General features: G+C 44.1%; 1 pseudogene; it reads right to left on the reverse strand.

The window, feature by feature from the left end:
• Nucleotides 1–6,997: 6,997 nt before the first annotated feature.
• On the reverse strand, nucleotides 6,998–44,478 carry LOC147967481 (uncharacterized; annotated as a pseudogene).
• Between the last annotated feature and the right edge of the window lie 8,116 nt (nucleotides 44,479–52,594).

Below are 52,594 nucleotides of genomic sequence, written 5' to 3' on the forward strand. Positions count from 1 at the left end.
TTGTTGGTGGAGACGGTGGTGATTTTGTTGATGGTGTAGGCTTCTTCCTTAATTTGCGCTTGAGGACATAATTTTGGTCCCTTAGGTCCTCGATCTCTTGCTCCAAGCTCAGTATATTTTTGCATAGTCCCTTGAGGACAGAATTTTGGTTCTCCATTAATCAAGTGAGCTAATATCAAATAACCTCTTCTCACTGGCAAGTTTAAAATCATAATTAATCTTTAATAGCCCAATAAGCCTTGTGTTCTAGTTCGAGAGGTAAGTGACATGCTTTTCCATAGACCATTTTATACGGAGACATACCCATAGGATTTTTATATGCAGTTCTATACGCCCATAATGCATCATCAAGTTTCTTGGACCAATTCTTTCTAGACCAATTAACAGTCTTTTGCATAATTAATTTGAGTTCTCTATTACTCAATTCTACTTGCCCACTAGACTGAGGGTGATAAGGAAATGCAATTCTATGATTAACATCATATTTAGCAAGCATTTTACGGAAAGCACCATGAATAAAATGTGAACCACCATCAGTCATTAAATATCTAGTGAATCCAAATCTTGGAAAAATAACCTCTTTAAGCATTTTAATAGAAGTGTTATGATCAGCACTACTAGCTGGAATAGCTTCTACCCACTTAGTAACATAATCAATAGCAACTAAAATATGTGTATAACCATTAGAGGAAGGAAAAGGTCCCATATAGTCAAAGCCCCAAACATCAAATGGTTCAATAACAAGTGAATAATTCATAGGCATTTCTTGACGTCTACTAATATTACCAATTCTCTGACATTCATCACAAGATAAGACAAACTTACGGGCATCCTTGAAGAGAGTAGGCCAATAAAAACCAGATTGTAGTACCTTATGTGCAGTTCTATATCCAGCATGGTGTCCTCCATAAGCTTCGGAGTGACACTTGCATAGGATCTATTCCTGTTCATGCTCAGGTACACAACGTCTAATAACACCATCTACTCCTTCTTTATAAAGATGTGGGTCATCCCAAAAGTAATGCCTCAAATCATAGAAGAACTTTTTCTTTTGCTGGTATGTGAAATTAGGTGGTATAAACGTAGCAACAATGTAATTAGCATAATCAACATACCATGGAGCAGTATGAGAAGCATTTATGACATTTAGTTGCTCATCAGTAAAGCTATCATCAATAGGTAGTGGGTCATCAAGCACATTTTCTAACCTAGACAAGTTGTCTACAACGGGGTTCTCAGCTCCTTTTCTATCAATAATATGCAAATCAAATTCTTGTAGCAAGAGAACCCATCTAATAAGTCTAGGTTTAGCATCTTTCTTTTCCATAAGATATTTAATAGCAGCATGATCAGTGTGAATAGTTACTTTAGAATCAACAATGTAAGGTCTAAACTTATCACAAGCAAATACAACCGCTAAGAATTCTTTTTCAGTAGTAGCATAGTTTCTTTGAGCATTGTCTAGAGTTTTACTAGCATATTGAATAACATTTAGTTTCTTATTAACTCTTTGTTCTAGAACAGCACCTACAGCATAATCACTAGTATCACACATAATTTCAAAGGGTAAATTCCAATCAGGTGGATGAACAATAGGTGCAGAGATCAATGCTTTCTTAAGTTTCAAATGCTTCTACACAATCATCATCAAAGACAAATGGTATATCTTTTTGTAATAAATTAGTCAGAGGCCGAGAAATTTTTGAGAAGTCCTTAATGAACCTCCTATAAAATTCGGCGCGACCAAGGAAACTACTTATACCTTTGATGTCCTTGGGACATGGCATATTTTCAATAGCATCAACCTTGGCTTTATCAACTTCAATACCTCTTTCGGAAACTTTATGCCCCACGACAATACCTTCATTAACCATAAAGTGGCACTTTTCCCAGTTCAAGACAAGATTAGTTTCTTCACATCTCTGCAAAACTCGATCAAGGTTGCTCAAGCAATCATCAAAAGAAGATCCATAGACGGAGAAATCGTCCATGAAAACCTCACAAATCTTTTCACAAAAGTCAGAGAATATAGCCATCATGCATCTTTGAAAGGTAGCAGGTGCATTACATAAACCAAAAGGCATACGTCTATAAGCAAAAGTACCAAAAGGGCAAGTAAAAGTAGTCTTTGATTGATCCTTGGCTGACAGAGGTATTTGAGAGAAACCAGAATAACCATCTAAAAAGCAAAAATGTGTATGTTTGGATAATCTTTCTAGCATTTGATCGATAGAAGGTAAGGGGTAATGATCCTTTTTAGTGGCCTTATTTAATTTGCGGAAATCAATTACCATCCTATAACCTGTAATAATTCTTTGAGGAATCAATTCATCTTTATCATTAGGAACGACAGTAATACCTCCCTTCTTAGGGACACAGTGGACAGGGCTTACCCATTGACTATCAGCAACGGGATAAACTATACCGCCTCAAGGAGCTTTAGTATCTCCTTTCTTACCACTTCTTTCATTTTAGGATTCGGCCGGCGTTGATGATCACGAACTGGTTTAGCATCTTCTTCCAAATTAATTTTATGTTGACATAGAGTGGGACTAATGCCCTTAAGATCATCAAGAGTATACCCAATAGCAGCACGGTGCTTCTTCAGAGTTTTCAATAATCTCTCTTCCTCATGCTCTGAAAGGTTAGCACTAATAATAACAGGATATATCTTTTTATCATCAAGATAAGCATATTTAAGAGTATTAGGTAACGGTTTAAGCTCAAACACGGGATCACCCTTGGGTGGAGGAGGATCCCCTAGGATTTCAACAGGTAAATTGTTTTTCAGAATAGGTTCCTGTTTAAAGAATACTTCATCTAATTCCCTTCTTTCATTCATAAACATATCATTTTCATGGTCTAGCAAGTATTGTTCTAAAGGATCACTAGGCGGTACGGCAATAGAAGCAAGACCAATAATTTCATCCTTACTAGGTAATTCTTCTTCTCGGTGTTGTCTACTAAATTTAGAAAAATTAAATTCATGAGCCATATCATCTAAACCGATAGTAACAACATCTCTTTTGCAATCTATGGTAGCATTAACAGTATTTAAGAAGGGTCTACCAAATATAATGGGACAAAAGCTATCTTGTGGGGAACCAAGAACAAGAAAATCAGCAGGATATTTAGTTTTCCCACACAAGACTTCGACATCTCTAACAATTCCCAATGGTGAAATAGTATCCCTATTTGCAAGTTTAATTGTGACATCAATACCTTCCATCTCAGCAGGTGCAATATCATGCATAACTTCTTGGTATAAGGAATAAGGTATTGCACTAGCACTAGCACCCATATCACATAAGCCATGATAACAATGATCTCCTATTTTAATAGAAATAACAGGCATGCCTACCACATGTCTAGGTTTATCTTTATCACGGGGTTTAGCAATTCTAGCAGTTTCATTACAGAAATAAATAACATGCCCATCTATATTATCAGACAAGAGATCTTTAACAATAGCAATATTAGGTTCAACTTTAACTTGCTCAGGAGGTGTATATGTTTTAATATTGCTTTTACGAACTACAGTTGAAGCTTTAGCATGATCCTTTATCCTAATAGGGAAAGGTGGTTTCTCAACATAAGAAGTAGGAATAATAGGATCATTATAAGTGGTAGTCTTTTCTTTAACTTTAATAGGTGCAGCTACTTTTACTTCTATGGGAGGATGATATTTAAACCACTTCTCCTTGGGGAGATCAATATAAGCAGCAAAAGATTCACATAAAGAAGCTACTATCTCAGAGTCAAGTCCATATTTAGTGCTAAATTTATGAAAAATATCAGTATCCATAAAAGATTTAACACATTTAAAACTAGGTGTCATAGCTGACTCCTTACCATTGTCGAGGTCCCAATCTTCAGAGTTGCGTTTAATTCTTTCCAATAAATCTCATTTGAATTCAATAGTCTTCATCATAAAAGAGCCAGCACAAGAAGTATCAAGCATGGTGCGATTGTTACCAGAAAGCCGAGCATAAAAATTTTGAATAATCATTTCTCTTGAGAGCTCATGATTGAGGCATGAATATAACATTGATTTAAGCCTCCCCCAAGCTTGAGCGATGCTTTCTCCTTCGCTAGGCCAAAAATTATATATGTAATTGCGATCACGATGAACAAGATGCATAGGATAAAACTTCTGATGAAATTCCAATTTCAATCGTTTGTAATTCCAAGACCTCATGTCATCACATAGCCTATACCATGTCGATGCATCTCCCCTCAAAGGTAAGGGGAAGACCTTCTTCTTAACAACATCTCCGGATACACCTGCAAGCTTAAATAATCCACAAACTTCATCCACATACATCAAATGTTCATCAGGATGTTTTGTTCCATCTCCTAAAAAAGGATTAGCCAGTAGTTTTTCTATCATACCCGAAGGAACTTCAAAGCAAGCATTTTCATTTTCATTTTCAGTAGGTTCAGTAGGTTGAGGAGCAACTCTTTGCTCTACTGGTCGAGGTGAAGATACCCCGAACAAGCCCCTCAGAGGATTACTTTCCATGATAACAAGTGACAGTAAATTTCAGCACACTATATAAAATTTTCCTTACAAAATTCCACCTACCAAAGGCGCTTCACTCCCCGGCAACGGTGCCAGAAAAGAGTCTTGATGACCCACAAGTATAGGGGATCTATCGTAGTCCTTTCGATAAGTAAGAGTGCTGAACCCAACGAGGAGCAGAAGGAAATGGTAAGCAGTTTCCAGCAAGGTATTCTCTGCAAGTACTGAAATAAGTGGTAACAGATAGTTTTGTGATAAGATAATTTGTAACGAGCAACAAGTAACAAAAGTAAATAAGGTGCATCAAGGTGGCCCAATCCTTTTTATAGAAAAGGACTAGCCTAGACAAACTCTTATAAGATGTAAAGTGCTCCCGAGGACACATGGGAATATCATCAAGCTAGTTTCATCACGTTCATATGATTCGCGTTCGGTACTTTGATAATTTGGTATCTGGGTGGACCGGTGCTTGGGTACTGCCCTTACTTGGACAAGCATACCACTTATGATTAACCTCTATTGCAAGCATCCGCAACTACAACAAAAGTATTAAGGTAAACCTAACCATAGCATAAAACATACGGATCCAAATCAGCCCCTTACGAAGCAACGCATAAACTAGGGTTTAAGCTTCTGTCACTCTAGCAACCCATCATCTACTTATTACTCCCCAATGCCTTCCTCTATGCCCAAATAATGGTGAAGTGTCATGTAGTCGACGTTCACATAACACCACTAGAGGAGAGACAACATACATCTCATCAAAATATCGAACGAATACCAAATTCACATGACTACTAATAGCAAGACTTCTCCCATGTCCTCAGGAACAAGAGTAACTACTCACAAACCATAAACATGTTCATAATCAGAGGGGTATTAATATGCATATAGGATCTGAACGTATGATCTTCCACCAATTTAACCAACTAGCATCAACTACAAGGAGTAATTAACACTACTAGCAACCTACTAGCACCAATCCCGGACTTGGAGACAAGAATTGGATACAAGAGATGAACTAGGGTTTTGAGATGAGATGGTGCTAATGGAGATGTTGATGGAGATTGCGCTCTCCCGATGAGAGGAGCATTGGTGATGACGATGGCGATGATTTCCCCCTCCGGGAGGGAAGTTTCCCCGGCAGAAAAGCTCCGCCAGAGCCCTAGATTGGTTCCGCCAAGGTTCCGCCTCATGGCGGCGGAGTTTCGTCCGAGAAGATGGCTTATGATTTTTTTTCCATCGAAAGACTTCATATAGTAGAAGATGGTCACCGGAGGGCCACCAGGGGGCCCACGAGGTAGGGGGCGCGCCCCCACCCTCGTGGGAAGGGTGTGGCCCCCCTCGTGAAGTTCTTTCTCTCAGTATTTTTTATATATTTGGAAAACATCTTCCGTGAAGTTTTAGGACTTTTGTAGTTGTGCAGAATAGGTCTTTAATATTTGCTCCTTTTCCAGCCCAGAATCCCAGCTGCCGGCATTCTCCCTCTTTATGTAAACCTTGTAAAATAAGAGAGAATAGGCATAAGTATTGTGACATAATGTGTAATAACAGCCCATAATGCAATAAATATCGATATAAAAGCATGATGCAAAATGGACGTATCACCCACCCACGTAGAAAAGTTCTCAAGTGCCTGATCTTATTCTGCCAACGCTCAAGCGCAGTCCTACCTCCTGCATCCTTAGCCCATTCTCTGGCTACGAGATCAAAGAAGCCATCTCGTTCAAACCAAGCAAGCTCGAACGAAACCGAGTTCTTGTTTCCCAAGTGGGTGGCCTCACCAGAGTCTAGAAATAAAGGCATGTGGTCAGAAATACCGCGGAAAGTGCCTGAACTGTTACGAAGGGAAACTTCTGTTCCCATTCGACGCTAGCCAGTAATCGATCCAACTTTTCAAACGTTGAATTTGGCAACGCGTTAGCCCAGGTGAACTTTCGCCCCGAAAGCTCTATCTCTCTCAGATCCAAGCTTTCAATGATGTTATTAAACATGAACGACCATCTCCCGTCAAAGTTATCATTGTTCTTCTCCTCACACCTTCTGATGATGTTGAAATCACCCCCACCGGGATTGGAAGCTGCTCAGAGCCGCAAATCCTACCCAGATCAGCCAAGAACTCAGGTTTAAGTTCGGGTTGTGCAGCACCATATACCCCCACCAGAGCCCAATTAAACCCATCAGCCTTCGACCGCACCCGAAACTTAACTGCAAAGTCTCCCATCACCACACTTCGGACTTCGAGCGAATCACATCTAACTCCGAGCAAGATCCCACCCGATTTCCCTCTTGGTGGCAGACAATGCCAGTCAAAATCAATACCTCCCGATAAAGTATTTAGAAATTGTGGTGACAAACTGTCTCTACCAGTTTTCGACAATGCGATAAAATCCAACCTATGCTCGATAGACGCCTCTGCAAGAAACCTTCTTTTAGAAAAGTCTTTCAGACATTTGCTATTCCAAAAGATTCCTTTCATACTTCGTCATGAAATTTTTTAGCCGTACAGATCCTAGCACTCCTACACACTGCGGAAGCCGGGTAGATCTTCCGCTTCCACTTGCGTTTAGGAATGTTGTGACTCTCCAGCCGGTCCTCACCACCAGGCTCAGAAGGTCTAACCACGACATTCTCAGATGTATCATCGTCCTCCTCAGACTCAGGTAGGGTAGGTATAAGATCCGCATAAAAATTATCGAGCACCCTAACCCCCAAAGCATCAAAATCAGAATCATTCATGGGTTTAACTGCTGCTAAGTTACGAATCATCTCTAAAGCCCACTCTGCCTCTAGATCTAGGATATCATTAACGGAATTTGAAATTTCACTATCATTACTTCCTAGTGAAACTACTAATTGATTTGCATTATAAATAATCTCCTAATTAGAAAAATGCAAGATAGAATTAGAGGTATTAATCGACATACCAGTAGTGACCTGCTACGTCTTGAGCTTGCGTTGGTTTTCCCCGAAGAGGAAGGGATGATGCAGCAGAGTAGCGTAAGTATTTACCTCAGTTTTTGAGAACCAAGGTATCAATCTAGTAGGAGGCCACGCTCAAGTCCCTCGTACCTGCACAAAACGATAGCTACTCGCAACCAACGCGATTAGGGGTTGCCAATCCCTTCACGGTCACTTACGAGAGTGAGATCTGATAGATATAATATTTTTGGTATTTTTGGTATAAAGATGCAAAGTAAAAAGTAAAAGCAAAGTAAAAAGTAAAAGCAAAGTAAAAAAGCAAAGCAAGATTAAAGTGATGGAGATTGATATGATGAGAATAGACCCGGGGGCCATAGGTTTCACTAGTGGCTTCTCTCAAGAGCATAAGTATTCTACGGTGGGTGAACAAATTACTGTTGAGCAATTGACAGAATTGAGCATAGTTATGAGAATATCTAGGCATGATCATGTATATAGGCATCACGTCCGTGACAAGTAGACCGAAACGATTATGCATCTACTACTATTACTCCACTCATCGACCGCTATCCAGCATGCATCTAGAGTATTAAGTTAAAAACAGAGTAACGCCTTAAGCAAGAGGACATGATGTAGAGAGATAAATTCATGCAATATGAAATAAACCCCATCTTGTTATCCTCGATGGCAACGATGCAATACGTGCCTTGCTGCCCCTTCTGTCACTGGGAAAGGACACCGCAAGATCAAACCCAAAGCTAAGTGAAAGTGCTAGTGATCGACTAGAGGGGGGGTGAATAGGCGATTTTTATGAAAGTCTTCAAAACATGTAAGTTTCGAAGACAAGCGATAGAAATAAACCTATTATCATGCAGCGGAAGGTAGACTACACTAGGCAAACCATAGTCATGTATTCAATGAAGTGAAAGCATAATGACAAATAGCAGCTAGGCAGTAAGGATCAGGTAGGAAGATGTTGAGAAGCCAATCAGTACACGTAATCACTTAGTGAAGTCGAATGGTGATGCTATCGTACAATGACTTCACAAGAACCAAAAGTAAGTAAAGGGAAGGGAAGGATGAAACCAGTGACTCGTTGAAGACAATGATTTGTTTGACTAGTTCCAGTTGCTGTGACAACTGTACGTCTGGTTAGGGAGGCTGAGATTCAACTCAAAAGACCTCGTCTTCACCTTATTCCCCTTGAGCTAAGGACACCCAGTCCTTGCCCAATTACTCTGGTAAGTCTTCAATGTAGACTTCCAAACCTTCACAGACTTCGTTCACTGGTGATCCACAATGACTCTTGGATGCTCAGAATGCGACGCCTAACCGGCTGGAGGATTCACAGTCCTCAAGTGTAATAAGTCTTCAGATCACACAGACAAGAAGACTTATGTGATGCCTAACACTCTTTGGCTCTGGGTGGTTAGGGCTTTATCCTCTCAAGGAATTCTCTCTCAAAGGCTTCAAGGTGGGTTGCCCTCAAATGAAAAAAGCCGTACTTTAACTCTGAGCAGCCAACCGTTTATGGTTGTAGGGGGTGGGCTATTTATAGCCACTAGGCAACCCGACCTGATTTGTCCGAAATGACCCTGGGTCACTAAGGAACTAACACGTGTTCCAATGGTCAGATTTCAAACACACACGGCAACTTTACTTGGGCTACAAGCAAAGCTGACTTGTCCAACTCTGAACAAGATTCGCTCTCATAGTCTTCACTCGAAGACATAGGATTTTGGTTAAGCATCACTTCAGTCATTCTGACTGGTTTTCTTGGACCCCACTTAAAAGTACGGTGGTTCCTATGACTTAACAAAGAAGAAAAAGAACTACGAAAGATCTAAGTCTTCGCGCTCCATAGTCTTCATGCAATGTCTTCTCTTGTCATAGTCTTCAAGGTGAATGTCTTCACATACCACATTTGACTTCAATGTCTTCATACATTTTTAGGGGTCATCTCTAGTAGGAAAACCGAATCAATGAGGGACTTCTACCTGTGTTATCCTGCACTTCTCACAAACACATTAGTCCCTCAACTAGTTTTGTCGTCAATACTCCAAAACCAACTAGGGGTGGCACTAGATGCACTCACAATCTCCCCCTTTTTTGGTGATTGATGACAAACTAGTTGAAGTTTTCAACGGGGAATATAATATGTGAAATTGTAAAGGATAAGGAATTGTCTTCATAAGTTGCAAGGGCTCCCCCTGAAGATGTGCATATAAGTAATTTGCTTTTGGAATGCAAATGCACATGGCAGGTTGTACTTGTGGAGATCCTCTTCAACTTATGATGACAATTCATCATGCATGAAAGGTATGTGAAGATAATGACATGCATAATGAAAAATGGACGTCTGCAAAATGATCTAAGTTTGGAATTTATCGTCGCACATGCGGAATTTATCATCGCATCACAAAATAGCAAATAAGTAGCAGACGACCATCGAGTTTAAGTGTTACAACTCAAAGAACCAAATGTATCAAAACGAGAGTTGTAAACACTAGGCAAAACATAAAGTAACCTCCCATATGGACCCGCTTGAAGACTATCAAACTCATATGCTTCTCCCCCTTTTGTCAGTGAGGACCAAAAAGGTTTGAAGACATAGAGCATCTACTCGTTCCCATGAAGAGTAGGTGAAGCAGCAAGGTCGTCGGTGGTGTTTGGCGGTGCAGAAGAACTTGGAGCAGTGTCGATGCGTGCAGAAGTAGGGGGCGGTGAAGTGGCATCATCTTCGTCCTCAATCACTCTGGCATTCACAGTTGCCACAGAGGAAGAGAACTCAGATTCTTCAAGAGATGGAGTTCGTCGCAGCATAGTCCTTCAGGGAGGTGTGGAGTCAAACTTGAAACGTTCAAAGAAGCCATCCTCTTGAAGATCATCCTCAGAACACATAAGCGTCAGCCCTTTCCATGTACGCCGACAGGTTTCATGGGCAACAAAGGCATTCTTGGTGGCAAGATTGCGAATGCGGTTGACATCCACCAAGAGGCTTTGTATTTGGCGCTTCAGCCAGTCATGATGCCTATCCTGTTTCTGATGAAGAGCAACCAGAAGCTCTCGGTCATTCAGAACACGAGATCACTTCTTGAGTCGTTGGGCAATAGTGCTTTCAGTGGCTTCAGTAAGGGCACGATGAGGTGCACGTGTAGTACCAGCCAGAGGATAAACACGAGTGACTGCTTCAACTCCTTCAATGTTCTGAGTGAAACTTTGATGCTCCGCATTCTGAAGACTGAGAGGTTCCTTGGCAAGATCTGGATAAATGGCTTCAACGGACATATCCACATCAGGCAAAAAGAACCGATGATTGCGAGCAAATGGCTGATATGAGATAGTTGAGTGGAGTTTAATCAGCCGCATTATCCATGGAGTGTAGAACTTCAAGCCAAAAAGATCAGATCCTGATGCAGCAAGTTGGCGGATGAAGAAGTCTTGTGCATTGAAGCATTTGCCATGAAGAATATAGAAAACGAAAGTCTTCATTGCACCTTCCAGCTTTGCATGTGGAGAATGTCCTTTGATGGGCCAGAGAGTTCGCCTTATAATGTGATAGATAGTCTGTGGCAGATACTCAAGGTCTTCAACAAAGAACTCCTTAGGATATGCAGCATCTTGAGGCAAAGGCTTCATCATACTGAGCATCTGACTCATGTTCGGTTCAGGCTTCTGAAAGATGCTCTCCATAGCTTCACTGTGAAGTTGACATCCAGGTTCATAGAGATCTCCAGGAGTGGGCAGACCAGTGAGCTTAATGATATCAAAGGCTTTGGCTTCGTGATGAACATTTCCTGTCATCCACTCAAGGACCCAAGTCTTTGGATCTCTGTTGTAACCACGTATGTGAAGTGTGGCATAAAATTGGAGCAGCAACTCTTCGTTCCAGTGCTCTTGGTCGGTGACGAAAGGCAACAAGCCAACCTCTTTGAAGCAATCCAGAGCTTCTTCCAAGCAGGGCAGACCAGTTATTGCTTCGGTGTCAAGACGCATATGAGGGAAGATGCAACCTTGATTGTACAGAATGCATGAGTAATAACTTCGCTGCGGATAACTCCAGACCCGATCAGAAGATATTCTTTCCCTTGAGTAGGGGTTCTTGGAGCTGTTGAAGAAGGTATTGTCTGCTTTGAAGCCATTGACATTAAAGGATCCAGGTGCTGATGCAGGACCTGGAAACCTGGGCAACCTTGGCATTGGCTTCTGTACCTGAGGCCTATGCTCAATATGATAGTCAAAGTGAGGACTAGCAGCAGGCGCAGGAACAGAAGCAGTAGCATCATTGGCTTCGTTGACTTCTGGTTCTTGGGTTGGTGTAGGCTCCACATTTGCTTCAGCCATGACTACGTCAGTGGCATCATTCGTGTTGGTGGTGGCAGCCTCAAGAGTTTCTACCTCCACTTGATGAGCTGGAGGGTCGGGCACAGACACGTTCTCCTCAAGAACAGCTTCTTCAGTAGTTGGGGGAGTAGGGGCATGTTCTTCTTCTTGGGTGTCATCGGCTGATGCAGCCGAAATGTCTTCAGCAGCTTTAGCCTCACACTCGGAGACTTGAGACCTTGGTCCTTTGTGAAGCCTGCGTAACGCTGGCGACGCCTTTGGAGATGGAGTTGGCTGGGCCTCAAAGTCATCTTCTTCTTCTTCTTGCCGGGGTGGTGTGACTTGTTGTTGTGGGTGATCAGCCCATGATGCATCCTGAGCAATTGGCGTTAGAGGACGACCAATGCTGATGAGTTCGTTGTGCGCAAACACAGGCGATGATACCTGTTGGTGCTCGATCAGAGGAAGAACTACATCATCGTCAACATTGTCATGGTGACCAATGTCTTCAGCAGCGGTGGGATCAGCTGCTGGAATGTCTTCAGCTTCATGAGCCTCTGTGGAAGCAGGCTCATGGACAGTCAGTTGGCGCTCTTGATGTTCAGCGGCAGGGCAAACCATGGAGATAGGTTCAACAACTAAGGGCTCTGTGTGAGCAGCCCGATCCTTCTTGGTCTTGCGCTTCTTCTTGGAGGGAGTAGCAGCAGAGGCTTCAGGATGTTTCCTCTTTCTGGCTTCAGCCTCAGCAGTCCTCGTCTTCTTCAGTTCTAAAGCGGTAGACCTAGCTTTTGGCTTCGAGCCAGTCATGCTGGTTGGGAAGACAATGGGATGTGCTTCCTACCTTGGTGCGTCGGGTTCGGCCATAGCGGGCTTCTTCTTCTTCTTTGCAGCCATCCTGGGGTCAATGCCAGGACGCCCAAGGGCCTTGCACTTCTCAGCCTCATTGTAGGCTTGCACACACTTGTCAGCCAGGCTCTTCATGCGCTCATGAGAACCTTGAGCTTCTTCACGCTTCTTGAGAAAGGCTTGTTTGAGCTCGTGCAGCATGATCTTGAAGTTCTTGACCTCTTGCACGCTGAGCTTGGCCATATGCTTCTTGAACTGAGCTTTCTCAAAGTCAATCTTTTGCTTCAGTTCGACGATGCGCTGAGCTAGAGCTAGCTCTGAAGCAATGGCGCCATGGAAGGCGACACTGAGGCCAATGGGAAGTTGCAGGTCTTCAAAGCTGAGGTTGGGTGTGTCAAACCACTCATCAATGAAGTCGTGGATGATTGCCACGTCAAAGAGAGGCAAATTGTTGAAGATTTCTGCTTCTTCTTTGCTCTTGATCAGTTGCTCAAGAGCGTCATCTGCAAGATCTTCATCACTGGACAGATCAATGGCATCGTTGCACAGAATAGCAGCAGCAGTCAGTTCTTGGCTGGTGTGTGGCAGAGGCATCTTGACTCTCGAGGGCTTGGAGATGCGTGACAGATCTTCAGACTGTACACTGTCTTCAGGAGGTGCAGTAGCCAGTGGCTTCGCCCGTGAGATTTTTGGTGCTGAGGCAGGCTTTGAAGCTTTAGGCTGCTTTGGCTTCTGTGGCTTTGGAGTAGGAGCTGGGGCTTCATCAGTGTCAGCATCATCATCAGAATGATCCACTTTGGCACCTTGAACTGAGATGTGAGTGATGAGGCCATCCAGGTTGTAGAACGGACCGATGACATTGGGTTCTACATCATGTGTGCCGTCAGCACGGGGAGCAGAGGGACCAGGGTTGAAGTCTAGTCCCAATGACTTCTTGTTCTGCTTCGCTGAATTCTGGGCAAACTGGAAGTTGCGCTTGAACAGATTGTCGTCACGACACCATAGCAATGACGATGGGTCAGCATCCACGGGCTGTGGTCCACGGACCATGCAGGGATAGAAGCCTTGTTCAATGGCTTCATCTCTGGACCTGGGTTGAAGATTTCTGTATAGGATGTCTCCCCATGGTCGCTTGATGGCATTCTTCTCAGCATATTCCTTTGTCACAAACCTGTACTTGAACCACTGTTCTGCCCAATATCATCGAATCCATTGGATTCGTGTCTTGCGCTGATTGCAATCCTCTTCTGGATCTGTCTTGTACAGTTCTGAGAGGTTATCGGGCAGATCTCTTGATGTTTCACCTTGACGCTTTCTGCCACCCTTCCTTGCTGATTTCTCTGCAGCCATGAACTTTAAACTGAATGGCTTCAATACGTTCAAAGGCTTCAAGGACTTCCGCTTGCTGGACAAACAGGAACTGGCTTCGGGAGAATTTATATGATGCTGTAAGAATTCTGCAAATGAATGCAGACTATGAGAACCAAGGGATTCTCCCACGGACATGTACCTATGACAGCATTAAGGTGCGAGGGAAGGGGAAGAGGTCATATGCATTCTCAAAAGATTTTGAAGATAAATTAGTTTAGAAGACATTGACCTCATCATGCGAAGACATTCACTCATAGATAAGGAGTTGGTTCCAGGTTTGTACGAATCCACGGATCAGTACAAGTGAGGAATCTAACTACTTTATGAAGCATAAGTGAACATACTAGGCATATTATGAGATGCAGTATGAGATAGATCCAACTTGTGTGAACAGAAACTGCTTGTGGTAGAAAGTGACGAATCTATAGGATCAAAGGGGCCGTAAAAAGGAAGTTTTATTTACCACACAAGGAACTGCTAGATGGAGTGGAAGAGGAGGCCGAGCAGTTCGATCGTTCGTGCCCTAACTTGGCGACGGAGGGCACCTACGGCGACGGCGGAGAAGACGATGTCCGCGGCCGGCGTGAAGACAGCGTCGGAGAGGTCGCGGCAGCTAAGCGCTTCGCCGCCGGCGTCGTCGAGGGCTAGCGGTGGCGCTAGGGTTCGTGCGAGAGTGGAAGAAAGGATAATGACTGTGGTGAGGCGTGTATTTATAGGGACAGGGACGGCACAGCGTTATTACACAGGTGCCCCTGGCGATTCACATCTGAAGAACACGTGGTCATCATGCAACATATCAGAGGTTGTTCCACGTTCCCACGCACGCCTGGATTGTCGGGTGGTCGTTCCCACTTGTCCGGGTTTCAGGTGAACGAATTAGCATTGAAAACGGACTTAATGTTTGTCTCTATATCTTCTACTGACAAGGACGCAGAGAAGATATTCGATAGTTTCAATAGAATGCATATGATTTGGAGAGATAGAGTTTGAGATAGAAAGCATAGAGAGGTTAGGGTCCGATCACATTCACTTAGTTCAAAAGATTCAACAAGAAGACATAGCTATAAGTGAATATTGTAGAGGACAGAACACTAGTATATATATATATATGATCAACATAATGAAGATAATCATGAAGACATGTTGAGATTGAAGCCAAACCAAATGTGAAGACACAGCAAATGTAACACCATGGGTAAAACACTTCAAATAGACGAATTTTGTGGTGGCGTTACCCACCGTATAGGAAGTATTAGACCCAGACACGGCGCACAATTATCGTGGCGCTCCGAAGTCAAATTCCACATTAATGTATTCACACTTAGAATGTATGTCTTCATTGATTGAAGATATACTTTACTTCGTGTGTTGCACATCTAAGTCATCAATATGCATAAGTGTTAGGATGTGTGCCTGATCACAGGACATTTGAGGATTCCAAGATATTTAGCTCACATCGTAACTTTCAAAATCTCTTCTCATCCAAGGGTTTGGTGAAGATATCTTCCAATTGCTCTTCAGTGTTGACGTGTATGATATCAATATCTTCCTTCACAACATGATCTCTAAGAAAGTGATGACGAATTTCAATGTGCTTTGTCTTCGAGTGCTGAACTGGGTTGTTGGCAATCTTGATGGCGCTTTCATTGTCGCAGTAGAGTGGCACTTGCTTCAGATGAATGCCATAGTCTTTGAGTGTTTGATTCATCCATAGAAGCTGAGCGCAGCAAGATCCAGCAGCAATGTATTCAGATTCAGCAGTGGAGAGAGATACATAGTTCTGCTTCTTTGAAGACCAACATACAAGTGATCGTCCCAGAAAATGACATGTGCCTGATGTAGACTTGCGATCCACCTTGTCACCAGCATAATCAACATCCGAGAATCCAACCAGATCAAACTCTGAGCCCGGTTACCATAATCCTAGAGTTGGGGTGTAAGCCAAATATCGAAGAATTCGCTTCACAGCTAAGTGATGTGATTACTTTGTTCCGAGCACACATGCAAACACTAAGCATAATATCTGTCCTAGATGCACATAGATAAAGCAAAGAACCAATCATGGAGCGGTATACCTTTTGATCGAACTCTTTACCATTGTCGTTGGGACCCAGATGATGTTTGGCTGGCATTGGCGTCGTGAAGCCTTTGCAGTCTTGCATACCAAACTTCTTCAGGCAATCTTTGAGATACTTCTCTTGAGATATAAAGATGCCGTTGCGTTGCTGACGTATTTGAAGACCAAGGAAGAACTTCAGCTCACCCATCATGGACATCTAATATTGCTCTTGCATCATATATCCAAACTCTTCACTGTATTTCTGATTGGTGCAGCCGAAGATAATGTCATCCACATATATTTGGCACACAAATAGTTCACCATCATATGTCTTCGTAAAGAGAGTGGGGTCGAGGGAACCAGATTTGAAGCCTTTGCTCTTTAGGAAGTCTTTGAGTGTGTCATACCAAGCCCGAGGGGCTTGTTTGAGGCCATACAGTGCCTTGTTGAGCTTGTATACCATGTCAGGATGTTTTGGGTCTTCAAAGCCAGGCGGTTGTGCAACATACACTTCTTCTTCAATCTTGCCATTGAGAAAAGCGCTCTTCACATCCATTTGATATAGAAGTATGTTATGATGATTTGCATAGGCCAGCAGTATGCGTATGGCTACAAGTCTAGCCACAGGAGCAAATGTTTCATCGAAGTCAATCCCTTCAACTTGAGTGTATCCTTGAGCAACGAGACGAGCTTTGTTTCTGGCAACTTGACCATGCTCATCTTGCTTGTTGCGATATATCCATTTGGTGCCTATTATATTGTGCTTCCGAGGATCAGGACGCTTAACCAGTTCCCATACATTATTCATCTCAAACTGTTGAAGCTCTTCTTGCATAGCTTGAATCCATTCAGGTTCCATGAAGGCTTCTTCAACTTTCTTGGGTTCTGTTATTGATACGAATGCGAAGTGCCCATAGAAATTTGCTAGTTGTGTTGCCCTTGAACGAGTGAGTGGACCTGGTGCATTGATGCTATTGATTATTCTCTCAATCTGTACTTCATTTGCAACACGAGGATGTACAGGACGAAGATTTTGCTCTTGCTGATCATTGTCATTGTTAGAGGGATTGTCTTCAGGCTGAGCATTGTCTTCAGGTTGATCGGGTGCGGAGATGATAAGTTCTTCTTCTGGTTGAGCTTCAGAAGGTATGATTTCTCCAGTTCCCAAAAGTTTGATTGATTCACTAGATGGAACATCATCTAGCACATTTGGCAAGTGCTCTCTTTGTGAGCCGTTAGTCTCATCAAACCGCACATCCACTGTTTCAACCACTTTGTAATGAAAGAGATTGAAGACTCTGTAGGAGTGCGAATCCTTTCCATGTCCAAGCATAAAACCATCCTGTGCTTTTGGTGCAAATTTTGAAGTGTGATGTGGATCCTTGATCCAGCACTTGGCTCCAAATACTCTGAAGTAACTGACATTTGGCTTCTTGCCAGTAAGGAGCTCATAGGATGTCTTGTTCAGAAGCTTGTGAAGATAAACACGGTTGATGATATGGCATGCAGTGTCAATGGCTTCAGGCCAGAATTTTCTTGGAGTCTTGTATTCATCAAGCATCGTTCGAGCCATCTTAATAAGTGTTCTGTTCTTGCGTTCGACGATGCCATTCTGCTATGGTGTGTACGGAGCTGAGAATTCGTGTGTGATTCCCAAAGTATCAAGATATGTATCTAGGCCAGTGTTCTTGAATTCAGTGTCATTGTCACTTCTGATGTGCTTTATCTTGCCGCCATAGTTGTTCATTGCTCGATTGGCGAAGCGTCTGAAGACATCCTGCACTTCAGTCTTGTAAAGGATTATATGCACCCAAGTATATCTTGAATAATCATCAACAATGACAAAGCCATAGAGACAAGCAGTAGTAGTAAGAGTTGAGTAATGAGTGAGACTGAAAAGATCCATGTGTAGCAGTTCGAAGGGTTGAGTCATTGTCATGATTATCTTCGAGGGATGCTTGGCCCTCATCATCTTTCACTAGTAGAAAACAGGACTTTGGTCCAGGCCGGGTCAGCCCATTAGTCCCGGTTCAGTCTAGAACTGGGACCAATGTGGGCATTGGTCCCGGTTCGTGAGCCCAGGGGGCCGGCCGAGCCACGTGGGCCATTGGTCCCGGTTCATCTGGACCTTTTGGTCCCGGTTGGTGGGATGAACCGGGACCAATGGGCCTCTCTCCTAGCCCACCACCATTGGTCCCGGTTGGTGGCTTGAACCGGGACCAAAGGCTCCCCTTTAGTCCTGACTCATGTCACCAACCGGGACCAATGAGGTGCCTATATATACCCCTCGCTCGCGAGCAGAGCACCCCAGTGCTCTGTTTTTCTCTGGCCGAGGGGGGAGAGGGCTTGATGGTGCTCTAGCTCACCTCCTATGCACACAAGTTGTTCGATGGAATGCCCGAGCCACACTACTTAAACTTTCTCCTCTCCAAGCTCGACCTCCAAGCTCCATTTTCCATAATATTTGTCTAGGTTTAGCGGTCCGTCACGCCCCGTCCCCGTCTTCACCGCCGTCGATCACCCGCGCCGAGCTCATCGCCGGCACCACCGTGGTGAGCCTCTTGTTCTTATCTTCTTTCTGAAAGGAAAAATATTCTTACTTGTATGTTCACATAGATACTTGTATTATTTTCTTACTTTTATTATTGCATCTTATATAGTGCGATGGTTTTGGTATCCGCCCCCGCCGGCCCTCGTCCTGTCTATGATTCGGATGTGGTATATATATTATCTTTATAACTATTGGTTCATTTATTGTTTATGAAAATTATGCCAACCAACGTGACATAGATTTTATTTATGTAGGATGTATGTGAATCGGAAATGCCAACTGACCCTATTATCGAGAGGTTAAATTTAGTTGAAGAAGAAAACAATTTGTTGAAGGAAAAAATAAAAAAATTGAGGAGGAGAAGATGATATTGGAGTTGCATGTTGCGGATGTCGTCGATGATCACAAGATCAAGATGGATGGAATGCGCTTAAAGATTAGAAATATTAGAAAATATGCCATTCATACCGAGGCTTGGTATCATTATGCCGTTGGATCAATTGTTACCTTGGTTGCGATTATGATCGCATTTGTTTTCGCATTGAAATGTTTTACATAGTTTCAATGTATGGTTTAATTAATTAGATGCTCTGGAGAGCTATATTTTGTTAGATGAGAACTATGTATGCACTTTGGTTTTAATGTGATGATGAACTTATATTAATTAGGACACTTAATTATATATAATGCACGCAGATGAACCGGCAATGGATGTACGGTGACAGACACACCCACGAGTACATTAAGGGCGTGCATGAGTTTCTCGATGCGGCTGAGGCAAACAAGCACAATGGTTTCATGTGTTGTCCATGCACTGAATGTTGGAATACAAGGTCTTAGTCTAACCGGAAAATCCTTCACTCCCACCTCCTTTACAAGGGTTTCATGCCACACTATAATGTTTGGACGAGGCACGGAGAAATAGGGGTTATGATGGAAGACGGCGAAGAAGAATAGTACGATGACAACTATGTGCCCCCTGAATACGGTGATGCTGCAACGGGGGGAGCTGGTGAAGATCAAGAGGAACCAGACGATGTGCCCAATGATGCTGCAACGGGTGAAGCTGCTGAAGATCAAGAGGAACCAGACGATGTGCCCGATGATGATGATCTCCGTCGGGTCATTGTCGATGCAAGGACGCAATGCGAAAGTCAAAAGGAGAAGCTGAAGTTTGATCGCATGTTAGAGGATCACAAAAAAGGGTTATACCCCAATTGCGAAGATGGCAACACAAAGCTCGGTACCGTACTGGAATTGCTGCAGTGGAAGGCAGAGAATGTTGTGGCTGACAAAGGATTTGAGAAGGTACTGAAAATATTGAAGAAGAAGCTTCCAAAGGATAACGAATTGCCTGACAGTACATACGCAGCAAAGAAGGTCGTATGCCCTCTAGGATTGGAGGTGGAGAAGATACATGCATGCCCTAATGACTGCATCCTCTACCGCGGTGCATACAAGGATCTGAATGCATGCCCGGTATGCGGTGCATTGCGGTATAAGATCAGATGAGATGACCCTGGTGATGTTGATGGCGAGCCCCCCAGGAAGAGGGTTCCTGCGAAGGTGATGTGGTATGTTCCTATAATACCACGGTTGAAATGTCTGTTCAAAAACGAAGAGCATGCCAAGTTGATGCGATGGCACAGTGAGAACCGAAAGAAAGATGGGAAGTTGAGAGCACCCGCTGACGGGTCGCAGTGGAGAAAAATCGAGAGAAAGTACTGGGATGAGTTTGCAAAGGACCCAAGGAATGTATGGTTTGCTTTAAGCGCGGATGGCATTAATCCTTTCGGGGAGCAGAGCAGCAATCACAGCACCTGGCCCGTGACTCTATGTATGTATAACCTTCCTCCTTGGATGTGCATGAAGCGGAAGTTCATTATGATGCCAGTTCTCATCCAAGGCCCTAAGCAACCCGGCAACGAAATTGACGTGTACCTAAGGCCATTAGTTGAAGAACTTTTACAGCCGTGGAATGGAAACGGTGTACGTACGTGGGATGAGCACAGACAGGAGGAATTTAACCGTAAGGCGTTGCTGTTCGTGACCATCAACGATTGGCCCACTCTCAGTAACCTTTCAGGACAGACAAACAAAGGATACCATGCATGCACGCACTGTTTAGATGACACTGAAAGTATATACCTGGACAAATGCAGGAAGAATGTGTACCTGGGCCATCGTCGATTTCTTCCGACCAACCATCAATGTCGAAAGAAAGGCAAGCATTTCAATGGCGAGGCAGATCACCAGAAGAAGCCCGCCATGCGCACCGGTGATCACGTGCTTGCTATGGTCAATGATTTACACTACGTAATCTTTGGAAAGGGTCCTGGTGGACTAGCTGTTCCGAATGACGCTGAGGGACACGCACCCATGTGGAAGAAGAAATCTATATTTTGGGACCTACCCTACTGGAAAGACCTAGAGGTCCGCTCCTCATTCCACATGATGCACGTGATGAAGAACCTTTGCGTGAACCTGCTAGGCTTCTTGGGCGTGTATGGGAAGACAAAAGATACACCTAAGGCATGAGAGGACCTGCAACGTTTGCACGAAAAACACGGCATGCCTCCGAAGCAGTATAAAGGTCCTGCCAGCTACGCTCTTACGAAAGAAGAGAAAAAAAATCTTCTTTGAATGCCTGCTTAGTATGAAGGTCACGACTGGCTTCTCGTCGAATATAAAGGGAATAATAAATATGCCAGAGAAAAAGTTTCAGAACCTAAAGTCTCATGACTGCCACGTGATTATGACACAACTGCTTCCGGTTGCATTGAGGGGGCTTCTACCGGAAAACGTCCGATTAGCCATTGTGAAGCTATATGCATTCCTCAATGCAATCTCTAAGAAGGTGATCGATCCAGAAATCATACCAAGGCTAAGGAGTGATGTGGCGCAATGTCTTGTCAGTTTCGAGCTGGTGTTCCCACCATCCTTCTTCAATATCATGATGCACGTCCTAGTTCATCTAGTCGACGAGATTGTCATCCTGGGGCCCGTATTTCTAGACAATATGTTCCCCTTTGAGAGGTTCATGGGAGTCCTAAAGAAATATGTCCGTAGCCGCGCTAGGCCAGAAGGAAGCATCTCCATGGGCCATCAAACAGAGGATGTTATCGGGTTTTGTGTTGACTTCATTCCTGGCTTTAAGAAGATAGGTCTCCCTAAATCGTGGTATGAGGGGAGACTGACTGGAAAAGGCACTCTTGGGAGAGACTCAATAATATGCAGGGACGGATATTCTTGGTCTCAAGCAAACTACACGGTTCTACAGAACTCTACCTTGGTGACCCCGTATGTCGATGAACACAAGAACAGTCTGCGCTCCAAACACCCGGAGCAGTGCGACGACTGGGTTACATGTGAACACATCAGGACTTTCAGCAGTTGGTTGGAAACACGTCTCAGAGGTGACAACACTGTTTGTGATGAGTTGTACTTGTTGTCCAGGGGACCATCTTTGACTGTATTGACTTACAAAGGATACGAGATAAATGGGAATACATTTTACACGATCGCCCAAGATCAAAAGAGCACCAACCAAAACAGCGGTGTCCGCTTTGATGCAGCAACCGAGAGCGAAAAGGACACATATTATGGTTACATAGTGGACATATGGGAACTTGACTATGGACCTGATTTTAAGGTCCCTTTGTTTAAGTGCAAATGGGTCAATCTGTTAGGCGGCGGGGTACAGGTAGACCCATAGTACGGAATGACAACAGTGGATCTGAAAAATCTTGGGTACACTGACGAACTGTTCGTCCTAGCCAATGATGTGGCACAGGTTATCTATGTGAAGGACATGTCTACCAAACCGAGAAAAAGAAAATATAAGGAAGCGAATACATCATACGATGAGCCAAAGCGCCACATAGTTCTTTCAGGAAAAAGGGACATCCTGGGAGTGGACGGCAAGACAGACATGTCTGAAGATTATGAAAAGTTTCATGAAATTCCTCCCTTCAATGTCAAGGCTGACCCAAGCATCCTGATAAACAATGAAGATTATCCATGGTTACGGCGCAATAAGCAAATGACACAAGCGAAGAAAAAGTGAAGACTTTCTCCCGCAACTATTATGATGATACCATGCCAACTTTGTAACACACGAACATGCTACCATTGTCCGTTTTGTACATGCACATGCTATGTGGGTGAAATTATGATACCATGCCAACTTTCAACTTTTTCAGAGTTCACTTGAAATGCTTTCATGTCTTATGGTTCGGCCCTCGTAATACCATGACCATTAGTCCATGGCCCATGCCAACTTTCAACTTTCAACTTTCTAAAACTAATGGCACTAACAGAAAGTTTATAATTTTGCTCCTCGCCCCTGGCCCACGACCATTAGTCCCGATTTGTGCCACAAATCGGAACTAAAGGGTTGGTCCTCGTTGCGGGCAGAGTTTAGTCCCACCTCGCCAACCGAAGGGGGCTCACACCGGTTTATAAGCCCTTCCCTCTGTGCCTTGTTGAGCTCCTCTCAAAGTGAAAATAGATGCCCTAATAGAGAAAAGTTTAACCTAAATTCATAGTGAATTTCTCTGAAATTCATAGAAATTTACTAGGAATTTAGGTTGAATTTTCTCTATAAGCGCATCTATTCTCATTTTTTAGTAAGTTAATCACAACCTTATGATTCAAACAATTTTCAAAGAATTCAAATTTTAACTATTCAAATTTGAAAACTAATGGCACTAACAGAAAGTTTATAATTTTTCTAAAACTAATGGCACTAACAGAAAGTTTATAATTTTGCTAACCTAAAAGCAAACATAATTAAAAATTAAAGCAAAAAACAAAAGAAAATAAATAATGCATAAAACAAAACAAAAAAACTGGAAAAAATAGCAACAATAAGTATTTTGTTGTAAGTAGAAACAAAATAAAATAAATAAAGCAATAGAAAGTTTATAATTTTGCTGACCGAAAAGCAAAAAGAATGAAAAAATAAAGCAAAAAACAAAAGAAAATAAATAATAGAGAAAACAAAACAAAAAACTGGAAAAAAAATAAAAATAGCAACAATAAGTATTTTGTTGTAAGTAGAAACAAAATAAAATAAATAAAGCAACAAAGTAAACAAAAAAACAAAAAAAGTGTTTTCAAATTTGAAAACTAATGGCACTAACAGAAAGTTTATAATTTTTCTAAAACTAAAAGCAAAAAGAATTAAAAAATAAAGCAAAAAACAAAATAAAATAAATAATGCAGAAAACAAAACAAAAAAACTGGAAAAAAAATAAATATAGCAACAATAAGTATTTTGTTGTAAGTAGAAACAAAAAAACAAAAAAAGTGCCACCTACTGGGCATCCACGGCCTGAATACGACTAGAAACCCAACCATGGGCCAGGATTCAGCCCCGCGGGAGGCCCAGTAGGCCCACAGTCACACATTGCACAGTTAGGCCCGAAAGCCTGCTTTAGAGAGGAGCTCGAGAGGGAAGGCGCACCGCACCTTATAAACAGGTGCGGCTCCCTCTCAATTAGCGAGGTGGGACTAAACATTTGGGCGCGGGGCAGCACAAGGCCTTTGGTCCCGGTTGGTGGCACCAACCGGGACTAAAGGGGGCATTGGTCACGGTTCGTGGCACCAACCGTGACCAATGCCCCTCTTTAGTCCCGGTTGGTGCCACCAACCGGGACCAAAGGCCGCCGCTTCCCGCCCTTTGGGCTGCTGAAAAGAGGCCTTTGGTCCCGGTTGGTGGCACCAACCGGGACTAAAGGGGGCATTAGTCCCGGTTTGTGCCACGAAGCGGGACCAATGCGCCGTCTATATAAGCAAGACTTGTGAAAAAATTCGTTCAGTTCTTCGATCGCGCCCCAACGACGCCGCGAGGCTGCCCCTCTGCACCTCGCCGTCGCCGACATCGCCCTGCCTCCGACGCCGTCCTGCGCTGCCCCGACGCCGTCGCCACCCCGCGCCGCCCCGACGCCGTCGCGGTCTCTCCGCGACGCCCCGACGTCGTCGCCTCCCCGTGTCGCGCCCCGACGCCGTCGCCGCCCCGCCTCTGCCTCGCCGTCGCCTCTGCCTCGCTGTCGCCTCTGCCTCGCTGTGGTCTGAGCCGGCACCGCCCCCCTCTTCCCCTTTTTTGCAAACACATATATGTTTTTTTCCTGCAGATTATATGTATATGTGTGAGTATATGTATGAGTATATGATGATGTATGAGTATATGTATGCGCTGAAAAGATAGATTTTTAGAAAAAATACTATTTTTTCTATTGATGATATGATGATGTTTTTTTCATATATGCATTTTTTCATATATGTATTAATTTTTTTAAGTTGTTAGTAGATATCGATTTTAGGTTAGTGCATTTTATCACTGATTTTAGGTTAGTTGATCGATTTAGTGCATTTTATGTTTGTTGCATTTTATGTTTGTTGCATTTTAGGTTAGTGAATTTGCTAAGTGATATTAAGAAAGGAAGGAAAAGAAGGATAGGAAAGAAGAAAATAAGAAGAGGAAAGAAAGAACAAGAGGAGAGGACGAAAAGGAGAAATAAATAAGAAGAAGAAAAAAGAAAAAAAAGAAGAGGAGAAGAAGAAAGGAATAGTGGAGAAGAAGAGAAAATAGAAATAAGAAAGGAATAGTGGAGAAGAAGAGAAAATAGAAATATTCTATTTTCTCTTCTTCTCCACTATTCCTTTCTTCTTCTCCTCTTTTTTTCTTCTTTTTTTTCTTCGATCTTCTCCTCTAGCTATTCCTTTCTTCGAGGGTTCTATAGGGTCGAGGGATCGAGGGTCGAGGGTTCCAGGGTCGTCTAGGGGTCGAGGGTTCCAGGGTCGTCGAGGGTTCGAGGGGTTGAGGATCGCCGAGGGGTCGACAGAGGTTTCCTAGTGTCAAAGTATTGAAGAAATCCATGGCTTCATCATTAGCCGGAAGTAACCAGGGCATGACGAAGTCCTCCAAAGTTATTTTTTAATGGTGTCCCGGATAGGATAATTTGCCTTTTGTATGAATTTCAGCAAAGGCCTTCAAAATAACGATATTTGGAAGGTTCTTGTTGAACTTTGTACCAAAAAGTGAATTATCCTATCTGGGACTCCGTTCCAAAATAACTTTGGAGAGCTTCGTACCATCATGCACCTGTTACTTTCGCCTAATGATGAAGACATGGTTTTGTTGAATCCTTTAACACTAGGCAACCTCCCGACCCCTCGGCGATCCTCTCGAATATGAGAAGAAGAAGAGGATAAAAAAAGAAGAGGAAGAAGAAAAAAAAGAGGAGAAGAAAGAATAGAGGAGTTCTTCTCCTCTATTCTTTCTTCTACTCTTTTTTTTTTCTTCTTCTTCCTATTTTTTTATCGGGAACGAGGGTCGTCGAGGGACATAGATGTAGTGTCGTCGTTGTCTATATACCCCCCTCCCGATAGCTTCAACACGTGGGGGGGTCGATATTACCCCCTCCTTGAAGCGTTCTCGAGGCCACCCCAAACCCTTGAAGCATTGTCGAGGCCACCCCAAACCCTAGAGAAGCAGCGTTAAGGCCACTAATTAATATATATGATTCCTTACTATGATTAGCTAGCTAGTTCTACGTTTGCCACTAATATATCCATCTGTCATGTTTGAATAATAATTGCCATGTTGTAAATATTTGTAGAAACTATGGACACCGCCCGAGACGAAGCAAAAGAAGCGTTGTTGAGGGACATAATCGCAGAAGGAAGTGATGCCGTCTCGTTGTTTCTCAACGACACCGATGGTCTGGAAGGAGAGGGTGAAGAAGCTGGCTTCGGTGACCTAATGTCGATGCAAGAAGAAGAACATGAGGACGGCTCCGGTGACCCAATGCCGGTGCAAGAAGGAGACCGTGATGACGGCTCCGGTGACCGAACCGAGTCCGGCCAGGTATATATATTAGTTAAGCCTGTGCTGACTAGCTAATTGATGCATTCATTGTTTTGGTATGTACACATATTAATTAAGTCTTTGTTCTTTTTTCTAGCCCTCCGGGTCGAGCACAACTTCGGTAAAGAGACGAGGCCCGAATAAAAAGTTGAGCTCGGATGAAAGGTTTGAGATCATAGCAATCACGCCCGAAGGCCAACCGATTGAACCCATCCGAACAAAGAACGCATTTGTTGCTCAGTGCGGGGTTCTGGTTAGGGACAAGATCCCGATCAGCATCCAGCAATGGTTTAAGCCGGCTACAGAAGACCCTGAGGTGTCTTATGTCAATGATATGCAGAAAAATGATCCTTGGACTGAGCTGAAGTCAAATTTCACCCTACCGCCAGAGGATAATCTAGAGAAGCCAGTTAAAGAGAAATTAATCAAGTCTTTTGCTCTTAAGAGGATGGCAGAACTATTCAGGAGGTGGAAGAAAGAGCTGAATAAGTTTGTCGAAAATAATGAGACACTAGAATTCAAGGGCAGATATGAGAAGATCAGAGATCACTGGCCCGCACTTGTGGCCCACAAGACATCGGAAAAGAGTAAGAAGATGTAGGCGACAAACAAGCAAAATGCTGCGAAGAAGAAGCATCACCATCGCACGGGGTCAGGTGGCTACCTCGTAGCCCGGCCTAAGTGGGCCAAGACTGAGAATGATCAGGTTGATAAAGGGATCGAACCAGAGACAATTAACTGGCCAGACCGTTGCCGGACTTGGTTCTTCGGGGCTGGCGGAACCTTGGACCCTGTAACAGGGAAGTGCATTTGGACGAACGATCAAATGGACATACCAGTCAGGAAGCTTCAGCAGTATATCGAAGCAGCGCAGCAAGGGACGTTCTTTCCAGACAGAGAGAACGACGAGCTCACAATGGCCCTCGGGAATCCTGAGCACCATGGACGGACACGAGGCACGCCAGGTTCCATTCCGTGGAAGGTTGGGTTTCCGGACGCAGGCAATTATAAATCCCATGAGAGGAGGAAAAAAGTGCAGCAGACCCAAATGCAGGCGCTACAAGCAAGGGTACAAGCGATAGAGGAACGAGAAGCAAATCGCAGCAAACGTACTGCCGAAGCTTCCCCCGAAGCTACCCCGCCATCTCAGCGGAGAAGCAGCGTGGCTTCCACCGAGCTTCTTCAGCCGAAGCATGCCTTGACGGCTCCTGCCAGCTATCCCATGGATGCTATCACGGAGTCTCAAAATTGCCACCTTATGACGCAATGGATGAATCTGAAGGTCAAGGCGGCTGTTGGCTCTGTTTATCCTACTGAACCCGGCGCAACTTTTCACTGCCGGCCGATTCCAGAAGGATATGCTAGGGTGATGGTGGATGAAATAATGGAGGGATTTGAGGACCTCCAGCTTGACCACCCTACCGGTGAATGGGAGAATAGGCTGGGGTCTGCTCTGAAGACTCCATGCCTATGGCGGAAGGAGCTCATCAACCTTCCGAACTGGACGCCTCCGCCTCCTCCTCCTCCTCCGGCAAGTCGGGGCACTCCGCCTCCTCCACCGCCTCCTCCTTCAGCGAGTCAGGGCACTCTGCCTCCTCCACCGCATCCTCCTCCGGCGAGTGACGATCAGGGAACTTGACCGGCTCCTTCTCCAGCGTGTGGCGGCACTCCGCCTCCTTCTCCGCCTGCGCTGACGCGCCCGAGCAGCCAGCCTCCTCCTTCTCCGCCTCGTCAGCAAGGGCAGAAGAGACCTGCCGCCGCTCCGGCTGCTCCGGCGCGTCGTAGTCCTTCTCCTCCGCCTCGTAAGCAAGTAAAGAAGACAACTGCTCTGTCTGCTTTGCCGGCGTCTAGCAGTACAGCCAGAGGCAGGAGGAAATACAGATTTGGTACTTCTCTGAAGACTCCATAGAAGTTACCATACGAGAGGACCCCAGAGGAGAACGCCGAGATCGCACGAGAAGAAGTGAGGAACTTCTTTGAAGGGGTGAAAGCAAAGAAACATCCACCTCCGGAGGAGAAGGTAGATCCGGTGAAAGCGAAGCGCACTCTGGTTTCTCTGACAAAACCACCCAAGTCTCCGCCGAAAGGAAACTATGAGCGCATTATTGGAAAGGAATTTGCCGAAGCAGAGCGGTCGGGAAGTACTGCCAGTGATCAAAGGCTGAAACAACGACGTGCTGGGAAACAAATTGCCCAGCTCGGCGAACAAGCGAAGCAATCGTTCCCCCCACTCAAGGTGCCTAGCGACAACATCGCTAATGATCCGAGGATGGTGCCCGGTTATAGCAATCTTGGCGATTACCTGCCCGACGATGTACATTATGATTTCATGGAGGTGCAGATACAAAGATACGAGTACGGGAAGCCTCTCATCAAAGATGAAAGATCTCTATCAACTATGATGCGAAGATTGCATCGTTGGTACTTGAAAATCTGTAGAGACTCTGGGGGGAGGAGTACTTTGTATGTGAAAGTTAAAAAGGAGCATGACCTCGTTGGAATTGAACTGTTGCATGTTCCATTTGAGGAGTTCTTTCAGTTTTTCAATCAATTGGCCCTCGATAAAACAACGGTCGCCTGCTACTGTCTGTAAGTAGTACTACTTCTGTCATTAAGTCTCTCTATATAGCTCAGCTCTTTCATTGCATGTATTTATAATCATCCTCACTATATTATGCAGATTGAAGATCGCCGAATTGAAGAAAAGACAAGTCGGTGATATTGGGTTCATTAACACATATCTCATAGATGCAACTCAGGTTAAATTTCATGCCGCAGCTACCGAGGCCAACTTGCTACGATCGTTGGTAATAAATGAAAACAAAGATATAATACTCTTTCCTTACAACTTCAAGTGAGTGTTACTGTCTTGTGCGTATTCAGTTTCCCTTATATATTAGTCAAGGTTATAGTAATGTAATTGATGAGTTATGCATGCGTGTGCAGTTTCCACTATATTCTCCTAGAGATTAAGCTTGAGCAGGGACTAGTAACCGTCTTAGACTCAAGACGAAAAGATCCCCAGGACTATGCAGACATGACTCAAATACTCAAGAAGTAAGTTAAATCAATCATTATCCACTATATCAGCAACTTTGTTCATTTCCTGATATATCAAGTAATTTTTTTCTTCGTCCGGCAGGGTTTGGAGAAAATTCACCAGAAAAGCTCCGGGACTGCCGAAGGAGCTGCAATTTAGACACCCGAAAGTAAGTACTATAGTATCATGTTCCGCGCATCTACTAGTGATTCAAGCGCTAGTTTCATCAATACCATTTGGCATTCTTTCTTATTAGTTTGATTGACCTCTATTTCTTGTAAAGTGGTTGTGGCAGGAACAAGGGAATGATTTCTGTGGATACTACGTTTGCGAGTCCATCCGCCACACGACCTATGAGCGGGGCTACACTGACGAACAATATGTACGTAAATAACAACATTCACAATTTTATTTTATTACCATCATTTGTGTTGAGTTTCATTCATTCATATATATATATATATATATATATATATATATGTATTGACCCCCTTCTTTAAATTAGATGTTTCAGAAGCGGGATGAACTCCTAGCACCAGCTCGCATGCGAGCAATTCAAGAGGAATTGGCGGCATTCTTTCTTGACCACGTGATCGCTGAAGACGGAGAATACTATGTGGACCATGAGTCCGTATGATTATATCTGTAAGAGATAATTATTGAATATATGTAGCCGGTAGTGTTGGATAGATATACGAGAACTTGTTGTTCGACCAATCTCTCGGAGAAGGAGAGGTGGTCGATATCACTTCTCTCTGTATGCATATATGTTCATGACGATCTGGTGTTTCCTTCGTTTGCTTACTAGCTAGCTAGCGGGTCTAGTCCTCTCTGTACACATGTATAGTACGTAGCATCGACCAAGCACGGACATAAGAGAGGACACTTCTCTCTATTAATTATAGCTAGCTAACACAATATATGAAACACCTAAATTAACCCCCCAACCCCCCCCCCTTCAAAAAAAACAAAAACCCCAGCCATAGAAATGCTGACGCGTGGATGCCTATTGGTCCCGGTTGGTGCCACCAACCGGGACCAAAGGGTCTCCTGCCTGGGCTCCGCGCACAGGCCACGTGGAGGCCCATCTGTCCCGGTTCTGGATTGAACCGGGACTAAAGGGACAGGGCATTAGTACCGACCCTTTAGTCCCGGTTCCAGAACCGGGACAAAAGGCCCTTACGAACCGGGACAACAGGCCCTTTTTCTACCAGTGTTTCCTGCTTCACAGGCACCGCATAAGTGATTCTTCTTGAACTTGACGCCCTCGATGCCTATGACATGCTTCTTCCTTGCAAGGGTGTGGAGGTTCCTCATGCCAGCATGCCCTAGCCTTCGATGCCAGAGCTAGCATTCAGAAGCTTTTGCTAGAAGACATACTGCAAGTTGTGGTCCTGCTGAGAAATCTACAACATACAAATCATCTTTTCGATACCCTTCAAACACTAGAGACTTGTCAGATTCCATTAGTACAAGGCAACGATATTTTCCAAACATCACAATCATGTTTAAATCACAAAGCATTGAGACATACATTAAGTTGAAACCAAGGGATTCAACAAGCATGACTTTATCCATGTGTTGATCCTTTGAGATTGCAACTCTACCTAGACCCAATACCTTGCTTTTACCAGTGTCAGCAAATGTGATGTGACTTTTGTCTGATGGACGTAAAGTTGAGTCCATGAGAAGGCTTCGCTTGCCAGTCATGTGATTTGTACACCCACTATCAATAATCCATTCTGAAGCAGCTGGTGTCGTACCCTACAGTGCAGTTAGGGGGATAGGCTTCACGAAGAGAATTGTGAAGCAAAAACATTTGACGAACCAGTGGATTATTAAAGCTTGGATCGAGATTAGGACTGATAGGGCAAGTTGAAAGCGATTCAGAAACAAATTACATAGTAAGACCATTTGGGCATTTGATCTTGCACCCTACAAGATGTTTAAGGTCCCCAGCAATAGTGTCAGACGATTTTGGTTTTCGGCTGGAGACCTTTCCCTGTAAAAGAGAGTTAAGCTTTCTTAGCCACCCACATCTTCAGGGGTGGCTTCGAAGCAATAAGTCTAAGTGCAGCATCTGAGAACTTTGGCTTTGGAGCCCTAGCAAAAAGTCTTGCAGGTGGACAATAGTATTCATAAGAATAAGCAGAATAGTTCTTGGTCTTATGAACATGGCGGTTGGATGAACCGCGCTCGTATTCATAGGCCTGAGTATGGCTTCCCTGCAAAACATTTGCGTTAGTGTGACTCAGGTGAGTCCTCTATCTGTATGAAGCCTTTGGACCGTATGAAGCCTGTGGTCTGGGGTTTGTCTTCTTCACCTGTGGTGTCATGATGACATTCACAGGAAGATTCTCCAAACACCTTTTCGGCACCCAGATCTTCTTCATAGGCGGTCCATTCCTATAGTTAGTACCAATATACCTGGCAAACACTTCACCATTCTGATTCTTAAATAGTTTATAGTTTGCATCAAAGGATTCATCAATAACAATGGGGTTAGCACAAGTGAAGCCAGATAGAGTGGATGGATCTGCTGAAGGTTCCTTTGCAGCAACCCATGTGGTTTTGGGGTACTGCTCAGGTTTCCAGTAAGAGCCATCAGCATTCATTTTCCTTACGAACCCAATACCCTCTTTCCTAGGGTTTCGGTTCAGGATCTGCCTTTTGAGGACATCACATAGTGTGTGATTCCCTTTGAGACTTTTGTACATCCCTGTTTCAAGCAGTGTCTTCAACCTAGCATTCTCATCAGCAATAGCAGTGGTGTCTTCAGCAGAGGGGTTAGTTTCCACATCAACAGCTGAAGATATTGCAACAGTAGCAGCAGTAGAACATTCAGCAACAGAAGTAGCGTTATCACGCTCAATGCATTGAAGACATGGTGGTTCAAATCCTTCCTGAGCTGAACTGATCTGTTCGGCGCAAAGTGACTCGTTTTCTTTTTGAAGATCTTCATGAGCCGCTCTCAATTTCTCAAGATCTTGCTTCCTTTGAAGATAATCATAGGAAAGCCTTTCATGAGCTGTTGAGAGCGTTTCATGACGACTTTCAAGTTCCTCATACTTAACATGAAGATTTTTTATGTCTTCAATTAAGGACTGAGATCGAGCCATTTCAGCGTCTAACAGATCATCGCTTTTGTCTAATAGTTTTTGAATGTGTTCCATGGTTTTCTGTTGTTCAGTTGCAATTTTAGCAAGTGTTTTGTAGCTGGGTTTGGAACCACAATCAGAGTCATCGTCACTAGATGTTTGATAGTGAGTAGTGCGTGTGTTTACCTTGGCACCACGTGCCATGAAGCAGTAGGAAGGAGCGGAGTAGTCCTTGTCATTTGCATCAGTGTCGGTGATGAAGTCATTTTCTTCAATGTTGAAGATGGACTTGGCAACGTATGTTGTAGCCAGACTTGCAATGCCAAAATCGCACTCCTCCTTAGACTCCACCTCCGCCTCCTCAGAAGCGGACTCATCCTCAGAGTCCATTTCCTTGCCAACAAACGCACGTGCCTTGCCAGATGAGCTCTTCTTGTGTGATGAAGACTTGGAGGAAGACTTGGAAGAAGATTTTGAGTATTTCTTCTTCTTCTTGTCGTCAGAGTCATACTCCTTTCTCTTCTTCTTCTTCTTGTTCTCATTGTCCCACTGTGGACACTCAGAGATGTAGTGGCCAGGTTTCTTGCACTTGTGACATGTTCTCTTCTTGTAGTCATGAGCAGAAGCTTCATCATTCGTTGAGCTTGATCGTGACGACTTTCTAAGGCCTTTCTTCTTGGTGAATTTTTGGAACTTCTTCACAAGCATAGCAAGCTCCCTTCCAATGTCTTCAGGATCATTAGAACTGTTGTCAAATTTTTCTTCAGATGAGGAGACGGCCTTTGCCTTCAAGGCACAAGTTCGCCCATAGTTGGGACCGTAGATGTCTCTTTTCTCAGAAAGCTGAAACTCGTGTGTGTTGAGCCTCTCAAGTATGTCAGACGGATCGAGTGTCTTGAAATCAGGACGTTCTTGAATCATCAGGGCTAGGGTGTCAAACGAACTATCAAGTGATCTCAGGAGTGTCTTGACGACTTCATGCTTGGTGATCTCAGTAGCGCTGAGGGCTTGAAGTTCATTTGTGATGTTAGTGAGTCGATCAAACATGAGCTGGACATTCTCATTGTCATTTCTCTTGAAGCGGTTGAAGAGGTTGCGAAGGACACTGATTCTCTGATCTCTCTGGGTTGAGACGCCTTCGTTGACCTTGGATAGCCAGTCCCAGACTAGCTTAGATGTTTCCAAAGCACTCACGCGGCCATACTGTCCTTTGGTCAGATGACCACAGATGATATTCTTGGCAGTAGAGTCCAGTTGAACGAACTTCTTGACATCAGCGGTAGTGACACCTTCTCCAGCCTTGGGAACGCCGTTCTTGACGACATACCATAGGTCGACATCAATGGCTTCAAGATGCATGCGCATCTTATTCTTCCAGTAGGGATATTCAGTTCCATCGAAGACGGGGCATGCAGCGGAGACTTTAATTATCCCTGCAGTCGACATAGCTAAAACTCCAGGTGGTTAAACCGAATCACACAGAACAAGGGAGTACCTTGCTCTTATACCAATTGAAAGTGCTAGTGATCGACTAGAGGGGGGGTGAATAGGCGATTTTTATGAAAGTCTTCAAAACATGTAAGTTTCGAAGACAAACGATAGAAATAAACCTATTATCATGCAGTGGAAGGTAGACTACACTAGGCAAACCATAGTCATGTATTCAATGAAGTGAAAGCATAATGACAAATAGCAGCTAGGCAGTAAGGATCAGGTAGGAAGATGTTGAGAAGCCAATCAGTACACGTAATCACTTAGTGAAGTCGAATGGTGATGCTATCGTACAATGACTTCACAAGAACCAACAGTAAGTAAAGGGAAGGGAAGGATGAAACCAGTGACTCGTTGAAGACAATGATTTGTTGGACCAGTTCCAGTTGCTGTGACAACTGTACGTCTGGTTAGGGAGGCTGATATTCAACTCAGAAGACCTCGTCTTCACCTTATTCCCCTTGAGCTAAGGACACCTAGTCCTCCCCCAATTACTCTAGTAAGTCTTCAAGGTAGACTTCCAAACCTTCACAGACTTCGTTCATCGGCGATCCACAATGACTCTTGGATGCTCAGAATGCGACGCCTAACCGGCTGGAGGATTCACAGTCCTCAAGTGTAATAAGTCTTCAGATCACACAGACAAGAAGACTTAAGTGATGCCTAACACTGTTTGGCTCTGGGTGGTTAGGGCTTTATCCTCTCAAGGAATTCTCTCTCAAAGGCTTCAAGGTGGGTTGCTCTCAAACGACAAAAGCCGTACTTTAACTCTGAGCAGCCAACCGTTTATGGTTGTAGGGGGTGGGCTATTTATAGCCACTAGGCACCTGACCTGATTTGTCTGAAATGACCCTGGGTCACTAAGGAACTGACACGTGTTCCAACGGTCAGATTTCAAACACACACGGCAACTTTACTTGGGCTACAAGCAAAGCTGACTTGTCCAACTCTGAACAAGATTCGCTCTCATAGTCTTCACTCGAAGACATAGGATTTTGGTTAAGCATCACTTCAGTCATTCTGACTGGTTTTCTTGGACCCCACTTAACAGTACGGTGGTTCCTATGACTCAACAAAGAAGAAAAAGAACTACGAAAGATCTAAGTCTTCGCGCTCCATAGTCTTCATGCGATGTCTTCTCTTGTCATAGTCTTCAAGGTGAATGTCTTCACATACCACCTTTGACTTCAATGTCTTCATACATTTTTAGGGGTCATCTCTGGTAGGAAAACCGAATCAATGAGGGACTTCTACCTGTGTTATCCTGCACTTCTCACAAACACATTAGTCCCTCAACTAGTTTTGTCGTCAATACTCCAAAACCAACTAGGGGTGGCACTAGATGCACTTACACTAAGCACTTCTCCCATGGCAAGAACTACCAATCTAATCGGCCAAACCAAACGGATAATTCGAAGAGACTTGCAAAGATAACCAATCATACATGAAAGAATTCAGAGAAGATTCAAATATTATTCATAGATAGACTTGATCATAAACCCACAATTCATCGGTCTCAACAAACACACCACAAAAAGAAGATTACATCGAATAGATCTCCACAAGAGAGGGGGAGAACTTTGTATTGAGATTCAAAGAGAGAGAAGAAGCCATCTAGCTACCAACTATGGACCCGAAGGTCTGAGGTAAACTACTCACACTTCATCGGAGGGGCTAGGATGATGTAGAAGCACTCCGTGATGACGGCCCTCTTCCGCTCCGGAATAGGCCCCAAGATGGGATCTCGTGGATACAGAAAGTTGCGGCGGTGGAATTAGGTTTTTGGCTCCTGTTTCTGATCGTGTGGGGGTACGTAGGTATATATAGGAGGAAGGAGTACGTCGGTGGAGCACCGAGGGGCCCACGAGGCAGGGGGCACGCCCTAGGGGGGGCGCCCCCCACCCTCGTGACCGCCTCTTTTGTTCCTTGGAGCAGGGTCCAAGTCTCCTGGATCACGTTCGGTGAGAATATCACATTCCCGAAGATTTTATTCCGTTTGGACTCCGTTTGATATTCTGTTTGTCCGAAACACTGAAATAGGAAAAAAGACAGCAATTCTGGGCTGGGCCTCCGGTTAATAGGTTAGTCCCAAAATAATATAAAAGTGTAAAATAAAGCCCAATATAGTCCAAAACAGTAGATAATATAGCATGGAGCAATCAAAAATTATAGATACGTTGGAGACGTATCAGGCATCCCCAAGCTTAATTCTTGCTCGTCCTTGAGTAGGTAAATGATAAAAAGAGAATTTTTGATGCGGAGTGCTACTTGGCATAATTTCAATGCAAATCTTCTTAAATGTGGTATGAATATTCAGATTAGAAAGATTCAAGACAAAAGTTTATATTGACATAAAAATAATAATACTTCAGGCATACTAACAAAGCAATTATGTCTTCTCAAAATAACATGGCCAAAGAAAGTTATCCCTACAAAATCATATAGTCTGGCTATGCTCCATCTTCACCACACAAAGTATTTAAATCATGCACAACCCCGATCACAAGCCAAGCAATTGTTTCATACTCTAACTTTTTCAATCTTCACGCAATACATGAGCGTGAGCCATGGATATAACACTATATGTGGAATAGAATGGTGGTTGTGGAGAAGACAAAAAGAAGGGGAAGATAGTCTCACATCAACTAGGCGTATCAACGGGCTATGGAGATGCCCATCAATAGATATCAATGTGAGTGAGTAGGGATTGCCATGCAACGGATGCACTAGAGCTTTAAATGTATGAAAGCTCAAAAAGAAACTAAGTGGGTGTGCATCCAACTTGCTTGCTCACAAAGACCTAGGGCAATTTGAGGAAGCCCATCATTGGAATATCCAAGCCAAGTTCTATAATGTAAAATTCCCACTAGTGTATGGAAGTGATAACATGAGAGACTCTCTACTATGAAGATCATGGTGCTACTTTGAAGCACAAGTGTGGTAAAAGGATAGTAGCATTGCCCCTTTTTATTTATTTTCTTTTTTTGGGGCCTTCTTTTTTTCTTTGGCCTTTCTCCTTTTTTTATTTGGGACAATGCTCTATTGAATGATGATCATCACACTTTTATTTATTTACAACTCAATGATTACAACTCGATTCTAAAACAAAGTGTGACTCTATATGGATGCCTCTGGCAGTGTACCGGGATATGCAATGAATCAAGAGTGACAATTATGAAGAAATTATGAATGGTGGCTTTGCCAAAAATACTATGTCAACTACATGATCATGCTAAGCAATATGACAATGATGAATGTGTCATGACGAACTAGATGGTGGAAAGTTGCATGGCAGTATATCTTAGAATGGCTATGGAAATGCCATAATAGGTAGGTATGGTGGCTGTTTTCAGGAAGGTATATGGTAGGTGTATGATACCGGCGAAAGGTGCGTGGTATTAGAGAGGCTAGCAAAGGTGGAAGGGTGAGAGTGCGTATAATCCATGGACTCAACATTAGTCATAAAGAACTCATATACTTATTGCAAAAATCTAGAAGTTATCAAAGCAAAGTATTACGCGCATGCTCCTAGGGGGATAGATTGGTAGGAAAAGACCATCGCTCATCCCCGACCGCTACTCGTAAGGAAGACAATCAATAAATAAATCATGCTCCGACTTCATCACATAACGGTTCACCATACGTGCATGCTACGGGAATCACAAACTTTAACACAAGTATTCTTTAAATTCACAACTACTCAACTAGCATGACTTTAATATTATCACCTCCATATCTCAAAACAATTATCATGTTTCAATCTTTTCTAGTATTCAATACACTCAAAAGAAAGTTTCATAAATCTTGAATACCAAGCATATTATTATTAAGAAAATTACCATGCTATTAAGACTCTCAAAATAATTTAAGTGAAGCATGAGAGATCAATAGTTTCTTTAAAACAAATCCACCACCGTGCTCTAAAAGATCTAAGTGAAGCACATAGAGAAAAATTATAACGCTCAAAAGATATCAGTGAAGCACATAGAGCAAAACTACATAGCTCAAAAGATATAAGTGAGGCACATAGAGCAAAACTACTTAGCTCAAAAGATATAAGTGAAGCACATAGAGTATTCTATCAAATTTTAATTCATGTATGGCTCTCTCAAAAGGTGTGTACAGCAAGGATAATTGTGGAATACTAAGACACAAAGACACAAATAATACAATACGCTCCAAGCAAAACACATATCATGTTGGTGAATAAAAATATAGCTCCAAGTAAATTACCGATGGAAGTGGACAAAAGAGGGGATGCCTTCCAAGGCATCCCCAAGCTTTGACTTTTTGGTGTCCTTGGATTATCTTGGGGGTGCCATGGGCATCCCCAAGCTTAGGCTCTTGCCACTCCTTGTTCCATGATCCATCAAAAGAATTCACCCAAAACTTGAAAACTTCACAACACAAAACTCAAAATAGAAAACTCGTGAGCTCCGTTAGCGAAAGAAAACAAAATACCACTTCAAGGTACTGTAATGAACTCATTCTTTATTTATATTGGTGTTAAACCTAATGTATTCCAACTTCTCTATGGATTATAAACTATTTTACTAGCCATAGATTCATCAAAATAAGCAAACAACACACGGAAAACAGAATCTGTCAAAAACAGAACAGTCTGTAGTAATCTGTAGCTAGAGCAAGATCTAGAACCCCAAAAATTCTAAAATAAATTGCTGGACGTGATGAATTTATATATTAATCATCTGCAAAAATAATTAACTAAATATCACTCTTGAAATAAAAATGAAAGCAGTTCTCGTGAGCGCTAAAGTTTCTGTTTTTTACAGCAAGTTCAACAAGACTTTCCCCAAGTCTTCCCAATGGTTCTACTTGGCACAAACACTAATTAAACACAAAAAACACAACCAAAAAAGAGGCTATATAATTTATTTATTACTAAGCAGGAGCAAAAAGCAAGGAATAAAAAAATTGGGTTGCCTCCCAACAAGCGCTATCGTTTAACGCCCCTAGCCAGGCATAAAAGCGATGATAGATCTAGGTATTGCCATCTTTGGTAGGCAATTCTTCGATGAGGCATCTGTTCCCTTAGGAATTTCTTTCTTTCTAGTGATTATTAAACTTTTAGGCACAAGATCAAAAAAATTCATGTGTAGCAATTGGTTCCTTAATGATATCAAAAAGATTGGGATGAATACTTACAGATTTAAGATCCGCAGTTTCCTTAGATGATTCACCCTTATTTTTAGGAACATGCATAAGCTTGGCAATTTTAGTAGGAGGACTTGGAGTATTCTTTACGGAAGAAAAAGCGGTTCCCAAGTTTGTAACGATACCCTCAAGTTTATCAATTCTAGTAGAATCTAAGTTCATTCTCTCATTAACTATGGGTTCTTTTTCCTTAATATTTTTCAAAGTCATTCCTACCTTAGATCCATATTGAGTAATTTGATTGTGGATCTTTTTATCTAGATTTTCAATTGATTCAATAGTAGAAACTTTATTTTCAATAATTTCAAGTCTTTGCATAACATGCTCCAAAGTTAACATGGTTCCATTAACCAAAAGAGGTGGTGAGCCAAATAAATTTAGCATAGCATTATAAGAATCAAAAGTATGGCTACCCAAGAAGTTCCCTCCGGTAATGGTATCGAGGATATATCTTTACCAAGGATTAACACCTACATAAAAATTGCGGAGAAGAACTAAGGTAGATTGCTTCCTGGTAGATCTATTTTGAGCATTGCAAATTCTATACCAAGCATCTTTTAGATTTTCTCCCTCCCTTTGTTTAAAATTTAGAACTTCACTCTCGGGAGACAACGGACAAGATATGAGACTAGTCATGACGACAAGCAAACAAACTAGCACACAAGCAAACAAGAGCAAACGGGCAAAAGAGGTAAATAGAGAGGGAGGATAGAGAGAGAGAGGGCGAATAAAACGGCAAGGGTGAATTAGGGGGAGAGGAAAACGAGAGGTAAATGGCAAATAATGTAATGCGAGAGATAGGGATTGCGATGGGTACTTGGTATGTTGACTTTTTGCATGGACTCCCCGGCAACGGCGCCAGAAATCCTTCTTGCTACGTCTTGAGCTTGAGTTGGTTTTCCCTGAAGAGGAAGGGATGATGCAGCAGAGTAGCGTAAGTATTTCCCTCAGTTTTTGAGAACCAAGGTATCAATCCAGTAGGAGGCCACGCTCAAGTCCCTCGTACCTGCACAAAACGATAGCTACTCGCAACCAACGCGATTAGGGGTTGTCAATCCCTTCATGGTCACTTACGAGAGTGAGATCTGATAGATATAATATTTTTGGTATTTTTGGTATAAAGATGCAAAGTAAAAAGTAAAAGCAAAGTAAAAAAGCAAAGCAAGATTAAAGTGATGGAGATTGATATGATGAGAATAGACCCGGGGGCCATAGGTTTCACTAGTGGCTTCTCTCAAGAGCATAAGTATTCTACGGTGGGTGAACAAATTACTGTTGAGCAATTGACAGAATTGAGCATAGTTATGAGAATATCCAGGCATGATCATGTATATAGGCATCACGTCCGTGACAAGTAGACCGAAACAATTCTGCATCTACTACTATTACTCCACTCATCGACCGCTATCCAGCATGCATCTAGAGTATTAAGTTAAAAACAGAGTAACGCCTTAAGCAAGATGACATGATGTAGAGAGATAAATTCATGCAATATGAAATAAACCCCATCTTGTTATCCTCGATGGCAACGATGCAATACATGCCTTGCTGCCCCTTCTATCACTGGGAAAGGACACCGCAAGATCGAACCCAAAACTAAGCACTTCTCCCATGGCAAGAACTACTAATCTAGTTGGCCAAACCAAACGGATAATTCGAAGAGACTTGCAAAGATAACCAATCATACATAAAAGAATTCAGAGAAGATTCAAATATTATTCATAGATAGACTTGATCATAAACCCACAATTCATCGGTCTCAACAAACACACCGCAAAAAGAAGATTACATCGAATAGATCTCCACAAGAGAGGGGGAGAACTTTGTATTGAGATTCAAAGAGAGAGAAGAAGCCATATAGCTACTAACTATGGACCCGAAGGTCTGAGGTAAACTACTCACACTTCATCGGAGGGGCTAGGATGATGTAGAAGCCCTCCGTGATGACGGCCCTCTTTCGGTGGAGCTCCGGAACAGGCCCCAAGAGGGGATCTCGTGGATATAGAAAGTTGCGGTGGTGGAATTAGGTTTTTGGCTCTTGTTCTGATCGTTTTGGGGTACGTAGGTATATATAGGAGGAAGGAGTATGTCGGTGGAGCACCGAGGGGCCCACGAGGCAAGGGGCGCGCCCTAGGGGGCGCCCCACCCTCGTGACCGCCTCTTTTGTTCCTTGGAGCAGGGCCCAAGTCTCCTAGATCATGTTCGGTGAGAAAATCACGTTCCCGAAGTTTTTATTCTGTTTGGACTCCGTTTGATATTCTGTTTCTCCGAAACACTGAAATAGGCAAAAAGAACAACAATTCTGGGTTGGGCCTCCGGTTAATAGGTTAGTCCCAAAAATAATATAAAAGTGGAAAATAAAGCCCAATAGTCCAAAACAGTAGATAATATAGCATGGAGCAATCAAAAATTATAGATACGTTGGAGACGTATCATGACCTCAACGTCACGAAGATTGGTCGCCCTCATGGCGCACCGCTGCTGTATGTCGTCAACCTCCGGCTGATCCTGGAGACGGAAGCTCAACCGTTGCCCCTCAGAGACCAGATCCAGAATCCCTCCAAACATAATAACCTCCTCCCGGGTGACCCTGCTCGGGATGGGGCCTCCTGCCTCACCCCAAACACGCAGTCGGTCGCCCTCCATTGACGAACTAGCGGGAACGCCTGAAAGCGGTTGGGCGCTCGAAGGCGCCGCCGACGTCGGTTACGCCCCATAGCACAGAGACGGCAACGCACCGGGGGAGGGGAGTGCATGGGCCACCTGCCCGAACTCCCCACCCACCATAGGATGGGCGGCCACCCTAGGCGCCCCGAGTGAAAAGGGCTCCGAGGCCACCTGCCCCGAACCACCTCTAGACGACGGAGCCGCCACCTGTAGCTCTGGCATCGCGAGAGGAGAAGAGAGTGCCGAGGCCACCTGCCCCGGAACCCCTCCCGAAGGTAAGACCGCCACCGGTGAGACCTCGTCCACCGCGAGAAGAGAAGAGGGCGTCGGGGCCACCTGCCCCGAGCCCCCTTTAGAAGGCGGAACCGCCCCTGCAGCTCCGGCACCGCGAAAGAAGAAGAGATAGCCGAGGCCACCTGTCTCGGACCCCCTCCCGAAGGTAAGACCTCCACCACCGGAACCTCGTCCTGAGGAGAGTCAATGTGCTGTGTATGAGAGGGAGTGGCCACCTTCCTAGACTCCTCCTCCTCTCCCCTGACCGAGATCGACGATGCCCCAAGGACGGGGCTCACAGCATCCTCAAAATCCAAAGCAGGTAATGCGTGCTCAAAAACCTCGTCAGACTCCACCCGATCACTCCAAAGTCTCGGAGGTGCAGAAGCAGGCTCGAAAGACCCAAATCTCAGAGCAGTCATAGGCACCGAGGAGGGTGGTACCGTCCCATCCCCGGGCGTCTGAGAATCGGACCCCAGTCCATTGGACAACTCTCGTCCAGAACCATCGACCGGTGCCTCCTTAGCACTCGAACTGTCATCTCCCTCGTGCATATCAACATCAGTCCCGTTAGCCGCCTCGGCGAACAGACTCTCATCCTCAAACTCAATCACGGGATTAAAAATTTGGCCTCGATATGTCCACTTGACCACATCAGGCAGGAACTCAATATCCAGAACACTAACCAGCAGTCGGGCTACCCCATGAGCTCTGGTAAAAGCCATATCCACTCTCTCAGTTTTCCCCACCATAATGCCCAAGCTAGCCACGACCCTAGCACTCTGCATCAGCTTCGAGGGAGCCCCAGAAAAACGCAGCCAAACCTGAGTAAGAGACTTACCCTGAGGCTCGACCTTCTTCCACTCATGGAACTCGAGGATATAATCTATACCCGGCACTTTGCACATCCCAAAACTCAGAATTCTCTGCAAATCCTCCACCGAAGGAAACTCAACCCTGAACAACTTTGCCTCGAGACTAACGAGCTCCCACTGGAAGTCATCGGGAGCTAACTCCTTCAGCCTCTGCACAATCTGCGCCTCAGAGACCTCTCCTCTGGTAACTTTGACAATCCCAGTGGTCATGCTTTGGGTCTCGTCAGGAGCCTCCCCCTCATTAGGAGACTCGAAGAACGTGAGTTCAGCACAATACACTCCATACATCATAAGAGACGGTGCCTGATCACGCAAAAGCGGACATTCCCCCAAATCATGTGCCGGCTTGCCACAAGTATCACATAGTTCAGCCACGCACTCAGCAATAAAATGACCCTTGTCTCCACAACGATAGCCCAACATTTTCTACTTCTTGCACGCCCACTTGGACGCCTTATCCGAATCAGCCCTATCTGTCGCCTCCACTGACACTGACCCCATGGTCTCATTCCCGGGTAACTCAGCATTAGCGAGCGCCGTCACCACATCCATAGCCTGACCGGACAACACCGGCTCCTCGGCAGTCCCGACAGCGGCCGTTTGCTCGACAACAACAGGCGGAGGAGGCCATCGTGGACGGAACCGGCCACCTCGACCACCTCGACCACCACGATGACCGCGGAAACCACCCCGCTGTTGATACCCCGGGCCAGACGCCCCTTCAACAAAACCACCCGTATGACCTAGAAAAGGTCTCTCCGCCGAACCATTACTCTGCCAAGCATATCCACGGCCACCACCGGTCGACGAGGAGCCACGGTGTTGACCATCCCCATATGCACCGTAACCATCACCTCCCCATTGACCTCGGGGCATACTAGAAGCACCTCCAACACCCGTGGTTTGCGGCGGCGGTGCCTGCATCTGCACCGGTGCAGCCCAATTCTGCGTCGGCCAGGCGACATAGTGAGGCGGCGGGGCCGCCCGAGGTAGCTGGCCTGGTGTCACTCCCAGGCTCCTCGGTGTAGGTGGCCTGGGCGGCGCGCCACCCTGGCCCGAAGCGGCAACCCCAGCCAGGCCGGGCGCCGATGGTCGAGGACCGTTAGCCGGCCCACCTCGCCCGACTGCAGGCAACACCGTCGAGCCCTGCGTCGGTGTTCGAGGACCGCCGTGACCCGCCGCCGCATTGGCCACCCCACCGACCACCATAGCTCCCTGCCCTGCCATAGATGGCACAAGCAACACACCTCCGTGGCTGGAGCCTGGGGCCGGCAGAGGCGCAGCACCACGGCCGCTGCCAGCGCCCGGCGGCGGCGCTCCCCTGGCGCGGCCAGTCTTGGCTGGCGCGGCTGGTTTTTTCCTCGGTGGCGGAGCTGCACCGCGGCCCGCCATGGCCCTAAGGGGAGGGATGCGCCGAGCGCGACCAACCGTAGAAGAACGAAGTCGAGGTCTCCTTTGCTGGAAAACCCTAGGGCGCAAGGAGGGAGACGGCAACGTCAATCGAACCACGATGCATGTGTCGTCCCTCACGATATCGATCTGGACCGGGTTTGTCTGGGCCACATACCCAACAGTCCCTGCACTAGTAGAAAAAGGGTCAAATGTGAAGCACATTAGTGCCGGTTTGAATTTGAGCCGGCACTAATGTGACCATTAGTGCCGGTTCCAATGGCTAGGCGGGCGGGCATCATTAGTACCGGTTCGTGGGCAACCTTTAGTACCAGTTCATGCCACGAACCGGTACTAATGAGGCCAGTGCGGCTGTGGTCAGGCTGGGGCCCCACGAAGACCTTTAGTACCGGTTCATGGCATGAATCAGTACTAGAGTTTCTTAGTAAGCTGATTTTTAGTCCCACCTCGCCATGAGAGAGGCATTATGAGCGGTTTATAAGCCGTGAGTGCAGAGACAATGACGAAGAGGCGCAATGCTCACCCGCACGTTGATTAGCTTCAAGCCTTTCGGAATAGCATAGATTGCACTGAGCTATGTGCAGTGCAGTCTACACTATTCCGAAAGGCTTGAAGCAAATTAACCAGCATTGCACCTCTTTTTTATTTTTAATAAGTTATTAGAACTCCGGACTTCTTGTGTTCTGTATGCAGCATTCAAAGCAACGTCATCAATTTCCAACATGTTCTGACATCATTTGTTGTTTTTCAGTCATTTGCCTAATTGTTTAGAGAACTAAATGACCGTGAAATTGAAAATCACTACAAAATGAACTGTGAAAATGTTGAAATTTAGCATGGTATCATCATTTCACCCGCATAGCATGTGCGAAAGAGTAGAGAGGGTCACGGCAAAAACTGGACGCACTTCGTGTACAAACTGGACAATCTCTTTCGGAGTATCAGGGTTTCGGACGAGAACTCATCTGTTACACGGGCACTTCAATGTTTTTTAAACTTATTTGAACTCCGGACTTCTTTTGTGTTCAGTATGCAGCATTCAAAGCGACGTCATCAATTTCCAACATGTTCTGACATCATTTGTTGTTTTTCGGTCATTTACCTAATTGTTTAGAGAGCTACATGACCATGAAATTGAAAATCACTACAAAATGAATTCTGAAAATGTTGAAACTTGGCATGGTATCATCATTTCACCCACATAGCATGTGCGAAAGAGTAGAGAGGGTCACGGTAAAAACTGGACGCACTTCGTGTATAAATTGGACAAACTCTTTCGGAGTATCAGGGTTTCGGACAAGAACTCATCTGTTACACGGGCACTTCAATGTTTTTTAAACTTATTTGAACTTCAGACTTCTTTTGTGTTCAGTATGCAGCATTCAAAGTGACATCATCAATTTACAACATGTTCTGACATCATTTGTTGTTTTTCAGTCATTTACCTAATTGTTTAGAGAGCTAAATGACCGTGAAATTGAAAATCACTACAAAATGAACTCTAAAAATGTTGAAACTTGGCATGGTATCATCATTTCACCCGCATAGCATGTGCGAAAGAGTAGAGAGGGTCACGGTAAAAACTGGACGCACTTCGTGTACAAACTGGACAAACTCTTTCGGAGTATCAGGGTTTCGGACGAGAACTCATCTGTTACACGGGCACTTCAATGTTTTTTAAACTTATTTGAACTCCGGACTTCTTTTGTGTTCAGTATGCAGCATTCAAAGCGACGTTATCAATTTCCAACATGTTCTGACATCATTTGTTGTTTTTCGGTCATTTACCTAATTGTTTAGAGAGCTAAATGACCGTGAAATTGAAAATCACTACAAAATGAACTCTGAAAATGTTGAAACTTGTCATGGTATCATCATTTCACCCGCATAGCATGTGCGAAAGAGTAGAGAGGGTCATGGCAAAAATTGGACGCACTTCGTGTACAAACTGGACAAACTCTTTTGGAGTATCAGGGTTTCGGACGAGAACTCATCTGTTACATGGGCACTTCAATGTTTTTTAAACTTATTTGAACTCTAGACTTCTTTTGTGTTCAGTATGCAACATTCAAAGCGACGTCATCAATTTCCAACATGTTCTGACATCATTTGTTGTTTTTTGGTCATTTACCTAATTGTTTAGAGAGCTAAATGATCGTGAAATTGAAAATCAGTACAAAATGAATTCTGAAAATGTTGAAACTTGGCATGGTATGATCATTTCACCCGCATAGCATGTGCGAAAGAGTAGAGAGGGTCACGACAAAAACTGGACGCACTTCGTGTACAAACTGGACAAACTCTTTCGGAGTATCAGGGTTTCGGACGAGAACTCATCTGTTACACGGGCACTTCAATCTTTTTTAAACTTATTTGAACTCCGGAATTCTTTTGTGTTCAGTATGCAACATTCAAAGCGACGTCATCAATTTCCAACATGTTCTGACATCATTTGTTGTTTTTCGGTCATTTACCTAATTGTTTAGAGAGCTAAATGACCGTGAAATTGAAAATCACTACAAAATGAATTCTAAAAATGTTGAAACTTGCAATGCTATTATCATTTCGGAGTATCAGAGTAGAGAGGGTCACAAAAAATTACTCGGATATAAATAGAAGAAAATAAAAAAAGCAGAAAAGAAAAAACTATATAAAAAATTACTCAAAAATAAATAGAAGAAAATAAATAATGCAGAAAAGAAAAAAACTATATAAAAAATTACTCAAAAATAAATAGAAGAAAATAAATAATGCAGAAAAGAAAAAACTATATAAAAATTTGTTGAGGCGCTGCCCAGTAGGCCTGCCAGACCTAGGGTGTGCAAATGCAGGCCCAGAAGGGCCAGCGGACTCACAGGGCAGCGCGCCCTAGTTAGGCCCAGAAGACTGCTATATAGAGAAGCTCGAAGGAGCGGCTGCGGCTGGGTTTATAAACATGTGCGGCTGCCCTTCGCTCGGCGAGGTGGGACTAAACATTGTGCACTGCCGGTGGCAGCGCACAACCATTAGTACCGGTTGGTGGCTCCAACCAGTACTAATGATTGGGCCTTTAGTACCGGTTCGTGGCACGAACCGGTACTAAAGAGGCCGTTTCCCGCCCCTTGGCCTGGCAAAAATTGGCCTTTAGTACCGGTTGGTTGCTCCAACCGGTACTAAAGACCCCTCCTATATATATGGCACTTACGAAAAAATCAGTTTCATCGACCACCACTTCTTCTCGATCCAACTTCTTCGCCGCGCCCGTCGCCCATCGTGCGCCGCCCTCGCCGCCCCCGCCGCCCGTCGTCGCTGTCACCGCCGTCGCCCCCGCCACCCGTCGTCGCCGTCACCGCCGTCGCCCCCGCCACCCGTCGTCGCCGTCACCGCCGTCGCCCCCGCCACCCATCACTGTCGTCGCCGCCGCCTCGCCCGCCGCCCGTCCCCGTCGCATCGCCCGCCGCCGCCCGTACGCCGCCGCCCCCCGCTCGTACACACACACACACACACACACACACACACATTGTTTTTACTTATTTTCTATTTTCTGTTGTTTAGATTAATATTAGATAAATTACGTAGATAATAATGTTAGAATGTTAATGTTAGATGAATTATATGGAAAAAAATGTTAAATATTAATGTCAATTTTAGATGAATTTGAACAAGTTGAACTAGTTGAATTAGTATAGCTAGATATTAATTAGGTATATATATGAGATTTGAACTAGTTGAATTAATATAACTAGTTTATTTTTTAGTATGAAAATTAATAGAACAAGTTTATTTTTAGTAAGAAAATTTAGGTATATGAGATTTGATGATCTAATCAAAATATTACTATATAGAACTACCTACTTTATTTTAGTAAGAAATTAATAGAACTAGTTTATTTTTAGTAAATGCTTAGTTGAATTAATAGAACTAGTTTATTTAGTTGAATTAATAGAACTAGTAAGTGTTTAATGTTTCACCTATATATGAACATATGTTAGATATTAATGTCAAATGTTAGATGAATTAGATATAAATTATATGTTAGATATATATTTAATTTAGTTATATGAGATTTCATTATCTAATTAACATTTTATTATATAGAACTAGCTACCTTATTTTTAGTAAGAAAATTAATAGAACTAGTTTAGTTGAATTAGTTGAATTAATTAGTTGAACTAGTTAGTTGAATTAGTTCAATTAATTAGGTATATTTTTCGTAAGTGCTTAGTTGAATTAGTTCAATTAATTAGTTGAACTAGTTGAATTAATAGAACTAGTTGAATTAATAGAACTAATAAGTGTTTAATGTTTCACCTATGAACATAGGAATGTCGTCTGACGACGAACACGATTTCATTATGTGCCAATACTGCGAAGACCAGCGCGGTCTGTGCGGCAGAAATTTTCTAGTTGATGATAGACGCTTCAGCATCAAGCTGGATGAGAACTTCGAAGTGGATACAGTAAGTCACAACGACAAGTCTTTTTTCATAATTAAGCATGACTTATGCTTCATTTGCTTCAACTTTTAATTTTAATTTTTCACTATTCTACTAGCGTATCCCCTGCCATGCAAGAATTTTTGTCTTGAATAAGATAGGTTTCAGTCCTAACGAAACTATGGAGGTAAAAAGAGTTTACTTGAAGACCGAGCATGGTTATACCTTCAACGTCAAATTATACAATGCAGACACATACACATATTTTGAATGCAAAACTTGGCAAGCACTATGCAAGGCTTATGCATTTGAGCCTGATATGGTTATCACCTTTGATATTCGTCCGGAAGATGATATTGAAGGTAATAGAGACATCTGGGTCGATGTGCAGACGCCTCTAGTTCTACCATTATGTGAGTTTCTCAACCATATTTATGTCTTCCATATGAGATTATTTGAACCAGTTGAATAATTAATAGATCTCAATTTATATTGACAGCTTATTTCCAATCAAGCAAACATGTCCGGCGCTTGGTAGACAGGACCGTCCACTGTCCCGGGGCTGAACTAAACTACGAGGAGACAAGTCATTATATTTCATGGCTTGAGGATCTTGATGCTGTCATGACAAATTTCTTTCCTGCACTTAGAAATGTTAGTACTCAAAACGTGCGACCAATAGTGTTCGTACTGAACTACGGTCACATATATTTAGGAAAGATGGTAAGATTTCTACTATTTCTCCTCAGTGCATCTTTTGCATACATTATTTTTTAAAGCTAAACTTCATTGCTAAGTATGTTACTAAACGATGTTCTTCAACAAGGACTCCCGATGAATGTTGTGCCTGATTGGATCGAGACTAAAGGTACCATGAATATTGTTAGCTTACGGCCAAGATATTCTACAATGCACTTTAGTGCATTCAGGATTTCTAATAGCGAGGAATGCTTAATGGTAAAAGACTGGAGCAAAATTGTGAACAATCACAGAGAAGTACTAGGGGGCAGCAATCAGAAGCGCAAGCCACGATTAGGAGACAGGTTCATCTGCATGCTCCAATATGATGAATCAGCAAAGCTATACATGTTCTATGCTATTTTACCTGAGAGAGAGCAGCAGGAGAGATTAATTAGCTAGTTCATGCTCTTAGTATTTGTCCTCTCATGTCTGTGTTCTTTGTCCTGAACTTAATCTCAAAGAGTGATTTGCTTTTGTGGTGTTATGAACGCTTATAATATCATTACCATGTTGAACTCGATGATATCTTTGCTATGAAAACCGTTGGTGATGATGTATATGATGCAAGAGTTTTTATATTAATATAATGATGATGATGAGTTATTATATCATTTATGAAAGAAACTGCATATTAGTTTCAACTGGGTGGATTCTAGCTAAGTGATTAAGTATATGCCATATCCATATTACCTCGATCACTTAATTAGGTGATCAAGTATATATAATATGGATATGACATATACTTGATGACTTAGCTAGGATTCATGCATCCAGTCAAACTAATCTGCGGTACATTCACCTAATGATTTAACAACTCATTATAATGTAAAACAATCACTAAATTAAATTGAAAACAAAAAATTAAAGTAAAAATAAAAAATAAAACCAAAACACACCCAAACATTTAGTACCGGTTGGTGTTACCAACCGGTACTAATGTCCTATGCGCGCACGAAGCTGCCTCGTGCCACATGATTGCCCTTTAGCACCAGTTCGTGCTGAACTGGTACTAAAGGGGGGGGCCTTCAGTGCCCACAATTTAGTGCCGGTTACCGAACCGGCACTAAAGGGCCTTACGAACCAGTGCTATTGCTCGTTTCTGCACTAGTGCTGGCCCAATGATACTCTGCGGCCCACCATCCGAAATCAACCCACTTCGGCCCAGGAGCGATTTCAAACGCTCCTGGCGAGCCGCCCGGATCTGGGACGCCGTGATCGCCGGCGTCGCCGCCACGGTCACCTCCGGCGCCGATCTAGGCCCTGCCCGGCGTGGTTTCTTTCTTCGCGTCACCGTAATCCACGAGTCGAGCCGAATCAAATACTTACCTTAGGTAGGGGGCCCTTCCATGGCCGGATCGCCGTCGCCGCCGTTCTCCGATGAACAACACGGCGCAGCATCTCCTTCTTATCTCCCGCGTGAAGCCCAACCCTAGCCGGATCATCGGGAGGCAAGATTTTGTCGACCGTCGTCGCCACCTCATCTTCATCATATCCGGCATTGAAAAACTCGCACAGATGATCGGAAGGCATCGGCGAAGGCGGTGTTGCATCCTCCTCCTCGTCCCCATCATCCTGGTCGGCGTCGGCGAGAGCCCAGAACCGGTCCCCCCACCCGCCGATGGTCGGCCCCGCGGTCACCCCGCCGGTCGCCCCCCCCCCCCCCCCCCCCAGTCGCCTTACGCATCGCCCTCACCTTGATAACGAGAGGATTCTTATCTGGTGCGGACATTCCAGAAGGTTTTTGCGACTCCACTATTGTGCTTATCCCCAAGACCAGTAACCTTTCGACTTTGACGAAGTTTCGGCCCATAAGCTTATGCAATGTGCTATATAAGATTGCTCTGAAAGTTTTGACAATAGGTTGAAAAAATTCTGCCAAACATTGTTTCAAAACAGCAAAGCACCTTAGTTCCTGGGCGGCTCTTTACCGATAATGTACTTATTGCATATGAGTGCTTGCATTCCATTCGCAGACAGCAATCTAAGACGCCTTATTTTGCTCTCAAAATTGACATGATAAAAGCATATGACAGGGTTGAACGGCGCGTCTTCTCTTGGGTCTCCTTCGATGCGTACCTCTCTCCCGCGAAACCTGATAAAACAATGAAATAAAACAAAACACGTACCCTGGGAACAAGAGAAAGATGAGGGCGTGCTAGGCAGCTGATGATGCCTTCAGCTGGAAACATCTCCTCGTGTCTGGTCATCTCATCGATGTTTGCTCCTGCTTGGGGTCATAGGGGCGCGGTTGCCACAGCCGACGTGCCGGCCAGGCTTGCGCCATCTCGGCGGCTGTCGTTTCTCGTCATCTGATCGGCCGCGGGGCTGCCATGTTCGTCGATGCTGCCGCTGCCGCCAAAGGCCCGTTCTCTCCTCGCTCGGTGTCCATGGATGCGATCTCACGATGGCCTTCCCCCGGACCCCGGTCTTCTCCGTGCTCCCCTCTCGTGCGAATGGCCTTGTACCTATATATATAGGGAGCGAGCGGCCGAATGGATGGCGACGGCGTGCGTGATCTTCAGCAGTTGTTACAACGGCGGATCTTATCCAGGCGGCCGCTTTGCTATATGTGGACTCGTTCTTTGGTTGGATCATGCGTGATCTCCGTTGCGCTTTATCTCCTGCTTCGGCTTTCTTGTGGCACACACGCCTGTACACACGAGAAAAAGAAAACCACCATCTCATATCATACGCGTACGTGCCTCGCTGCATGGCTGCAGGTGGGCCCATGCAGTATACATGGTATGTACATGCTTTTTTTAGCATCAGTACAAACACAAACACTTATATACATGCGCATACACTCATCCCTAGTATGTACGCGTCCTTGACGGCCGGTACGCGGTATTCGGAGACGTATGTGTACATGGCCGACTGGGCTTCCGTCTGCCGGACGATCTGTGTGCACGCATGCATGTTAGTACGTAGGCCATTTAAACCTG

The sequence above is a fragment of the Triticum urartu genome, chromosome 5A, assembly GCF_056163025.1.
Source record: "Triticum urartu cultivar PI428250 chromosome 5A, HENAU_Tu73, whole genome shotgun sequence".
NCBI lineage: Eukaryota > Viridiplantae > Streptophyta > Magnoliopsida > Poales > Poaceae > Triticum > Triticum urartu.